The sequence below is a fragment of the Pelobates fuscus genome, chromosome 12 (assembly GCF_036172605.1).
Source record: "Pelobates fuscus isolate aPelFus1 chromosome 12, aPelFus1.pri, whole genome shotgun sequence".
In the NCBI taxonomy this organism is placed as follows: domain Eukaryota; kingdom Metazoa; phylum Chordata; class Amphibia; order Anura; family Pelobatidae; genus Pelobates; species Pelobates fuscus.
In genome coordinates this window covers 136,894,244-136,957,342 of record NC_086328.1, presented here as the reverse complement: position 1 = coordinate 136,957,342, position 63,099 = coordinate 136,894,244, and the positions used below count along the sequence as shown (strand labels likewise).

General features: G+C 38.1%; 1 protein-coding gene across 1 annotated transcript; it reads left to right on the top strand.

Moving 5' to 3' along the window:
• The first annotated feature begins 5,560 nt into the window (after nt 1–5,560).
• On the top strand, nt 5,561–55,663 carry DDB1 (damage specific DNA binding protein 1). The gene is made up of 26 exons (XM_063437899.1): nt 5,561–5,847; nt 25,744–25,892; nt 27,429–27,545; nt 27,772–28,108; nt 29,487–29,584; nt 29,714–29,872; nt 29,995–30,078; nt 31,336–31,452; nt 31,538–31,640; nt 33,840–33,915; nt 33,993–34,101; nt 34,459–34,637; nt 34,765–34,928; nt 35,059–35,166; nt 35,546–35,753; nt 39,138–39,233; nt 39,457–39,568; nt 39,732–39,855; nt 40,797–40,961; nt 41,527–41,621; nt 41,701–41,871; nt 42,066–42,175; nt 42,868–43,037; nt 43,126–43,228; nt 54,404–54,527; nt 54,660–55,663. Exons 1-26 carry the CDS (start codon nt 5,787–5,789, stop codon nt 54,741–54,743), a joined length of 3,423 nt encoding a protein of 1,140 aa, XP_063293969.1. The 5' UTR covers nt 5,561–5,786; the 3' UTR covers nt 54,744–55,663.
• Nucleotides 55,664–63,099: the final 7,436 nt, after the last annotated feature.

Below are 63,099 nucleotides of genomic sequence, written 5' to 3'. Positions count from 1 at the left end.
ACTGTAACAAGGTGTTACATTTGGCTCAGTCATTAAGGGGTTAACGATCACTGTAACAAGGTGTACATTTGGCTCAGTCATTAAGGGGTTAACGATCACTGTAACAAGGTGTTACATTTGGCTCAGTCATTAAGGGGTTAACGATCACTGTAACAAGGTGTACATTTGGCTCAGTCATTAAGGGGTTAACGATCACTGTAAGAAGGTGTACATTTGGCTCAGTCATTAAGGGGTTAACGATCACTGTAACAAGGAGTACATTTGGCTCAGTCATTAAGGGGTTAACGATCACTGTAACAAGGTGTACCATTTGGCTCAGTCATTAAGAGGTTAACGATCACTGTAACAAGGAGTACATTTGGCTCAGTCATTAAGGGGTTAACGATCACTGTAACAAGGTGTTACATTTGGCTCAGTCATTAAGGGGTTAACGATCACTGTAACAAGGTGTACATTTGGCTCAGTCATTAAGGGGTTAACGATCACTGTACCAAGGTGTTACATTTGGCTCAGTCATTAAGGGGTTAACGATCACTGTAACAAGGTGTACATTTGGCTCAGTCATTAAGGGGTTAACGATCACTGTACCAAGGTGTTACATTTGGCTCAGTCATTAAGGGGTTAACGATCACTGTAACAAGGTGTACATTTGGCTCAGTCATTAAGGGGTTAACGATCACTGTAACAAGGTGTACATTTGGCTCAGTCATTAAGGGGTTAACGATCACTGTAACAAGGTGTACCATTTGGCTCAGTCATTAAGGTGTTAACGATCACTGTAACAAGGTGTACCATTTGGCTCAGTCATTAAGGGGTTAACGATCACTGAAACAAGGAGTACATTTGGCTCAGTCATTAAGGGGTTAACGATCACTGTAACAAGGAGTACATTTGGCTCAGTCATTAAGGGGTTAACGATCACTGTAACAAGGTGTACCATTTGGCTCAGTCATTAAGAGGTTAACGATCACTGTAACAAGGAGTACATTTGGCTCAGTCATTAAGGGGTTAACGATCACTGTAACAAGGTGTACACTTGGCTCAGTCATTAAGGGGTTAACGATCACTGTAACAAGGTGTACCATTTGGCTCAGTCATTAAGGGGTTAACGATCACTGTAACAAGGAGTACATTCGGCTCAGTCATTAAGGGGTTAACGATCACTGTAACAAGGTGTACACTTGGCTCAGTCATTAAGGGGTTAACGATCACTGTAACAAGGTGTACACTTGGCTCAGTCATTAAGGGGTTAACGATCACTGTAACAAGGTGTACATTTGGCTCAGTCATTAAGGGGTTAACGATCACTGTAACAAGGTGTACACTTGGCTCAGTCATTAAGGGGTTAACGATCACTGTAACAAGGTGTACACTTGGCTCAGTCATTAAGGGGTTAACGATCACTGTAACAAGGTGTACACTTGGCTCAGTCATTAAGGGGTTAACGATCACTGTAACAAGGTGTACACTTGGCTCAGTCATTAAGGGGTTAACGATCGCTGTAACTAGGTGTACACTTGGCTCAGTCACTAAGGGGTTAACGATCACTGTAACAAGGTGTTACATTTGGCTCAGTCATTAAGGGGTTAACGATCACTGTAACAAGGTGTACACTTGGCTCAGTCATTAAGGGGTTAACGATCACTGTAACAAGGTGTACATTTGGCTCAGTCATTAAGGGGTTAACGATCGCTGTAACAAGGTGTACATTTGGCTCAGTCATTAAGGGGTTAACGATCACTGTAACAAGGTGTACACTTGGCTCAGTCATTAAGGGGTTAACGATCACTGTAACAAGGTGTACATTCGGCTCAGTCATTAAGGGGTTAACGATCGCTGTAACAAGGTGTACCATTTGGCTCAGTCATTAAGGGGTTAACGATCACTGTAACAAGGTGTTACATTTGGCTCAGTCATTAAGGGGTTAACGATCACTGTAACAAGGTGTACCATTTGGCTCAGTCATTAAGGGGTTAACGATCACTGTAACAAGGTGTACCATTTGGCTCAGTCATTAAGGGGTTAACGATCACTGTAATAAGGTGTACACTTGGCTCAGTCATTAAGGGGTTAACGATCACTGTAACAAGGTGTACATTTGGCTCAGTCATTAAGGGGTTAACGATCACTGTAACAAGGTGTACCATTTGGCTCAGTCATTAAGGGGTTAACGATCACTGTAACAAGGTGTACACTTGGCTCAGTCATTAAGGGGTTAACGATCGCTGTAACAAGGTGTACACTTGGCTCAGTCACTAAGGGGTTAACGATCACTGTAACAAGGTGTTACATTTGGCTCAGTCATTAAGGGGTTAACGATCACTGTAACAAGGTGTACACTTGGCTCAGTCATTAAGGGGTTAACGATCACTGTAACAAGGTGTACCATTTGGCTCAGTCATTAAGGGGTTAACGATCACTGTAACAAGGTGTACCATTTGGCTCAGTCATTAAGGGGTTAACGATCACTGTAATAAGGTGTACACTTGGCTCAGTCATTAAGGGGTTAACGATCACTGTAACAAGGTGTACATTTGGCTCAGTCATTAAGGGGTTAACGATCACTGTAACAAGGTGTACCATTTGGCTCAGTCATTAAGGGGTTAACGATCACTGTAACAAGGTGTACACTTGGCTCAGTCATTAAGGGGTTAACGATCGCTGTAACAAGGTGTACACTTGGCTCAGTCACTAAGGGGTTAACGATCACTGTAACAAGGTGTTACATTTGGCTCAGTCATTAAGGGGTTAACGATCACTGTAACAAGGTGTACACTTGGCTCAGTCATTAAGGGGTTAACGATCACTGTAACAAGGTGTACATTTGGCTCAGTCATTAAGGGGTTAACGATCGCTGTAACAAGGTGTACATTTGGCTCAGTCATTAAGGGGTTAACGATCACTGTAACAAGGTGTACACTTGGCTCAGTCATTAAGGGGTTAACGATCACTGTAACAAGGTGTTACATTTGGCTCAGTCATTAAGGGGTTAACGATCACTGTAACAAGGTGTACATTTGGCTCAGTCATTAAGGGGTTAACGATCACTGTAACAAGGTGTACATTTGGCTCAGTCATTAAGGGGTTAACGATCACTGTAACAAGGTGTACACTTGGCTCAGTCATTAAGGGGTTAACGATCACTGTAACAAGGTGTACCATTTGGCTCAGTCATTAAGGGGTTAACGATCACTGTAAGAAGGTGTACATTTGGCTCAGTCATTAAGGGGTTAACGATCACTGTAACAAGGTGTACATTTGGCTCAGTCATTAAGGGGTTAACGATCACTGTAACAAGGAGTACATTTGGCTCAGTCATTAAGGGGTCAACGATCGCTGTAACAAGGTGTACATTTGGCTCAGTCCCTAAGGGGTTAACGATCGCTGTAACAAGGTGTACATTTGGCTCAGTCACTAAGGGGTTAACGATCACTGTAACAAGGTGTACCATTTGGCTCAGTCATTAAGGGGTTAACGATCACTTTAACAAGGTGTACATTTGGCTCAGTCACTAAGGGGTTAACGATCGCTGTAACAAGGTGTACATTTGGCTCAGTCATTAAGGGGTTAACGATCACTGTAACAAGGTGTACATTCGGCTCAGTCATTAAGGGGTTAACGATCACTGTAACAAGGTGTACCATTTGGCTCAGTCATTAAGGGGTTAACGATCACTGTAACAAGGTGTTACATTTGGCTCAGTCATTAAGGGGTTAACGATCACTGTAACAAGGTGTACCATTTGGCTCAGTCATTAAGGGGTTAACGATCACTGTAATAAGGTGTACACTTGGCTCAGTCATTAAGGGGTTAACGATCACTGTAACAAGGTGTACATTTGGCTCAGCCATTAAGGGGTTAACGATCACTGTAACAAGGTGTACCATTTGGCTCAGTCATTAAGGGCTTAACGATCACTGTAACAAGGTGTACCATTTGGCTCAGTCATTAAGAGGTTAACGATCACTGTAACAAGGAGTACATTTGGCTCAGTCATTAAGGGGTTAACGATCACTGTAACAAGGTGTACATTTGGCTCAGTCATTAAGGGGTTAACGATCACTGTAACAAGGTGTACATTTGGCTCAGTCATTAAGGGGTTAACGATCACTGTAACAAGGTGTACATTTGGCTCAGTCATTAAGGGGTTAACGATCACTGTAACAAGGTGTACACTTGGCTCAGTCATTAAGGGGTTAACGATCACTGTAACAAGGTGTACCATTTGGCTCAGTCATTAAGGGGTTAACGATCACTGTAAGAAGGTGTACATTTGGCTCAGTCATTAAGGGGTTAACGATCACTGTAACAAGGTGTACATTTGGCTCAGTCATTAAGGGGTTAACGATCACTGTAACAAGGAGTACATTTGGCTCAGTCATTAAGGGGTTAACGATCGCTGTAACAAGGTGTACATTTGGCTCAGTCCCTAAGGGGTTAACGATCGCTGTAACAAGGTGTACATTTGGCTCAGTCACTAAGGGGTTAACGATCACTAACAAGGTGTACCATTTGGCTCAGTCATTAAGGGGTTAACGATCACTTTAACAAGGTGTACATTTGGCTCAGTCACTAAGGGGTTAACGATCGCTGTAACAAGGTGTACATTTGGCTCAGTCATTAAGGGGTTAACGATCACTGTAACAAGGTGTACATTCGGCTCAGTCATTAAGGGGTTAACGATCACTGTAACAAGGTGTACCATTTGGCTCAGTCATTAAGGGGTTAACGATCACTGTAACAAGGTGTTACATTTGGCTCAGTCATTAAGGGGTTAACGATCACTGTAACAAGGTGTTACATTTGGCTCAGTCATTAAGGGGTTAACGATCACTGTAACAAGGTGTACCATTTGGCTCAGTCATTAAGGGGTTAACGATCACTGTAACAAGGTGTACATTTGGCTCAGTCATTAAGGGGTTAACGATCACTGTAACAAGGTGTACATTTGGCTCAGTCATTAAGGGGTTAACGATCACTGTAACAAGGTGTACCATTTGGCTCAGTCATTAAGGGGTTAACGATCACTGTAATAAGGTGTACACTTGGCTCAGTCATTAAGGGGTTAACGATCACTGTAACAAGGTGTACACTTGGCTCAGTCATTAAGGGGTTAACGATCACTGTAACAAGGTGTACACTTGGCTCAGTCATTAAGGGGTTAACGATCACTGTAACAAGGTGTACACTTGGCTCAGTCATTAAGGGGTTAACGATCACTGTAACAAGGTGTTACATTTGGCTCAGTCATTAAGGGGTTAACGATCACTGTAATAAGGTGTACACTTGGCTCAGTCATTAAGGGGTTAACGATCACTGTAACAAGGTGTTACATTTGGCTCAGTCATTAAGGGGTTAACGATCACTGTAACAAGGTGTCTGCCGTTTACTGAATACCTTCACAGGGTCTGTCACTCAGGGCTTCACGCATGGAATCTCGGGATTTGTAGTCCAGCGTGCTGGGACTGAACTACCCTCCCCACGCAGTTTCGCCCTATTCCTCTCTCCCTCCGACTCTCTATGGTTTTTGTAACCGCTCTGGCCCTCGGTTATCCCTCTCTATGGTTTCTGTAACCGCTCTGGCCCTCGGTTATTCCTCTCTATGGTTTATGTAACCGCTCTGGCCCTCGGTTATCCCTCTCGCTGGTTTCGGAGACGCTCTGTCCGCTCGCTTCCCGTCTCGCTGGTTCCCGTATTTCCGGTCCCTGGTACTCGGCCTGTTGCTGTCTGGTTTCGCGCCTGTCGCTCTCCGGATTATCGCGACAGGGAGCTCGGCGAGCGGCACGATGTCCTATAACTACGTAGTGACCGCTCAGAAACCCACCGCCGTCAATGCCTGCGTGACAGGTACCACAACTATCGCGACATGGCCGGCCCAGCGATAGAGAACAGAATATCCTGAAATATATCGATTTAATATAATAATAATAATAATATAATATATCGATATAATATAATGTACAATATAATAATATAATATATCGATATAATATAATGTACAATATAATAATAATATAATATATCGATATAATATAATGTACAATATAATAATATAATATATCGATATAATATAATGTACAATATAATAATAATATAATATATCGATATAATATAATGTACAATATAATAATATAATATATCGATATAATATAATGTACAATATAATAATAATATAATATATCGATATAATATAATGTACAATATAATAATAATAATAATATATCGATATAATATAATGTACAATATAATAATATAATATATCGATATAATATAATGTACAATATAATAATATAATATATCGATATAATATAATGTACAATATAATAATAATATAATATATCGATATAATATAATGTACAATATAATAATATAATATATCGATATAATATAATGTACAATATAATAATAATATAATATATCGATATAATATAATGTACAATATAATAATAATATATCGATATAATATAATGTACAATATAATATAATATATCGATATAATATAATGTACAATATAATAATAATATATCGATATAATATAATGTACAATATAATAATATAATATATCGATATAATATAATGTACAATATAATAATAATATAATATATCGATATAATATAATGTACAATATAATAATAATATATCGATATAATATAATGTACAATATAATAATAATATATCGATATAATATAATGTACAATATAATAATAATATATCGATATAATATAATGTACAATATAATAATAATATATCGATATAATATAATGTACAATATAATAATATATCGATATAATATAATGTACAATATAATAATATATCGATATAATGTACAATATAATAATATAATATATCGATATAATGTACAATATAATAATATAATATATCGATATAATATAATGTGCAATATAATAATAAAATATATCGATATAATGTGCAATATAATAATAATATATCGATATAATATAATGTACAATCTAATAATAATATATCGATATAATATAATGTACAATATAATAATAAAATATATCGATATAATATAATGTACAATATAATAATAATATATATCGATATAATATAATGTACAATATAATAATAATATAATATATCGATATAATATAATGTACAATATAATAATATAATATATCGATATAATATAATGTACAATATAATAATAATATATCGATATAATATAATGTACAATCTAATAATAATATATCGATATAATATAATGTACAATCTAATAATAATATATCGATATAATATAATGTACAATATAATAATATAATATATCGATATAATATAATGTACAATATAATAATAATATAATATATCGATATAATATAATGTACAATATAATAATATAATATATCGATATAATATAATGTACAATATAATAATAATATAATATATCGATATAATATAATGTACAATATAATAATAATATAATATATCGATATAATATAATGTACAATATAATAATATATCGATATAATATAATGTACAATATAATAATATAATATATCGATATAATATAATGTACAATATAATAATAATATAATATATCGATATAATATAATGTACAATATAATAATAATATATCGATATAATATAATGTACAATATAATAATAATATATCGATATAATATAATGTACAATATAATAATAATATATCGATATAATATAATGTACAATATAATAATAATATATCGATATAATATAATGTACAATATAATAATAATATATCGATATAATATAATGTACAATATAATAATATATCGATATAATGTACAATATAATAATATATCGATATAATGTACAATATAATAATATAATATATCGATATAATATAATGTGCAATATAATAATAAAATATATCGATATAATATAATGTGCAATATAATAATAATATATCGATATAATATAATGTACAATCTAATAATAATATATCGATATAATATAATGTACAATATAATAATAAAATATATCGATATAATATAATGTACAATATAATAATAATATATATCGATATAATATAATGTACAATATAATAATAATATAATATATCGATATAATATAATGTACAATATAATAATATAATATATCGATATAATATAATGTACAATCTAATAATAATATATCGATATAATATAATGTACAATCTAATAATAATATATCGATATAATATAATGTACAATATAATAATAAAATATATCGATATAATATAATGTACAATCTAATAATAATATATATCGATATAATATAATGTACAATATAATAATAATATAATATATCGATATAATATAATGTACAATATAATAATAATATAATGTATCGATATCATATAATGTACAATATAATAATAATATAATATATCGATATCATATAATGTACAATATAATAATAATATAATATATCGATATCATATAATGTACAATATAATAATAATATAATATATCGATATCATATAATGTACAATATAATAATAATATAATATATCGATATCATATAATGTACAATATAATAATAATATAATATATCGATATCATATTATGTGCAATATAATAATAATATATCGATATCATATAATGTACAATATAATAATAATATAATATATCGATATAATGTACAATATAATATAATATATCGATATAATGTACAATATAATAATATAATATATCGATATAATGTACAATATAATATAATATATCGATATAATGTACAATATAATAATATAATATATCGATATAATATAATGTACAATATAATAATATAATATATCGATATAATATAATGTACAATATAATAATATAATATATCGATATAATATAATGTACAATATAATAATATAATATATCAATATAATATAATGTACAATATATCGATATAATATAATGTACAATATATCGATATAATATAATGTACAATATATCGATATAATATAATGTACAATATAATATATCGATATAATGTACAATATAACATACAATATTATGTAATAATAATATATCGATATAATGTACAATATAATATATAATATAATATACCCAGATATATAATATATACAATATCATATAATAATATAATATATCATGTGCCCAGAGAGAGAATGTATACAATATAATATAATATACCCAGACATATAATATGTACAATATTATGTAATAATAATATAATATATCGATATAATGTACAATATAATATATAATGTAATATACCCTGACATATAATATATACAATATTATGTAATAATAATATAATATATCAATATAATGTACAATATAATATATAATGTAATATAATATAATATACCCAGACATATAATATATACAATATTATGTAATAATAATATATCGATATAATGTACAATATTATATATAATATAATATACCCAGACATATAATATATACAATATTATGTAATAATAATATATTGATATAATGTACAATATAATATATAATGTAATATACCCAGACATATAATTACAATATTATGTTATAATATTATAATAAATCGTGTGCCCAGAGGTAGAATGTATACAATATAATATAATATACCCAGACATATAATATGTACAATATTATGTAATAATAATATAATATATCGATATAATGTACAATATAATATATAATGTAATATACCCTGACATATAATATATACAATATTATGTAATAATAATATAATATATCAATATAATGTACAATAATAATATATAATGTAATATACCCAGACATATAATATATACAATATTATGTAATAATAATAATATAACATATCGTGTGCCCAGAGGTAGAATGTATACAATATAATATAATATACCCAGACATATAATATGTACAATATTATGTAATAATAATATAAAATATCGATATAATGTACAATATAATATATAATGTAATATACCCAGACATATAATATATACAATATTATGTAATAATAATATAATATATTGTGTGCCCAGAGATAGAATGTATACAATATAATATACTCAGACATATAATATATACAATATTATGTAATAATAATATATCGATATAATGTACAATATAATGTAATATACCCAGACATATAATATATACAATATTATGTTATAATATTATAATATATCGTGTGCCCAGAGGTAGAATGTATACAATATAATGTAATATACCCAGACATATAATATGTATAATATTATGTAATAATAATATAATATATCGATATAATGTACAATATAATATATAATGTAATATACCCTGACATATAATATATACAATATTATGTAATAATAATATAATATATCGATATAATGTACAATATAATATATAATGTAATATACCCAGACATATAATATATACAATATTATGTAATAATAATATAATATATCGTGTGCCCAGAGGTAGAATGTATACAATATAATATAATATACCCAGACATATAATATGTACAATATTATGTAATAATAATATAATATATCGATATAATGTACAATATAATATATAATGTAATATACCCTGACATATAATATATACAATATTATGTAATAATAATATAATATATCGTGTGCCCAGAGGTAGAATGTATACAATATAATATACCCAGACATATAATATATACAATATTATGTAATAATAATATATCGATATAATGTACAATATAATCCCTAGGGGCAATGTGAACACTGCCTTTTCTCTGAAAAGGCAGTGTTTACATGAAAATGCGTGAAGGGAGCCATTATACTCACCAGAACAACTACATTAAGCTATAGTGTCCTTTTAATACATTGCTAATTGCTAACACAAATACACACACCAGTCAAGCCATAAGACTTGCTTTTCCCACAGAAATCTTACTTTAACAGTGCTCTCACTACTGCAAGGGATTTTGGGTAGGTGAATGCACATGAGCTCAGCAAAGAACCACATTTTTGCCTCATAATTCAACTCTTTTGGGGGTGGTGGGTGTGGGTGTGTGGGTATATGTGACGAAAGCACCTTCGTCACTGGTGTTTGGAGGGGCTTGCTTGCCAGCCTCTTGCCCCAGGACTATGGCCCATATATTAGACTGGTATACAGACTGGAGAAAGGGCTTTTGTTTGTGTCTTTTTCGCCCAGTTCAGTCTATGGGACAGCCGAATGCATTGTGCCTATGGTGTTCATTTATACGAACAAACTAACGAACAGCCGGACCACACACAAGTGGAGTTTCCCTCATTTACCTCCCAGGAGCTGCGGTTAACCGCAGCTGATTGACGAACGGCTGAGTGGTCGCCGTTTGTATAGTCAAACACGTGGTGGCGGCTATCTTGTTTAGTCAAACGCATTCAGCGGTGTTTGGTCGTCGAGTTCATGGAACTCTAAACGGACATGTGAGTGTACGAACACAGCTGAACTTTACCTTCTCTGAACTTCGACAATTCAAACGCCACTTTTAACATTGACATTTGCACGAACGGTTGCCGTTCGTCTATTTGAACTGACTTTAACATAGGAAATAGACCGGCCGCACAGCCAAATTCTGTGGAACTGTTTTGGGCAGGAAAGCCATGCTGCGGTCGGTCAAAAGAGACCTCCATAGACACTTGAATCCCATGGCGATTTGACTGTTTGTGCGATCTGAGCGCTGTTCGGATATATTGGGCGCTCAGATCCAAGCTATCTGGGGAAATGTTCAGTTCTGTGAAACATAAGTTATGTGTTTTTGTTACAGTTTTAACTTGGGAATATTTTCTGTACATGGAGATAATTGAGTTTACCACAGCCACTTAAGCCAATTATCTCCAGGATAGAGGGGAGGGATTTTAAAGTGTATGTGGGAGTGTTACTGTGTTAATTATTGTTCCCATTGGCTTGTGTCCCTTTTGTCCTCTTTACCACCAGGTCCAGGAGGTGTGCCTCTGGCCTGAAAATGTGTATAAAAGAAATGACTTTGTGCTCATTAAAACAGATCATCCTGCACCACCGTCATGACGTTTCGGCTCATGTTTGGGGGATTGGAAAACTACACTCTGGGGATTGCTATAATCACTATACTCCCCATGGTATAATCACTAAGCTCTGCTAAGAGCTTGTTCCTGCTCTCTGGATTTAAGAGAGGTCTACCCACTGGGAGCTGGACCCTGGTCTTGGGTCCAGGGTGGGTAGGAGACGGCGAGACCCCAACCAAGCTGTGGCGGTTCGTGCGGTCTGCAGTGGTTATGGTATCTGGTGGAGTGCTTGGAGTCCTCGGGAAGCACTAGGGGCATCCGTCAAACGGAGGTACTCGGTCGGAGTACTGGAGATCCGTTACTATATATATATATATATATATATATATATATATATATATATATATATATAGAGTGTGTGTGTATATGTGTACACACACACCCAGTACATTATACAATTTAACGATCGCATGCCGTTATCTGTATTGGTATTATTTCTCTTTTGATCTTATTCTTACTGTATTCAATTGATTCACCAACATAATATATCATAATAGTTTGTATAGCTGACTTTTAATAGTCATAAATAGTGCGTTTACATACCAACACATCCTTGTATGATACACTCCTTGACATTACCAGCCAGCTATTTTATGTGAATATTGCCTATCAAATTGGATATCTCATCCTAATGTCACATATAATATACCATTCATTTTCAGTATTTAAAGGAACACTATAGTCACCTAAATTACTTTAGCTAAATAAAGCAGTTTTAGTGTATAGATCATTGCCTTGCAATTTCACTGCTCAATTCACTGTCATTTAGGAGTTAAAGGACCACTCTAGGCACCCAGACCACTTCAGCTTAATGAAGTGGTCTGGGTGCCAGGTCCTTCTAGGGTCAACCCATTTTTTCATAAACATAGCAGTTTCAGAGAAACTGCTATGTTTGTGAATGGGTTAAGCCTTCCCCCTAATCCTCTAGTGGCTGTCTCACTGACAGCCGCTAGAGGCGCTTGCGTGATTCTCACTGTGATTTTCACAGTGAGAGCACGCAAGCGTCCATAGGAAAGCATTATGAATGCTTTCCTATGTGACCGGCTGAATGCGCGGCAGCTCTTGCCGCGCGTGCGCATTCAGCCGACAGGGAGGAGAAGAGGAGGATCGGAGGAGGAGAGCTCTCCGCCCACCGCTGGAAAAAGGTAAGTTTTAACCCCTTACCCCTTTCCAGAGCCGGGCGGGAGGGGGTCCCTGAGGGTGGGGGCACCCTCAGGGCACTCTAGTGCCAGGAAAACGAGTGTTTTCCTGGCACTAGAGTGGTCCTTTAACCCCTTAAGGACAGAGCTTCAGAAGCTTGACTTACGCTTAATGACACAAGCAATTTTTGCATTTTCTTGCTGTTTGCGTTCAACTGCAATTTGCATCTCTCTCATTTATTGCACCGACACATATTATATACTGTTTTTTAAAGGACAGAAAGGGCTTTAATTTGATATAACATATAAATATATAAATGCTTACTTATTATAAAAAAAATACAGAAAAATGCAAAAAAAATGAAAAATATTGTTTTTTTTTTACAGTTTTTGCAATCATAATGTGTGCATAATTAGTGCAGGTTAAGGAAAGTAATTAAAAATAAATTCATTTATTTGTTCTGATTTACAGAATATATAATGTGTCTGGGATTTTCAGTTTTTTTTGGTAGTTACAGGTCACAAAGCACAAGGAGTAAAATAAAATTTTAATATGGAGCGATTTTAGAATTTGGTATGTTTGTCTTGTAAGCCTAATAGCCATAAAATAAAACAAAATTGCCACACAAAAGTATATATTTATATAAAGTAGACATCACAGGCTATTTACCTAAGGTTGTTTTGACACTTTCTACGTAGCCATTTTACCGCCAACCTCTGCTAAATATTGGAGTAAAATTGTGTTTTTGGGGGGTTTTCGCACACAAACGTATAACAAAGAACTTCTCATGTGTATTTTGTAAAGTTGTTGTGTGCTATTCCTGTACAAAGTTTTATTATGTGTTCAGTTACTTCTGCTGAGTACAACGGTACCCCCATTGTATGTCTTTGGCACTATTTTGTGAAGCTACAGTGCCATATAGGAGACCTGTCCTTTTCAGTATTCACAGTAGAATTTTGAGAGACGGATATAATGAGCCTATGCTTCCATTTGGGGTATTATAACAGTTTGACTGTTCAAAAACCCCCACAAAGGCCTACCATTTGTAAAAGTAGACACTCCAGGGTATCTCATAAGGTGCATATTGTGCCTTAACATGCCCCCATTTTTTTACCATTACATGCCAAAGTATGTGGTAAAAAATAATTGTGTGCATTTTTTACATACGGATTGCATTTTTGCTGGGCATTTTGTATATTTCATATGTGCCACTAAGTTCAAACCCCCCAAATTATGCTCAGCTAAGTCTTCTGAGTAAAAGGACACCCCCATTGTATGTCTATGGCACTATTTCGTGAAGCTACAGTGCCATACAGGAGACCTGTCCTTTTCAGTATTCACAGTAGAATTTTGAGAGACGGATTTAATGAGCCTATGCTTCCATTTGGGGTATTATAACAGTTTGACTGTTCAAAACCCCCCACAAAGGCCTACCATTTGTAAATGTAGACACTCCAGGGTATCTCATAAGGTGCATATTGTGCCTTAACATGCCCCCATTTTTTTACCATTACATGCCAAAGTATGTGGTAAAAAATAATTTTGTGCATTTTTTACATACGGATTGCATTTTTGCTGGGCATTTTGTATATTTCATATGTGCCACTAAGTTCAAACCCCCCAAATTATGCTCAGCTAAGTCTTCTGAGTAAAAGGACACCCCCATTGTATGTCTATGGCACTATTTCGTGAAGCTACAGTGCCATACAGGAGACCTGTCCTTTTCAGTATTCACAGTTGAATTTTGAGAGACGGATTTAATGAGCCTATGCTTCCATTTGGGGTATTATAACAGTTTGACTGTTCAAAAAAAAAAACCACAAAGGCCTACCATTTGTAAAAGTAGACACTCCAGGGTATATCATAAGGTGCATATTGTGCCTTAGCATGCCCCCATTTATTCACCAATATATGCCAAAGTATGTGGTAAAAAATAATTTTGTGCATTTTTTGACATACGGATTGCATTTTTGCTGGGCATTTTGTATATTTCATATGTGCCACTAAGTTCAAAACCTTCAAATTATGCTCAGCTAAGTCTTCTGAGTAAAAAGACATCCCCAATGAATGTCTTTGGCACTATTTTGTGAAGCTACAGTGGCATATTGGAGACCAAGCCATATCAGTTTTTACAGAACTTTGAATTTTGACGCTGGACCTATGTGCAATTTCCAAGCATCTTCGTAAGTTTTAAATTCAAACTACCCCACAAAGGCCTACCATTTCTTAAAGTAGACACCCCAGGGTATTTCAAAAGGCATATTTTGAACCTTAGCGTGGGATAATTTTTCCGCTAGCTTGTACCAGGTGTAGTGGTAATAAGCGTTTTTTCTGCCTTTTTGACACACAAAGTGAGTTTGCACAGTATATTTTGCAAACCTTATGTGTACCACCACTCTATAATACTTTATATGTTGCTCAGCTATGTCGGCTGAGTACAAAAATACCCCCGTATGTACCTTTGCCAGGTATATGTGGACATCGGAGGGGCACATTTGGGACACAGCCATTCCATTTTTTTCAAACTTTAAATTTTTACGCTGTGCCCATGTCCCATTTTAGAGTATTTTACCAGGCTATATAATCCAAATACCCCATAAAGCCATACCATTTCTTAAAGAAGACATCCCAGGGTATTTCAAAAGGCATATTTTGAACCTTAGCGTGGGATCATTTTTCCGCTAGCTTGTACCAGGTGTAGTGGTAATGAGCGTTATTAAATGTATTTTTTTACTTTTTAAAACTTTTTTTACTTTTTAAAACTATTTTTTAAACTTTTGTTTTGCTTATTCATTTTTTTAAAGTTTCCTAAACTTTCGTAAAACTTTTTTTACAGATTTAACATTTTTCTAAGCTTTTTCTTTTACCGTTAACCCCTAACTAGCAGTAAGCAGCACTAACAGTAAATTCCCCATTTTCCCATAACTCCCACCCACCCCAGCTAGCAAAATATTTAATTATACAATATTTAAATTAGTTAATTAAATTAATTTAACCCCTGAGGGTTAAAAAATAAATAAAAGTTAATCGTCAGGGGTTAAAAAAAAATTAGATCACAGTATAATACTGTGATCTGTATTTTGATCACTGTAGGCAGTGATAGACTGGCAGGCAAGGGGTTAATTTTTATTTGGACTGGGTAAAGGGTTTATTTTTTTTTTATTTTTTACTTAAACGTTATTAAAACTTTTTTTTACTTAATTTTTTAACTTTTTAAAGCTTATTTTAAAACTTTTTTTAACGTTAACCCCTAGTTAGCCTAACACTAAATCCCCCAATTCCCCACTAACTTCCACCCTCCCCAGCTAGCTAAATTTATCATTTTAAAATATTTAAATTAATTAATAAAATAAATTTAACCCCTGAGGGTTAAAAAAAAAAAAAGAATTAACCCTCAGGGGTTAAAAAAAAAATCAGATCATATTAAAATGTAATCCCTGCCAATTGATCACTGTAGTCAGTGATCAATTGGCAGGGAAGGGGTTAATTTTTTATTAATATGGGTAAAGGGGGGGTGGGATTTTAATTTAACTTTTTTTTTTAACACCAGGGGGCAGGATCACTGCAGATCCGTCTCCCTGCACTTCACACTGAACCCGGAAGTGCAGGGAGGCGGAGGTGAGTATAGAGAGCACATGTGCCCGCTCTGGCATGCTGTCAGAGCGGGCACATGTACTCTGACAGCCCGATCCGGTGCTCCCGGTCTGCCTCTAATGCAGAGGCAGACCGGAGCACCATTAACCCCACGATCGCCGCGATTGCGGCGATCTGGGGTAAATTTTACCGCGTGACGGACGAGGTCCGTCACCCGTCGTTAAGGGCATCCCCAGGATGACGGACCTCGTCCGTCACCCGTCGTGAAGGGGTTAAATCACTTTGTTTATGTTTATGCAGCCCTAGCCACACCTCCCCTGGCTATGATTGACAGAGCCTACTTTAAAAAAAAAAAAAAAAACTGCTTTCACTTTCAAACAGATGTAATTTACCTTAAATAATTGTATCTCAATCTCTAAATTGAACTTTAATCACATACAGGAGGCTCTTGCAGGGTCTAGGAAGCTATTAACATAGCAGGGGATAAGGAAATCTTAATTAAACAGAACTTGCAATAAAGAAAGCCTAAATAGGGCTCTCTTTACAGGAAATGTTTATGGAAGGCTGTGCAAGTCACATGCAGGGAGGTGTGACTAGGGTTCATAAACAAAGGGATTTAACTCCTTAATGGCAGAGGATTGAGCAGTGAGGCTGCAGGGGCATGTTCTATACACCAAAACTGCTTCATTAAGCTAAAGTTGTTCAGGTGACTATAGTGTCCCTTTAACGTCATCCAATAATTTATAATAGCAATGAACGTTTTTCATTTAGTACATTGCCTTTCTTCTGTATAATTGGGGGGAGGCTTTGGATAGCGGTCAGTGCAGGGCGAGTTTTTTGTTTGGATTAGGGGTGTCCTTGAAGTCACGGTAGGGAGAGATAGTTTGTACCTATATATTCCTCCTGCCCTGTACCCACTTATTCTCCGGAGTCACCGTACCTAAAAACTGCGATAGTCAATGAATGTTATTTTTACCATATCATTTGTTCCGTTGTGATGAATATACTCAGAGTTTATGCTTGCTATTTTGTATTTAACATTGTAGCAGGTTCCACTGTTGTTATTGTCATTAAGCACTGTTGCAGACCTTATCATTGACAGGAATTTACGTTGATTTATTTTTTTCGGCTTGAAACCATATATGGATCAGCTTATCTAGTGATACCCGTGTTAACCCTATACAACCACAGTGTGGCTAATCCTGTTATTTACCCCATATTATTGCTGACATGAAGGATAGTTTTTGGGATTACGCATAGTACATAAGGCAAGCATGGGGATACAAAGCGATATCATCAATATTTCCACTCAATGTGGGCTCATCACTAGATCTTAATGGCAGCCAGATCGGCATATAATCGCTGTAACATAGCACTATTGTAGTACAGCGGTAACTGTAGCAAATTTGATATCATTGTACACTCTACTCTCCATACACAGTAAGATACCACGGCTGTGAGAAAGCTGAGTGTGAGACTGTAAAATGAATTAGTTCTGCACTAGTTCTGCATTTTGTACATTATAGTTCATTTTATTATTTATTGCACCAAATCACCATAGATATTGAGTTCTGACACCTTTTACCTAAGGTTTGCAGATCCCGTATTCTTACGAGGATGTCTTAAGGTGCCAATCAAGCGATATCTATCTTATGTTTGTCGTTTTTGTATAGTACTGTTTTTACACCTTTTCACCAATTATTGGACTTTTTAGTCAAATTATTAAATGTTAAGTTTTAAACACATAATCTTCACTAAACGGTATGTATGTATATATGTGTGTGTGTGTTGTGTGTGTGTGTATATATATATATATATATCTATCTGACAAGGAGACCGGTTAATATAATATATAATGTAATATCTCTATATTATGTATAACTGCTGGCAGCCAGGAAGGGGTTAATAAATATATATATATAGCTGACAAGGAGGCAGGGGTTAATATAATATATATTGTAATATCTGTTGTATAACTGCTGGCAGACAGGGTCTAATATAATGTAATATCTCTATATAGACTAAAAGCTCGTTTGAGCAGGGTCCTCTTCAACCTATTGTTCCTGTAAGTTTTCTTGTAATTGTCCTATTTATAGTTAAATCCCCTCTCATAATATTGCAAAGCGCTACGGAATCTGTTGGCGCTATATAAATGGTAATAATATATAAGGTATAACTGCTGGCAGCGAGCCAGGCAGGCAGGGGTTAATATAATATATAATGTAATATCTTTAATGTACCTAGAGCTGTCAGCACAGATATATATTGTATAACTGCTGGCAGCACAGATATATATTGTATAACTGCTGGCAGCACAGATATGCCAAAGACTTGCGTATATCCTCTGTCCGTACTCCCACCTCTAACGCTCCCCTCCAAGACTTTTCCAGGGCTGCACCTCTTCTGTGGAACTCCCTTCCTTCCCTTCTTCGTAAGAATTTCACCCAGTCTCCACTCATTCAAAAAAATCATTGAAAACTCACTTCAAGAAAGCATATCCATTAAACTGTTAGCAGGTTTTCATCCCCCACCCTCCATGACTCCTCTCCTGCAACTGTCAAAAATTACCTACTAAGCCCTCAGTGAATACTTTTCTAACAACCTACTTCGTACCCCTACTTTTACTCTTTGTGTTACTATACCCCACTCCCTCTAGAATGTAAGCTCATTGAGCAGGGCCCTCGACCCCTCTGTTCCTGTACGTCCAGTTGTCTGGTTACAATTCCTGTCCTAATGTGTTTTACACCCCACCTCCTATAGAATGTAAGCTCGATTGAACAGGGTCCTCTTCAACCTATTGTTCCTGTAAGTTTATTTGTAATTGTCCTATTTATAGTTAAATCCCCTCTCATAATATTGTAAAGCGCTACGGAATCTGTTGGCGCTATATAAATGGCGATAATAATTACATGTCTGTTAGTCCACCCATTGTACAGCGATACAGAATCTGATGGCGCTATATAAATAATAATAATCTATATATATTTATTATAACTGCTGGCAGACAGGAAGGGGTTAATATAATTGTATAAATATATATATATATATATATATATATATATTATAATATAAATATAATATTAACCCCTGCTGTGTGTGTATTTATAACTGGAGACAGGCAGGGGTTAATATAATGCATAACTGCATGCAGGCAGAGGTTAATATAATATATTTCTCTATATAAAGTATACATGCAGGCAGGGGTTAATGTAACTCTACAATGTATAACTGGAGGCAGGTGGGGGTTAATATAATATCTCTATATAATGTGAAACTGGAGGCAGGTAGGGGTTAATATATCTCTATATAATGTATAACTGGAGGCAGGCAGGTGCTAATATAATATCTATATAATGTATAACTGGAGGCAGGTAGGTAGGGGTTAATATAGAATATCTCTATATAATGTATAACTGGAGGCAGGTAGGGGTTAATATAATATCTCCATGTAATGTATTACTGGAGGCAGGTAAGGGTTAATATAATATCTCCATATAATGTATAACTGGAGGCAGGTAAGGGTTAATATAATATCTCCATATAATGTATGACTAGAGGCAGGTAAGGGTTAATATAATATCTCTATATAATGTATAACTGCAGGCAGATAGGGGTTAATATATCTATATATTGTATAACTGCAGGCAGATGGGGGTTAATATATCTATATATTGTATAACTGCAGGCAGATGGGGGTTAATATATCTATATATTGTATAACTGCAGGCAGGAAGGAAGGGGTTAATATAATATCTCTATACAATGTATAATATTGGAGGCAGGCAGGTGTTAATATAATTTCTCTGTATAATGTATAACTGGAGGCAGGCAGGGGTTAATATATCTATACAATGTATAACTGTAGGCAGGGGTTAATATAATATCTTTGTATAGTGTATAACTGGAGGCAGGAAGGTTGGGGTTAATATATCTCTATATAATGTATAATTGGAGGCAGGCATGGGTTAGTATAATATCTCTGTATAATGTATAACTACAGATAGGCAGGGGTTAATATTATATATCTCTGTTCAATATATAACTGCAGGCAGGGGTTAATATAGTATAGAACTGCAGATGGGCAGGAGTTAATAATAATATATATCTGTTCAATATATAACTGCAGGCAGGGGTTAATATAATATATAACTGCAGGCAGGAGTTAATATAATATATAACTGCAGGCAGGAGTTAATATAATATATAACTGCAGGCAGGAGTTAATATAATATACATATTTCCATATATGTAAGTGCATGTTGGCATCTTACCCCAACGTAATATAGGTGTGCAATATGTACAACATGTAATTATTACTTGTGTAATATTCTCTATAGGTCCGTTCTTGCTTTGGAAGCATGATGATTAAAAAAATAATTTATAACGTATTGTTCAGTGCTGCAGAGTTTTTTGGCGCTTTATAAATAATAATAATAATAATTACACTGATGGGTCTCTGCCATTTTATATTTCCTTCAGCAACACGCACTCCATTTATGTCCAAAGGGAAAGTAGCTACTGGGGTCCCAAAACCAAACCTCTAAGCACCAAAATAACTTTTGTATAGATCGTGTCCGTGCAGTCTCACTGCTCAATTCTCTGCCATAAAGGAGGTTTCTAAGCATCCCTAGCCAGTCCTCTCCTGCCTGAGACTCAACAGCCAACAAAACAAAACAAACATTATCAGAGAGTGTTTATTAGACGTGTGCATAAATCTTTTAGCCTGCGTTGAACATGTCAAATGCCTAGCACTCTATGGACAAAGGAATTGATTTGTTGGGGAAATCTTCACTAATCGAGGCGTTTGTCCATAGAATAACAAGCAGTTTACACTAGAATTTGGAAAACTTCTGCTCTTGGTGCTATAATGTGGGGGTGAATCCTCTTTTGACTTCAGTTCCTCAAATTTTGAAATTTCTGCTCATAAAGAGCAAGGGCGTGCGGTCGCCGGCCAGCCGGCTAAAGGGAGAGCATTTGCGAGTGGTTGGCTGGCCAGCTAATTGAGAGTGTGGGGTGTGCGCACTGGGAGGAAGCTCCTGGAAGATTGAGGCAGGCGCACAAGGGAGCTTTAACCTCCCAGTTCTGCTCCCACGTGCGTCCTCCAGTGATGCCGGCAGCTGGAGTATGACGTAATTCTGGCCCCGACATCACTAAACAGTGCTCTATGGAGCAGAGCAAGGAGATGACTGAAGCCCAACTGGACCCCCAAGGAAAGCCGAACCACTCCAGCTCCAGATAGGGAGGCTTGGTGGTCACCTTAATGTGTGTTTTATTATTGCAGTGAAATTGAGTGTGTGTCAGTGAGTGTGTGTGTGTTTAGGTGACTGGTCCCCCTCCAATCACATGGGTAAGGGGTTATTACTCACCTTCTCCCCTTCCCCCTCCCCCCCACGCTGTGCTGGCCTTGCTGCAGCTGGCCCTGCCTTCATAATTGCGATCATCAATCTTGATGATCTCAGCCAATCCAATGCTTTCCCATCGGAAGGGAGGCTATTGCACATGTGTGGCAAAACTCTGCGCTGCGCCAATCCGCATCTCCTCATAGAGATGAATTCAATGAATGCATCTCTATGGGGAACATTCAGCGCCTCCATGCTGAGCATGGAGACACTAAACGTAGGTGCTGCGTACTGTGCAGCACTGACCCAGGATGCACTCTGGAGGCCATCTGAGTGACTTTCATTAGAAGCGTTACTAGGCAACAATGTAAATACTGCCTTTTTCACTGAAGTTTACATTGATAAGTGTGGAGGGACAGGTTATAGACATGAGAACAACGACATTAAGCTGTAGTGGTTCTGGTGACTATAGTGTCCCTTTAAGAATTGTATTTTTGACATGGAAAATCTGGCTCCTAACTTTTTTTTGCTGGCTCCTAGATTCTAAGCAAATTTGTCAAGCCCTGCCCTAATGGCTTTTTTTATATGTATGCAAGTTAGTCATTGTAAGCTAAATATAGAGCAGTAATATGTTTAAAATTATATGAGGAAGTAACATAATTACAGAATACAGACCAGTTTCACAGATGTTTAATAAATCGGTTCCAGGCATAATAACCACTACATCCCAGATAAGCTGCTAAGGCGCTCCTGGTGCCAGTACAACAGTGAGTTGTGATTGTTATGGTATGTGGAGTGTTCCTTTAAGGAAGAATTTGATGATCCATTGTCCAAGACATTGTGGAACAATCTGGCTCAGTCACTGAATCCACTGTAACTATATGTTAATCCTTTAAATCTGTCTATAGTACAGGTCAAAGTACTGCAATCAGTCTACAGGCGGCAAGGAAAGTACAATCTAGAAGCTTATTTTGGTATTTAAAAAGGTTGCTGCTGGCTTGAAAATTAGAAATATCTAAAGACCCTACGCAATCCATGCAGTTTTTAGGGAGTTTTCAATAATAATGGGTGCCACAACCTCTCGAACACTGCTGCGCAGCAAAAATCACATGCCTTCTGTAATCATACAGGTGTTAGATACCACATCAGAATGACATTAAATGCTTGCTCTTTATACAGTGTACATATAGACATGGAAGAATGTGGCTTACCAGATGTCCACTTTGTTGGAGAGTAAGCCGGGAATAAGATGAGAGGAATTTGTCACCTATCTGTAATAGCCCCCAGAGTTGGCATGCTTTTTCAACAGAAGTATAGATTTTAAAAGCCTCCCCACTTATATCATGATTTAACACATTTAGATTGCCATTTTAACCCTTCAAATACCCTTTAAAAAAAATAAAAACAATAAAACCTAAGCTTCATGTGGCCATACACATTTTCAAGTTAAAATAGGACATTCAGAGTAATAATGATGGGTCACTTTAAGCAGCATAACCACTAAAGTTTAATGTATGTTCGTTTTGTATTCTTGCCCAAATGTAAGAGTACAAATATGAAGAGGCTCCTGGTAGGTGATGCTGCCAACGGCTTAAGAGACCGAAAACAGCAGTCATAAGAAGGGAGAGAATCGGGTAAGTATATTTTTCGCATCCACCTGGCCACGAACCACGCCATCTTGGTTGAAAGAACCCCTGTAAGTGACACTATCTCTTTCAACCCGTCAGGATCAATGGCCATAATAACAAGGGGTTTTATTAACACCCCCCCCACCCCCCCCACCCAGCACACTGGAGCCACCAAAAACATCAGTTATGTGGAAATGTTAATTCTGTGCAGATGAAGAGATGGCAGTACCTCTGCATCAGCAAGAGCCACGTTTATACCACACTGGCCGGTTTGCTATTAAACTGGGGAGTGACAAGGCACTCTGGGTAATCAAGCTAATCCTGCTTGCTGTATTGGTTATGCTCTGTATTGTGCCATTCTAACATACCTCTATATTTAGAGCAGGTTTGTGAATGATCTGTTACCTAGTAGATGCCATTAAATTCTGCTGGTTTAAAAAACATCTTTGCTTTGATTTGGCTTTAGAACAGTCCATGATTTGCTCTAAGGCTTGCTCTCAATGTAGTTTTCCAGATTCCTTCCTACTAAAGCAGGTTGAAGAATTGTTTTGACCTTTGAGCAGATCCTGATAACTTGCTTGTTGTAGAGGAAAGTGTATGCAACGTTTTTCCTTACCACTGACAGTCGCAGCTTGTTTGATAATACACCGTACTTGGAACACTTGTACATTAATTGATAAGCAGCATATCCTTGTTTAGTATATTTAAGAAAAACAAAAACAAAAAAAAACTTGCATTGCATGGCTTGTCCTGGGCCAAACATGTGACGTGGACAAACGTAGAAAAATGGTCCAATCACCGGATAGAGGGGATGGGAAATCAAATAAAAATTAGAACTTAGAGAAACACTGTTTACTTGTTATAATACCCTAGTCTTAAAATATCCTATTCCAAAATTTAATGCGCTGGCTAAAATGCTATTGGTCCTTGAGGATTTGTGAGACGTTTAATTTCTTTTTCTTTATGGTATGTACAGTAAAGTTCTAGGAATGTTTTTGGTTAGTTATTACCAGGGCTAGTCAGAGGCTTAGGTGATAAGATCAAGCTCATAATCCAGAATAAGAAAGATATAACTATAGGTAAACCTACTAAAAGGGAACTGGGATTCCAATCAGACAAACATTGAGGGTCTGACTGCAGGTGTGGCAATCGCAGCGCTGAATTAGTAGCATATTAGTACTACTTCTCTATGGAAAAACGTAAAGGCACCCACATCACTTCTTTTCAATGAAGTTGTCTGGGTGCAGTACCCCTTTGATTTTTGCCCTGCAATGCAAAACATTGCCGTTTTAGCAGATATGGCAATGTTTTTATGGTAGAGCTAAGCAGATTGGTGGTGGTTGTCTTTCTGATCTGTAGTGGGTTTGGTGCTTGGAGTGACATTTTGAGGAACCGATATAAAGTATGTACACATAATAGGAAACTTGGAAAGTACAGTGGAGCAAACATGTGGTGATGGTATTGGAAGCAGCCAGCAGTGGCGCCTAGTAAACCCTAGGTAAGAAGTCAAATTGTTTAAAAATCGTTTGTGCTGTAGTGGTTATGGTGCCTGGAGTGTACAAAGCTGTATTCCTTACACTATAGTGTCCCTCTGCCCTCTAAGCAAATTACCTGAATCCCTAATGCTGGCTCTCTCCTCCAACATCAGAGCCAAGGGGGAACCTAATTTGCATGTGCAGCGAGTGACGCAAGCTCATTAGGCCTTTGCCATAGGAAAGCATTGAATCAATGTATTCCTCTGAAACTGCAGGGTTAGCAGGGGCAGGGCCAGTGCACCCAGACAACTCCATGAGATGAGGTGGTCTGGGTGCCTATAGTGAAGTGACCCTTTAAACATATTTGTACTGATTTTATGTGAAATTCTCTGGATTTATCTTTTTCTTCTGGTTTCTATATGTCTGTCAGGCTGTTAGTTTACTGAATAAGGACGATTTAATGTTTTGGTAGGTGTGTGCAATTTTGATTGGTTGTTGATATTTTACCTTGTTTAGACAGTGCTTAAATCTTGTATGTATTGCTACACATGTCTACATGTATATGGGCAGCCTGGTTCATTTTCTGTGCACTGTACTTCCTCCCACAGGACACTTCACATCTGAAGATGACTTAAATCTTCTCATTGCCAAGAACACACGGCTGGAAATATATGTAGTAACCCCCGAGGGACTGCGACCTGTAAAAGAAGTTGGGATGTATGGGAAGATTGCGGTCATGGAGCTTTTTAGACCCAAGGTAAACATTCTCTCTCTGCCCGTGCCATCACGATATGCCAGTAGTGGCTGTTAGTTGTTATGGGGTTTTATTGTTTTCATTGAAGGCAGTTGGTGGTGTTTTGGGTTTCCTTCCTAATAATGCTGCTGTTTGAAGGCATTGTTAATGAGTTGTTATATGCGGTCTGAATTGCGTAGTGTTGCGAATACTTTGTGGCCATAAATGTAACCTGAAAACACACTCCATTATTAAATATAGTGGCCTGGGTGCAGTGGCTCTGCCGTTTTTAAAGGGAAACTATAGTGCCAGGAAAACAAACTCGTTTTCCTGGCACTATTACTCCCTCCCCCCCACCCTCGGCACAAGCTCAACTCCGCCCACACTCATTCCTTGCCGATGTTAGCCGGCAGGGAAGACCTAATGCGCATTAGTATTTCCCCACAGGAAAGCATTATTCCAATGATGCTGGAAGTCCTCATGCCGAGCCTGAGGACGTGCAGCGTCGTTTAGGCGACCAAACGTAGCCTATCCACCCGGAAGTCCCTCTGGTAGACAGCCACTAGAGGAGGAGTTAACCCTAGCAGGTAATTATTGTAGTTTATAAAAACTGCAATAATTACATGCTCATAGTTAAGGGTGATGGGAGTTTGCACCCAGACCACTTCAATGAGCTGAAATGGTCTGGGTGCCTACAATGTCCCTTTAACCCTGCACTGTAAAATATTGCAGTTTTGTAGAAAGTGCAATGTTTACATTGCAAGGATAAACACACCACTAGGGTGTGACTTCCAGTCAGCCACTAGAGGCGCTTCCTCTACAACGCCCAGCAAAATCCTTTAAAAAATATATATTTCTATTGCAGTTGGGAAAGAGCCCTGAAAGAAATTATAGACTACAGCAAAGGTCGACAAATCCCAGGTCGCCATCGTGACTAGAAATTTCAACCTGTCGCCTGGGATTTATCAGCCCTTTAGCAAGGCGATGCCCAGGGGAGCATTGGAGCTGGCCAGAAAAGGCAGCAAGGAGAGGGGTGTGTGCTGCTTCTTACTTACATTTAACTACATATGATGTCCCCACGGGTGGATTTTGTTTTTCTGCTAAAAAATAAAAGCCAATTAGTAATATTTTTTCCATTGTCTGTTTGCCAGTTTAATCAGGGAGTATAAACTTACATTTATGGACACACTGCATTTAATAAGGTGAGACACTTAACACGGATTTATTTTTTTCTATGCCTTTACTCCAAGGCAGGTTGGGATTTATAAGGTTTTTTTTGGTTTTGTTGAGGGTAGTTGAATGATTGTTTTATGTTGACTTATGTTGTATGTGTTATTAAATGGATTAAAACTTGTTGAATGCTGTATGTTCCACCTATTGTACTTTTTACAGATATGTCTTAAATCTAAACTGGGCATGCTGCGATTAATATTCATTATTACGACTCTGTGTGCTTCAATGTTTAAAATTAGTCTCTTCCTTTTTTCATTGATGTTTATTGAATTTGAAATGGTAATTTGTGGTTATCAGTGGTATTTGTCATTTTTCTTCAACATTCAGGGAGAGAGCAAAGACCTGCTGTTTGTGCTGACAGCCAAATATAACGCTTGTATCTTGGAATACAAACAGACTGGAGACAGCATCGATATCATCACCAGAGCACATGGCAATGTACAGGTACTGGGCCAGCAATCCATTGTTTTTCTAATACAGAAAGAGGTGGCAGTGGTTTTTGTTTTGTTTTGTTTTCCAATCTTATGACGGCAGAATGAACTGACAATGAAGTTCTGACAAATCCTGCCTCAAAAATAGCCATCAAATCAGAATGCATAGCTCCTGATGCGGACACTGGGGAGTTTATTATAATATATTCATATTTGTGTTTCTCCAATTTATATGCTAGGATCGCATTGGTCGCCCATCTGAAACAGGCATCATTGGTATTATTGACCCAGACTGCCGCATGATTGGGCTGCGTCTTTATGATGGACTGTTCAAAGTGATTCCTCTGGAGAGAGAGAACAAAGAGCTGAAGGCCTTTAACATCCGTTTGGAGGAGCTGCATGTCATTGATGTTAAGTTCCTGTATAGTTGCCAAGCTCCCACGATCTGTTTTGTATATCAGGACCCCCAAGGACGCCATGTTAAAACCTATGAAGTCTCCCTGAGGGAGAAGGAGTTCAGTAAAGGGCCTTGGAAACAAGAAAACGTGGAGGCTGAAGCATCTATGGTGATTGCAGGTATGTTCACATTCTGTTTGTGCAAACAATTACTGTGAATGAATCTATGTATATATGTGAATGAATGTAAAATCAGGACTTACAATTTTAAGTCTTATACTAGCTGTGGTGTATCACCAAATTAATATATATATTACACAAGGTTCGTCTACATTAAAAGATATTTATTTAGAAGTCAACAACACAATTCTATAAATGTATCACAAACACACAGCCCAGACCCACGGAGCAACAACCCTTTTAAATCTATCTATCTATCTATCTATCTATCTATCTATCTATCTATCTATCTATCTATATAGTAATCCCCTTCCACCCACGGTTAGGCCTTCACATCTAGTAATGGCTACAGGTCCAACATCACATCCACCAAGGAAGAAAAGGAAGCAACAGAGTGTAACATGGTTCACCAAGATAGCACATGGCGTCTGCACATCTGCTCAGCAGCACAGCCAAGAAGGAACAGAAAGGAATGAGGATAGTGGGGGGAGTGGTTATCTCTTTCCTGACTTGTAAATTACCATATCAATTACCATATCAAAGTAAAGCTTATCCCCCTGTAAGAAAGATCTACATGAACTTGATCACATGACCCCTGGTCACCATGCTAGTTTGATGACAGAATGTCACCACATTCCCTCACTTTTTCTTCTCTTATGTTGAGCACATTTAAAAATAATAATATATCCCTCTTATCTATGTAAACTATGAGATCTGAAGTAGGAAAGGGGAGCACAGGAATTAGTGTGAGTGAGATGAGTAAGGTAAAAGAAAACAGTCAAATACGGGTTGCATCACCCCACACTAGCCAGGCTTCAAAAGTTACTCACCATGGAAAGCCAAGAGGATCTTGGGGTGAAATGCATTCGGCTAAGCATTGGCTAATGGCGAGTGTAACTTTTGAACCCTGTGGATATTTTTATTGTTTGAGTTTATATAGGGCCCAGATATTCTGCAGCGTGTATGATGTATAAAAGTGCTACATTAACAGGTTGTGTTAACATATGCAGTGTTTCAAATACCATGTTGGAGTTTGTAATGTTTTGGCACTGTCCTGTTGATCAAGGCATCTTTCTCAAATGGTGTTGCAATGTTTTGAATGTATGTAATGTATTTTGAATTATGCGAGGAAGGCTTTGTGTTTTCTTCATATTTCTGATATTACTTCCTCCCTTGGTATAATAGCTGTCTCCACATTTGTAGATCAAACATATTTCATTATTTTTCAATATATTTTCTTGCACCTAAAGTAGAACAATACATTTATCACTCCTTTGTTCTCTTTCCACAATAGGCAGGGTTTGGTATTTGCTACAGAAGCTATTAAGCATTTTTAAAAGACTTACAGCAAACCTTTAATTTCTACTCTATACTTTAGTCCCAGAGCCTTTTGGAGGAGCAATTATCATTGGTCAGGAATCCATTACCTACCACAATGGGGAAAAATACCTTGCAATAGCCCCTCCAATTATCAAGGTAAGCACATTCAATATCCTAATTTATTGTGACGGATTAAAATGAATATTGCACATTAAATTTAGTATAAAATACACTGGGATTTGCGTTTGTAGAATTAATATTTACAGACTCTTCCTTTTCAATCAGCAAAGTACCATTGTTTGCCATAACCGGGTTGATGTGAATGGGTCACGTTATCTGCTGGGGGACATCGAGGGCCGGCTATTCATGCTTTTGTTGGAGAAAGAGGAGCAGATGGATGGGACCGTTACTCTGAAAGATCTTCGAGTAGAGCTGCTTGGGGAGGTAAGAGACGATGACGCTGTACTTTTGACTTCCCTTGGTGTAATTGAGGATGGGTGGATTCCTATTATTTCTGGTTAATCTATTCGTAATATATTTATATTGTCTCTATCGTTCTCTCTCAGACTTCCATCTCTGAATGTCTAACATACCTTGATAATGGAGTAGTGTTTGTGGGTTCAAGGCTTGGAGACTCTCAGCTAGTGAAGGTAACAAATCATGGAGGGCTCTTGAGAATGGCTGTTTTTCATTGTTTTTATTTTATTTCAGTTGTTTCTTCATAACAGGCGTTCTTATCATTTCAGCTGTGCTACTATATCTCCCTTTCCCCCTTCCCTCTCTGTCCTTTCTGAATTATCACCTCAACGTCTACAATACATCTAGGAAAACCATAATGTTGAAGCTTTATAAACACTACATTGTAATCTATATGTGTTCTTAATGCATTTGTGTTGTTTATCCATATAATCTTGCCTTTTAAAGATTGCTATTAAAGGGACACTATAGGCACTGTGACTGCTTCCTGGCGGTAATATATGGAGTATGCTGGTACCATACTTCCTTAGAATGTTAAACCATTTTACTATTTTAATTCTATACACAAGTCCCCAGCAGCAGTCCTCTCTGTGCTGCTCAGGGTAATTAGGGAGCATTAGCCTGAGCAGCAATGTGTGTCTGTGACTGGTTAATAATCCAGGTGATTGCATTACGCCTATCACAGCGCCCACTCCAGGTATGAATCGATATGGCTAAAAGGAAATGTGTAATCTCTGCATTAGCCTGAGCAGCAATGTGTGTCTGTGACTGGTTAATAATCCAGGTGATTGCATTCCGCCTATCACAGCGCCCACTCCAGGTATGAATCGATATGGCTAGAAGGAAATGTGTAATCTCTGCATTAACCTGAGCAGCAATGTGTGTCTGTGACTGGCTGATAATCCAGGTGATTGCATTCCGCCTATCACAGCGCCCACTCCAGGTATGAATCGATATGGCTAGAAGGAAATGTGTAATCTCTGCATTAGCCTGAGCAGCAATGTGTGTCTGTGACTGGCTGATAATCCAGGTGATTGCATTCCGCCTATCACAGCGCCCACTCCAGGTATGAATCGATATGGCTAGAAGGAAATGTGTAATCTCTGCATTAGCCTGAGCAGCAATGTGTGTCTGTGACTGGCTGTGCATGTTCATCAGAATAAAACCAAAGACAAACTTTAGTTAAGTAAATTCTATAATGCTGTACATGATCTATTCGTGTTGCCTGCACCATCTATAGAATTGTAATACTTGTCTGGAGCTGACTGTCATTAATACTGGTCCAATTTGAACATTTTATTTGTTTCCCGTAAATGTACATTTTACACATTGTAATGTAGTAGTTCCATATTTCCGTTCCTTCCTTTCTGTCCATTGCTCTCTTTTTGTTTCACATAATAGTATTACATTTCCTTCCTCCTTCTCTGCAGCTTACTGCTGAAAGCAATGAACAGGGCTCCTATGTGATGGCTATGGAAACCTTCACTAACCTGGGCCCCATTGTAGACATGTGTGTGGTGGATCTGGAAAGACAGGGGCAAGGGCAGGTGTGGTGAATCTCATTTATTTACAATTTTCTGCGTAGTCTCCCATGCAGGCTTCACCAACTTTCTTCTCCCGCCTCTTTCACAGCTGGTGACCTGTTCTGGGGCATTTAAAGAGGGTTCTCTACGAATCATTAGGAATGGCATTGGAATCCATGAGCATGCCAGCATTGACTTACCAGGCATTAAAGGTGATTATGGGATTAAGGAATAGTCCTAATGTAATGATCTATTTGGATTAAATCGAAGATTGCTTAATATGTTCTGGAATATTTTTTTAAAGGTATCATTAATAGTTCAATCCGTTAAAGGAACCCTCTGAGCACCAGAACAACTTTCTAAAAATCTCTAAACCGGAAAGCTCTTGCAGAATCAGGCAGTGGCAGAGCTGACGCTCTCATTCAATCAGTGAATCTCCATTCATAAAACTGACTCAAAAAGAAATGTAACGGGGGGCGTTGCTTGAACGCCGAGCTGAGCAGATGCACGTGAGCACAGCTCCTGCTCTGAAAGCCACAAACAACGGCGAAACGGCACAATACAACCCAGAAAAGCACAAAACGGGTGACCACACGACTGGCAAAGAGGAGCTGGTCACTCTGATGCCACGCAAGCGATTTTTAATGCCGGATCGCCGAGATCAGCAAATGAGGCCTAGCATGACATGCAGCCTGAATGCCGGGGGAGGTGGCCGATCTCCCGACATGGGGTCCGCACAGCTCTCCTGTCTCCCCGTTACCCCTCCCTATGGACCGGTGGGGGATATCCCGGTCCACACCTGGGACTCACACCTACGTGCCACAAAAGACTATGTTGTCCAGAAGGGAGTCGCACGAAGCGCCCAGGATGGCTGCCATGCAAACCTCTCAGCAGACAAACGAGGACCCAGAGCTCCAGCGGTGGAGAAAACAATTTGAGCTCCGGTTCGAGCGAATCTGCCAAGCCTTCTGGAGGCGCCTACAACTCAGACCTCCCTACCAAGCCTCACCCACCATGGAGAACAAAGCAGCAGCCCGTCCAACCAGCTCTGGACGGGAGGCCCATACAAGGGCGAGCATACTAAACTCCTCAGCAGCCGGAAGGCCCTCCGCACACAACGGAGCTCCGGGACCGAGGCTCACCATGATAGCAGCCACAACCGGCTGAACAAAGCGACTACGCCTCAATCTCACCCCACTCTGATAGGCATAAAGCAGAGGAAGACTGGGCTTAAGCCACAAGCGGCACGGCAGAGGGCAAGGCGGAGGCCCTGCACAGACACGAGGCGGAGGCCCTGCCCTGCTTCCTGTACATCTCGCAGCACACATGGGCCACAATTCCCCAAGGGAAACACCCTCCCTTACCAAACGCTCCGACGGATAACCCTCACCCTCCACAAGCGACGGAACTCTTACAGAAGCTCCAGAGAACAAGCCTGCTCTGTAACCACACGAGAGACTTCTGCGATGGGAGAAGGGAACTGCTCCAAAGCGGGAGGCCGAGAAGGCATAGTAAAGCAGGACTCTTGTAATCCATATCGCAGGGCCAGCTGGCAAGTAGTAAAGGACACTGTCATAATCCTAGGAGCCATGTTGTGAGGGAGTCTTCGAACCAGGCACAACAGAGTCTAATTGTTCGCAATATACACTTGATTACCCAGGGATACTCCTATGCATTTACCGCTAAGCCAAGCGTCAGCTAACCGTGAAACAATGTAAAGCATAGCCAGATACCAAGCTTAGTCAGCATGCCTATTACAGGGGTCAGCTTTTCAATGCTGAATATTGTTTTCATTTCTTAACCATGTACTTACATTTAAGCAGTTAGTTTACAAGCACAACCTAAGTTTTATGCTAACTCAAGTTATTACTGTTATTATTATAATGGCAAAAGTTACACTTGTACATGATTATGACTGCCATTACGCATAATCTCTCACTGCTGACCATACGTATGCATCTTGTTTAAAACAAAAAATGTGCAAATCAATCCTGTCATGATAATATGTGCTTTCATATGCCTGATTGTGCTATCGTGGCACCACAGACCTGTTTGTTAACCATATTGCACATAAAAAAAAAGAAAGAAACGTAACTCTTTTAAGCCAATTTTGATAATGGGTATTCAGACTGGTCTCAGATGATCAGCAGTGCTGCCCTCCGATTCTGTAAGATGTTTCCGTTTAGAGATTTTAGAACTCAAAAGGGCAGAGAGGCCAGGAGATTTACAGCTGGAAAAAAGACTTTGAGTTTAAAACATTCGAGAACGGTGTAACCTGTTAAGGTGAGCCAGGGACATCCTAGCACATAACAACATAATTTTGTTGACGTTGTTAGGGTGTCTAAACTGTTCCTTTAATGTTTATCATTAGTTTTCCATGTAACTGTCTTTATTTTGTGTTTATTTACCAGGTCTCTGGCCTCTACGAGTGGCAGCCAACCGTGAGACCGATGACACTCTTGTTTTGTCGTTTGTTGGACAGACTAGGTCAGTACATTTTACTGTTTTTTAAATAAATGTAACTGTCCCTATCACGTCATATGCTGACGGTCTCTCTTTTGCAGAGTCCTGACGCTTTCAGGGGAAGAAGTGGAAGAGACAGACCTTGCTGGTTTTGTAGATGATCAACAGACATTTTTCTGTGGAAATGTGGCCCATCAGCAGCTCATTCAGGTAATCCGGAATACTTAAGGCATTTCTTGCACTGAACTCTTGTGCTTACTTCCAATTCCAGCAATGTTCTTTGTTTCCCAGTCACCTGTGTATTGGGATTATATTCTAAACTCATGCACATATTTCCCTTTTTACATTCAAGATGCAGCAGGGATAAACATATTAATATTAATTGGCCCTGGAATATCAGGTAATGTGATTAAATATGTGCATATAGAGCAGAGAGTATAAATATAGGTGTATGCGTTTTAAATAATATGTAATGCACTTAGCCACTGGTTTTCTTTTTGAAAAATTACTACGGGCATGGTTCTATGTATTCACATTTTCATGCTTCTGCACTTTCTCTTTTCACAGATCACATCAGCCTCCGTAAGACTTGTATCCCAGGACCCTCAAAGCTTAGTGAGTGAGTGGAAAGAGCCACAAGGACGAAAGGTCAGCGTCTGCTCCTGCAACAGCCGCCAGGTGCTACTTGCTGTGGGGAGAGTACTCTATTACTTGGAAATTCACCCTGGGGAGCTGAGACAGATGGGGTAATTGTTTAATGCTGAATTTGAAGATAAATGGTGATTGATTTTATACATATTGATAAATAATGGTTGTCACCATGGTAAATTAGTGTATTCCTTGTTAATGTTATGAACCTGTTACATGTCACAGCTGCACTGAGATGGAACATGAAGTTGCCTGTTTAGATGTCACCCCACTGGCAGGCGGCGATGCCCTGTCTACTTTGTGCGCCATTGGCCTCTGGACTGACATCTCTGCACGAATCCTGAGCCTTCCAAGCTTCCAGCTGCTGCATAAGGAGATGCTGGGTGGAGGTAATGCATGTTTCTGCAGGCTGAGGTCTTCATCCTCAGAAAAGTTAAATACAGATTAATGAGCTGTATTTCAATGAGTTTTCCTCTTTTTTGTTTCTCTCTCTCTCTCTAAATTATGCTCTTCTTTTAGAGATCATCCCTCGTTCAATCCTTATGACGTCATTTGAGAGCAGTCACTACCTGCTGTGTGCGCTCGGAGATGGTGCTCTCTTCTATTTTGGTCTCAATACAGAAACAGGTGAGTGTGGCAGGATGAAGGGTTATGTTATATTTTCCAATGGCATACATTTATTAATCTCCACTTAGACTTGCATATTATACCTTCATTTGTAATTATTTATAAACTAATTTAAAGGATTGGAGAAGATCTTGCCATTTTAATAAATCACTTGAAATGCAGAAAATCCTCACTATTTAGAAACATTCTAAACCAGGTCTCTTATTCCACGTTTGTATTGAAGTACTTTAGAATAGTTAGGGCAAAGGTTGTTGTTTCCTCTTAGCTCTCACGTTGCACCTGTTAGAGACTTACAGGTGTCTCGTTGCAGTAGGGCCGTGTTTGTGGATTTTGCATGACATTGTCTTTGATTTAGAGTTTGTCATTTTTCCTTGTGCAGGTCTTCTAAGTGACAGAAAGAAGGTGACTCTGGGAACACAACCCACTGTGCTTAGGACGTTTCGCTCTCTGTCCACAACCAATGTTTTTGCCTGTTCTGATCGACCCACAGTTATCTACAGCAGCAACCACAAGCTGGTCTTCTCCAATGTCAACCTGAAAGAGGTCAATTATATGTGTCCATTAAACTCTGAGGGTTACCCAGACAGGTGAGCCATGATTTGGATTTGGTTAGGTGCCTGTGAACCCCTTCAGCTAGGTTATAGATTGCAAAAAAAAATAGTTTATTCTTTCATCACACAATTTATTTATTTTAATCTTTTTTATTTGTATTATTTATGTATTTTGGCAAACTTAATTTTGACTCCTCCTTTTAACTGACTACTCTTTATAAACATGTAGCAGTAAAGCAAGGGTTGCATAAACATACACAAAAATATAATACAAATGTAAATTCAGATTGGTTATACTTGTTTCTCATTGCAACTGGTGCAATCTTCCATACTCTTACATGTAAATCTCTGAACCTATAGTAATGCCAAGTTTAGCTTTACTTGGGAAAAAAAATTCTACTTTGGAGAAAATAGTAGAGGCTTGGCAGACAGGACTCGGTATCTTTATCAATGGGCTGTTAAAGGGTAGAAGATACAAAATTTGTTGTAGTTAATCAGAAAGCAGCTGCATCGGTGAGAATGCTCTTTATTAGTTAATGGGTTTCTCCAAGCATCTTTACTTCTTCAGAGATTTGAAGTGGTCATGGTGCCTGGAGTCTGTGAGAGCAGTGTTTCGCTGTTTAGCTAAGCAGCATATACAGACAGACTTTTTTTTTTTTTTTTTTTTTGTAAATATATTTTTATTGGTTATCTTTAATTTTTCAGTTTTGAACAGGTCATAAGAAAACTTCGGCAAGGACACGCAGGTCCCATTAATGTTGCATATTAACTATCGCAGTGGAAAAAAATGCTGGTCTTGTAGACATACATTGGTGACACGCAGGTCACATTTTAATGCAAGTAGCTTTTACGTGTTGTACTCGCAGGTCCTATGATATATAAACAGTGGGTAGTACCCTCACATGATATATAAAATAAGCGTGGACACGCAGGTCCCATTTCACCCAGGATTAATGACCGTAGCAAGAGGTAGTGTTCACTTTCGTGTTTCATAGTTGTTCGCAGGTCTCTCCTTGGTGCAATTATATGGTGGGCCCGCAGGTCCCCGAGCTCTTTAGACGCGGGCATGTACTACCCTCCAGTGTTTTGTGTAGCCGTCTTTTGCGTTAGCATTTACATGTTGGACTCGCAGGTCCCAGAACTCTTTTAGAAGTGGGCATATGATATTTTCAGTGTGTTGTGAGGGGGGGGGGAGGGGGTTTGGGGTGCGCAGTACTAGTCACGGTTGTCAAGTCCGTCTGGTATAGTCTCTAAGTCTAGGTTAGTGGTAGAGTCTGTCGCTGTAGTGGGGATGATCCCTTGGGACCAGATCTCCATGTACGCTTTGGTGGCATTAACTGCCACCATATGTAGCTCATCTGTCACCCTGGGGACTGTCATTTGGGTGAACCATGTCTGGAGTGGGGGGAATTCTCTCCTGTTTCCAGTATTTGGGTATAGCCTATTTGGCTATGTGCAGAATTCTTTGTTAGTGGGTACATTTGTACTATGTTTACGTAGTCACATCATTCAATAGCGGTGAAAAGTATTAACATGTATGGGACACGCAGGTCACGAAAGAGGTCTCATTTATTGAGGCACGCAGGCCTCCATTTCTCTAAATAAACAGTATGGTAGATTCGCAGGTCTCCATTAGTTAGGCATCTTATATTTGTAAGGGTTGCGCAGTCCCCTATTGGTTGCTCAGAGGATGGTTATAGAGACTAGTTTTAAAACCTTGCTGTGTACAGGTGTCTGATAGTGTCGGTATTTACAGGTAAGGTTGGCTCTGATTCGTCGTAGAAATGCGTTTGAAGGGTAGAGTAAGATGTGTGGCTCCTTTCAGGAGTAAATGGTGAGGGATGAAGGATGGGTGGGGGAGGGGGGTCACTGTCCTGGGTTCTCCTGTGTGTGAGGTTTGGGACTGACTTGAGCATTCTAGCTGTCATCTGCTGTGTCCTTGTGTGTTGTGGCCCTTTGGCATCTTTGCTGTCGTATGGGTCCGCGCTCAAGCTGGGTGCCGTCTATTCCGGTGTCGGGTAGTAGGGCTTTATGTCGTCCTCCCTTTGGGCCCGGTATTTGGTGTTTTTAATGTCGGCCCCAGTCACGGAGTTTGTCTGTGAACCCGGCTCCCGCCGTTGTCAGAATCCAGTGTGTCCATGTGTCAAGGTATTGTTGTGTTCTGTCCGTAGATTTCATGTGTATGTCTTCCGTCTCCCTCAGGGCCTCCATTTGTGTGAACCACTTGTCTAGTGTAGGTGCGTCCTTGCTCTTCCAGTGTTGTGGGATGAGCTCTTTTGCTACATTAAGTATCCTAATAGTAATTGATCTTTTGTTTCTATTACTTGGTGTGGTAGTGTGGTGGTGGAGCATTGCAGCAGGATCAAAGGGGAGTGGCTGGTCCGTGAATATCTTTAGCATTTTGTGTATCCCCTGCCAAAAGGGTTGTATCTCTGCGCACTCCCACCAAATGTGTAGGAACGTCCCCGGCCCTACCCCGCATCTCCAGCACTGTGCTAGGTGGTCTGGGTATATTTTGTGTAAGACGTCTGGGGTGCGGTACCAGAGCGTGAGTAGCTTGTATGCTGTTTCTTGGTGTTTGCTGGATACCGCGCAGTGGTTTGTTAACAAGCACATTTTATCCCATTCCCCTTCGCTAAAGCTGCGGTTCAGGGCCGTCTCCCAGTTTCCTTTGAACCTGGGCACCTCCGTTGGGATTTGCATCTGTAGTGAGGTTTATAGGGTGGATACTCCGTGGGGGAGGGGTTCTGGATCGAGACACAGTTGTTCAAACCCCGTGGGGACACGCTTTAGTGCTTGGCCCTGGGGGAGGGATACAGACAGAGTTTAACGTCTTTGCTGCCAGAGTTGGAGTTACATCATTGGGCTGTCATTAGCCAGCTCAGAACTCGACCCAGAAAGTCTTCCAGTTTAGGGACAGTAATGCGGAATTTTGGAAATTTATACCAAGTTCTGAGTGTGATAATTCAGGGTACCTGTACAAGCTGGCCGTAGTATTAGGCTTCATACTGTCATTATTTTTTATTTTATTTAAACTAACATTTTATTGAGGTAATTTTGAGAATACAGCAAGGCGTACAATTTATCCCCAAACAAAATGGCAAAGTGATTCGTAAATTGCGTGAAGTTGATCAATGTCAGTGACTTATTCAGGACAGAATAAAGTGTAATGCAGAGGATGGAAAACGAGCCTTGTTTTATTGCAGCATTTAGTAAATGCATTTTTAGCCAGTGTTTATATTTCACTGAAGGTTTAGAAGAAAGGAGACGACCACAAATCTTTCCAGTATTGCTATATAACCCATTGCACACCAGATAGAGGATCCTAAAGCTTAACAGTCTGCAATGTAAGTTTTATGTTTGTGTAATTGTTACATTTTTTAATGTATATTGTTTTCTCCACCCTGCTATCTGACACAGCTTGGCTTTGGCAAATAACAGCACCTTAACTATTGGAACAATTGATGAAATCCAGAAGCTTCACATCCGCACAGTGCCGCTTTTCGAGTCTCCAAGGTATGCATGGGGGAATAGCGAGTGTCCTATAGGGAGGGGCGTGTTCTTGACATTGGTGTTTCTCAAATCAGTCCTCAGGGACCACTCGCAGTCCTGACTTCAAAGATTATTAACTTGGGGCCCAGTATGGATTTTAATTAAACTTGGGCCACAGTGGTTCTGGTTTGAGAGACACCAGAAGCAAGAAATCATATTCAAGATTTGACATGTGTTTTTACTGCAGGAAAATCTGCTACCAAGAAGTTTCCCAGTGCTTTGGAGTGCTGTCCAGTCGTACTGAGGTACAAGATGCAAGTGGAGGTAGCTCTCCTCTCCGGCCTAGTGCCAGCACACAGGTTAGTTTTTCAAACCTTTTTAATGGGCCATTAAAGTAGTGTGAAATGATGTCTCAAGCATTTACTTTCCCTTTAATGTGAGAAAACCAACAGCCTTATTTTTATGGTGACTATTACTCCATTTGGTTCCGTGTTGATGGCTCTTTCCCTTCGTATTTAACAGGCACTTTCTAGTAGTGTGAGCTGCAGTAAGTTGTTCTCTGGGAGCACATCTCCCCATGAAACTTCATTTGGCGAAGAAGTTGAAGTTCACAATCTGCTCATCATTGATCAGCACACGTTTGAGGGTAATTGGGATCAAAGTTAAATTGTTGTAATTTGTGGAAGGTAGATTGGCAGATTTATAACCATTAAAATGTTTCATTTAGGACTGGCTGTGAGAAATTTATTTTAGAATGCTGAATTCACATAAACCAGGGCTGTCTCCAGACACTGTGACTCCATTACTCTCCTCATACAGTGACCCTGAACAATGGGGCTCTGTCTTGAGGTATACAAAGACCCTCAACATGGGGTTCACTCCAGACACAGTCACTGGAAGAAGAAAGAGATGTTACTTCTGAGATCATTGTGCAGCCTAGAAGCTAAATAACCGCTAGCCATGAGTGCAACTTTACCCTTAAAAATAAATAAATCACTTTTTCTAATGTGTTTACCTTTTTAGTATTGTATGCCAGACAGCCATTGCATAACCTGGCATTCAGTGTATTAGTACAATGTACAGTACACTTTTTCTATTTTTCTATTTTTTTATATTATTATTATTTGGGCAATGGAGTGTCCCTTTAAGGTAAATGCATGCATGGAACCTCTTGGGAAGATGTTGGTTCCAGTTCCCAGAAGTGCATCGAGACAAGTGTGTTTAAAATCTAACTGCACACTACAAAAACTCATACAAATGGGGCTGTCTCTGCTGCTTCAACGTAGAAAAATGATTGGGCCATCTCTGGTGGGATCCTGTGACCCAGAATAGGGAAGCTAAAGGTGATTCAGAAAACCAGACCAATGTTGCTGACTCCTGACACAGTAACTCTGTTCAGTGGGGCACTTCTGACAAACTGTGACCCTGGAAATGGCTTGGTTTTATTCCTGGTGTTTTACAGTCTACTTTCTGGACGTCTTACATCACAGGGAATGTTACTGTGTATAGTGCAGTAGCGGCTTTGTGGAATCTTGGTTATTTTTTTCAATCTCATTCTCTGTCAATTGCTCTTTTATTTCTTCTCAGTCTTGCACACACATCAGTTCCTGCAGAATGAATACACTCTGAGTTTGGTGTCCTGCAAGCTCGGGAAGGATCCAAACACGTACTTTCTGGTGGGAACGGCCATGGTTTACCCAGATGAGGCAGAGCCAAAACAAGGAAGAATTGTAGTTTTCCAGTACTGTGATGGTAGGTGTGATCAGGAGAGATATGTAAAATGTATACAGGATTTAGTGCATAAATTTTAAATACATTTATAGATTCTGAGGCATCACTTACCATGGTGTAGGACTGTGCATGGACTCGTATATCACACTTTGTTATTCTCTTTTAGATTGTAAGTGTTTGGATTGGGTATTTAAAACCCCACTGTGTCAGTCTGTTTTCTATGTGTTACATTCATTATTATACTATTTGCTAACTGAGTACTGCAGATGTAGCTTATCTCCAAATTTAGGGTTTGCATACCCTATGCCCTCTGTAAACATATGGTGTTTTAGAACTAGAAGACAGAATGGGCAACTTGCATGCCTACTTTAAACATTAAACCTACAACCCCTTTGTTTACCACATTGCCAAACTGACCTGGAGTATGAATATTTATTTTACATGTGAGGTCAGGTTGGTATTACCGTGGTGACATTTTGTTTTTGTACCGTGTCTTCCATAATTTACACACTCCTTTATGCAAATATCCCTAGTAAGTAACTGTGCATATCTCTCCCTAATAAGTAACTGTGCATATCCCATTCAGGTAAGCTGCAGACTGTGGCTGAGAAAGAAGTTAAGGGAGCAGTGTACTCTATGGTAGAGTTTAACGGGAAACTGCTGGCCAGCATCAACAGCACGGTAAGCTTTTGGAGTACAAGTGGTATGGAAATTAGGTGGTTCTGCAAGCCATCTGTAATATTTATTTTTTTGTGTACAGGTGCGACTGTACGAATGGACGGCTGAAAAAGAGCTGCGCACAGAATGCAATCACTACAACAATATCATGGCGCTCTATCTGAAAACTAAGGGTGACTTCATTTTGGTGGGAGACCTGATGCGCTCTGTGTTGCTGCTTGCGTATAAGCCAATGGAAGGAAATTTTGAAGAGGTAGGAAGTGTGAGGAATCTGAGACATAAGCTGATTGTATTTCTGCAGTTTAGTAAAACCTAGCGAATAACTGTAGGAATAGAACCAGGACATAATTAAATGGTTTAGTTCCCACTGAGCTTTGTTTAATTAGTATAACGTGTATATATGCCCTGATATTTCTTGATTAATGATGATACTGAATCTACCTGCAGATTGCACGAGATTTTAACCCAAACTGGATGAGTGCCGTGGAGATTTTAGATGATGATAACTTCCTGGGAGCTGAGAATGCATTTAATTTATTTGTATGTCAGAAAGACAGGTAATAATTGTGGCTCGTTCTGGGGGTTTGCATTGCAGCTTTTCAATTTACCCCCCACTCACTGAATCCTTTTTTCGATTAGTGCTTAAAGGGCTCTTTTACTTTTAAAATGTCTGCTATCTTGAAATTCTGAAAGCATTGTTTAACCCCTTAAGGACCAAACTTCGGGAATAAAATGGAATCATGACATGTTACACATGTCATGTGTCCTTAAGGGGTTAAAGGAACGCTAAAGTCACCAGAGAACATGCAGTGTTTACATCACTGCCTAGTAACACCTCCAGTGGCAGTCACTCAGAAAGCCACTAGAGGTACTTCCTATTTCAGTGCTGCTTTTATCTCCAATCTAAGGCCAGGGACCTGAACATCTAGTCCAACACTATAGTGTTCCTTTAAATATCTTTGAATAAGTTATGCTTTCTTCTATTTTACAGTGGGTTGCTATGTCTGGAGCAATATTTATTATATCATTGAGGTTAAAACCTGTTACAAGTGAAAAGTAAATTACATTTTTGTATTGGGATAATTATGGTCTTAAAAATAGCTGTTTTCCATCGATTACAATCTCTTTTGTGTAGATGCAAAAATTATTTGTAAAGACTGGATACGCTAATATATAAAGATTATAATTTATATGTGTTGAAGGAGATTAACGGTGTTTTAATTTTTCCTCCCATTACAAAAATCTTTAGTGCTGCTACGACAGATGAGGAGCGCCAACACCTGCAGGAGGTTGGACTCTTCCACTTGGGGGAATTTGTGAACGTTTTCTGCCATGGATCCCTAGTGATGCAAAATATTGGGGAGACCTCTCCCCCTACCCAGGGTTCAGTTCTCTTTGGGACTGTTAACGGCATGATTGGTGAGACCATCAAGGAGATTTCAGGTTTCCTTTATTTTCTTCTTTTATTTTTTCAGCTATTCCTAGCTAACTGTGTTTTTACTTTTAGGGCTTGTGACTTCGGTCTCCGAGAGCTGGTACAACCTCCTCCTAGATGTGCAGAACAGACTTAACAAAGTTATCAAAAGTGTTGGCAAAATAGAACACTCTTTATATCCTTTAAATTATGAGAGATTACTGTATATCCAAACAGAACACAGAGTAACTAGGGAAACACTTAAACTAACAAAAGCGTAAACAATATCTGATAAACTCCAGGCAGGTATGATCAATTCCTAGAAATACTGTTACATAATTTAACATAATTCCATCTTCTTAAAATCTACCAGAGATGGCCCTGGTTTATTCACTAAATTGTGAATTTTAACATTTTGGCTACAACAGATAAAATCATAACATATCTGACTTTCTTCCAATTTTGCTTTACTGGCCTAAACCTTTAATTCTTCTTTGAATTCCCAGAAATTCACACTTTTAATGCTGTTATGGATAATATTCTGCAAAAATGATAACTAATGAAGTGGTTAATGTTTGTCATAGAAACTCTGACAGGGCAAGGCATTCCACATGCATTTTACAATGCGATCTGGATATATGTACATAGATACATATAGCATTTAATACGTCTCACATTTTCTGTGTGTTTCCTGATGAGTTGGCAAATAGTGAGGTATTTAAATAATTACTGCTACTCTTAGCAGCTCGTCGCAGAGTAGATTTAATATCATATTTATCCTGTTCTAAGGAAGAAAGTATTACAATTAGTGTTATTAAAAGGGTGTGTTTAATAAGGGGTTAAAAAGCAGATTAATGCTTCTGATAATCTGGAACAGTGCTGATATGTTGAATTACATTAACATGTTTCACTCGGGTGATTTTTTTTTTTTTTGTATGTTGGTTTTTTTTTATTATTTTATGTTCCTTCCCTCTCCCTTTGAGTTAGAAAAGTAATTGACTGAAAGGAACAATAACTTCATTGTGCTTTACTATCATGATCTGTACAACTGCAATTTATGTATGTTTGTGTAGTCGTGCAATTGGGTGTGTACATATACCCTTCTTGAAGCACAGGAAGCCAATAGAAAGTCGAACAATTAACCGACATATAAATGCTCTGTAGTATAGCCTATATCAGCTTAGTTCTTTAGAACAGCCCTTATATTCCGCATGTGACAGATGTCTGCTTTGTTTCTGCAAGAGCTACATCTGATTTTGCAAATGTTTACGGAGATAGAACAGTCTATTGTTTACACTGTAGTCCGGTAATATGAATGAATGTTCTTAACCCCTTAACGCCGTTACGGCGTTCTATGCCGTCGCGGCTTTAAAGGGCTTTAAAGCCGTTGCGGCGGCATAGAACGCCGTAACGGCTGAAGCCCCCAGGAGGTAAGATTTACTTACCTCCGCCGCGATCCTCTTCTGGGGGTCTGCCTGAGAGCCCAGGCAGCCCCCCTCCGGCAAATGAGGCCCCCGGGGGCCATGTGATCGCTCTCAAAGAGCGATCACATGGCCCCCTATAGCTGGCTATGGATCTGCCAGCAGGGGGACTGTCTAAAATATTAGAGAGTCCCCCTGCTGGTAGGTAGTGTAAAAAAAAAATTAAATACACATGTTAAAATAAAATACAAGTATTTATATATATATAATATATGTATATATATTATATATATAATATATATACATATTATATATATGTAACGTCATACGTAATGTATTTTAATATTAATATTAGTATATATATTAGTATTAAAATACACTTAGAATGACGTTACAAATATAATATGTATATATATATTATATATAATAGATCTACATATATATTATATATATACGTATAATTACAATAATAAATAAATACAATAATAAAATAAATAAATAAAATATTGAAAGAAAATTTAAAATAAATTATATATTCATATGTAATTTCATTCTAACTGTATTTTGTTATTAATATATATATATATTGGAAACAGAATACACTTAGAATGACATTCTATATATATCTATCTATATATAAAATACAAATAACCGCAAATATATATAGATAGATAAATACATATAATTACATGAAAGATTACATTAGTATACACGTAGAATTTAAATACCTATAAATGCATATATATTAAAATTCTACGTGTATATTTAAGTAATTTTTTAACATAATTATGTCATTTAATTAATTAAAATTTGATTGACATGCCTGACAACACAGGGAGAAAGTGCAGAGAATTTAATTCGCAAGCACTATATTTGACCCTGTAACTCTCCAAAACACCATAAAACCTGTATATAGGGGGTACTGTTTTACTCTGGAGACTTCGCTGAACTCAAATATTAGTGTTTCAAACTGGTAAATTGTATTACAACGATGATATTTTAAGTAAAAGTGACGTTTTTTGCATTTTTTACAAACAAACGGCACTTTTATGGACTATATTATTGTTGTAATATGTTTTACTGTTTTAAAACACTAATATTTGTGTTTAGTGAAGTCTCCCAAGAATAACAGTACCCCCCATGTACAGGTTTTATGGTGTTTTGGAAAGTTAGAGAGTCACATATAAGGCTCGCATTTCATTTTTTTGACATTGAAATTTGCCAGATTGGTTATGTTGCCTTTGAGACCGTATGGTAGCCCAGGAATAAGAATTACCCCCATGATGGCATACCATTTGCAAAAGTAGACAACCCAAGGTATTGCAAATGGGGTATGTCCAGTCATTTTTAGTAGCCACTTAGTCACAAACACTGGCCAAATATTAGTTTTTTGCTTTTTTCACACAGAAACAAATATGAACGCTAACTTTGGCCAGTGTTTGTGACTAAGTGGCTACTAAAAAAGACTAAACATACCCCACGTTCAATACCTTGGGTTGTCTACTTTTTCAAATGGTATGCCGTTATGGGGGTAATTCTCATTCCTGGGCTACCACACCGTCTCAAAGGTAACATTACTAATCTGGCAAATTTCAATTTGAAAATGGAACGTTCTATATTTGACCCTGTAACTTTCCAAAACACCATAAAACCTGTTAATGGGGGGTACTGTTGTACTCGTGAGACATCGCTGATTACAAATATGTGCATTTTGTTGCAGTAAAACCTAACAGTATTATGACATTTACAGCTAAAATGTGAGGCGGAACTACAAATTAAAAAAAAAATTCTAATTTCTTACAGTTTTTTTTTTATTTTATTCATAATAAATTGTTTCATATATAAATATTTTATATGAAATGAAAGCCCTGTTTCTCCTGAACAAAATGATATATAATAAGTGTGGGTGCATTTAATATGAAAGAGGTGAATTACGGTTGAACAGACATATATAGCGCAAATTCCAGTTTTTGTTTACGTTTTGTTTTGATCAGAACGTGCACTATTGACTCAGTCCTGAAGGGGTTAATATCAAGAGAGCCAGAGTCTTAAACACAAATATTTGTAAACAAAGCAACATTAAACTAGTATCGTACAAACATCTTGTGCATTTGAGTAGCTATTTTTTTTAATATATTTATTTTCAAGTACGTTACTTGAAAAAAAGCATCATGCAGGACACCATTAATGTTACTGCAGCCCAATCCCATATATATTCTATCATGCAGGACACCAGTAATGTTACTGCAGTCCAATAGCATATATATTCTATCATGCAGGACACCAGTAATGTTACTGCAGTCCAATCCCATATATATTCTATCATGCAGGACACCAGTAATGTTACTGCAGCCCCATACCATATATATTCTATCATGCAGGACACCAGTAATGTTACTGCAGTCTAATACCATATATATTCTATCATGCAGGACACCAGTAATGTTACTGCAGTCCAATCCCATATATATTCTATCATGCAGGACACCATTAATGTTACTGCAGTCCAATCCCATATATATTCTATCATGCAGGACACCAGTAATGTTACTGCAGCCCAATCCCATATATATTCTATCATGCAGGACACCAATAATGTTACTGCAGTCCAATGGCATATATATTCTATCATGCAGGACACCAGTAATGTTACTGCAGTCCAATAGCATATATATTCTATCATGCAGGACACCAATAATGTTACTGCAGTCCAATCCCATATATATTCTATCATGCAGGACACCAATAATGTTACTGCAGTCCAATCCCATATATATTCTATCATGCAGGACACCAGTAATGTTACTGCAGTCTAATACCATATATATTCTATCATGCAGGACACCAATAATGTTACTGCAGTCCAATGGCATATATATTCTATCATGCAGGACACCAGTAATGTTACTGCAGTCCAATAGCATATATATTCTATCATGCAGGACACCAGTAATGTTACTGCAGTCCAATCCCATATATATTCTATCATGCAGGACACCAATAATGTTACTGCAGTCCAATCCCATATATATTCTATCATGCAGGACACCAGTAATGTTACTGCAGTCTAATACCATATATATTCTATCATGCAGGACACCAGTAATGTTACTGCAGTCCAATCCCATATATATTCTATCATGCAGGACACCATTAATGTTACTGCAGTCCAATCCCATATATATTCTATCATGCAGGACACCATTAATGTTACTGCAGTCTAATACCATATATATTCTATCATGCAGGACACCAGTAATGTTACTGCAGTCTAATACCATATATATTCTATCATGCAGGACACCAGTAATGTTACTGCAGTCTAATACCATATATATTCTATCATGCAGGACACCAGTAATGTTACTGCAGTCCAATCCCATATATATTCTATCATGCAGGACACCATTAATGTTACTGCAGTCCAATCCCATATATATTCTATCATGCAGGACACCAGTAATGTTACTGCAGTCTAATACCATATATATTCTATCATGCAGGACACCAGTAATGTTACTGCAGCCCAATCCCATATATATTCTATCATGCAGGACACCATTAATGTTACTGCAGTCCAATCCCATATATATTCTATCATGCAGGACACCAGTAATGTTACTGCAGTCCAATACCGTATATATTCTATCATGCAGGACACCAGTAATGTTACTGCAGTCCAATAGCATATATATTCTATCATGCAGGACACCAGTAATGTTACTGCAGTCTAATACCATATATATTCTATCATGCAGGACACCAGTAATGTTACTGCAGTCCAATCCCATATATATTCTATCATGCAGGACACCAATAATGTTACTGCAGTCCAATCCCATATATATTCTATCATGCAGGACACCAGTAATGTTACTGCAGTCTAATACCATATATATTCTATCATGCAGGACACCAGTAATGTTACTGCAGTCCAATCCCATATATATTCTATCATGCAGGACACCATTAATGTTACTGCAGTCCAATCCCATATATATTCTATCATGCAGGACACCAGTAATGTTACTGCAGTCTAATACCATATATATTCTATCATGCAGGACACCAATAATGTTACTGCAGTCCAATCCCATATATATTCTATCATGCAGGACACCAATAATGTTACTGCAGTCCAATCCCATATATATTCTATCATGCAGGACACCAGTAATGTTACTGCAGTCTAATACCATATATATTCTATCATGCAGGACACCAGTAATGTTACTGCAGTCCAATCCCATATATATTCTATCATGCAGGACACCATTAATGTTACTGCAGTCCAATCCCATATATATTCTATCATGCAGGACACCATTAATGTTACTGCAGTCTAATACCATATATATTCTATCATGCAGGACACCAGTAATGTTACTGCAGTCTAATACCATATATATTCTATCATGCAGGACACCAGTAATGTTACTGCAGTCTAATACCATATATATTCTATCATGCAGGACACCAGTAATGTTACTGCAGTCCAATCCCATATATATTCTATCATGCAGGACACCAGTAATGTTACTGCAGTCCAATACCATATATATATATATATTCTATCATGCAGGACACCAGTAATGTTACTGCAGCCCAATCCCATATATATTCTATCATGCAGGACACCAGTAATGTTACTGCAGCCCAATCCCATATATATTCTATCATGCAGGACACCAGTAATGTTACTGCAGTCTAATACCATATATATTCTATCATGCAGGACACCAGTAATGTCACTGCAGCCCAATACCATATATATTCGATCATGCAGGACACCAGTAATGTCACTGCAGCCCAATACCATATATATTCTATCATGCAGGACACCAGTAATGTTACTGCAGTCCAATACCATATATATTCTATCATGCAGGACACCATTAATGTTACTGCAGTCCAATCCCATATATATTCTATCATGCAGGACACCATTAATGTTACTGCAGTCCAATCCCATATATATTCTATCATGCAGGACACCAGTAATGTTACTGCAGTCCAATACCGTATATATTCTATCATGCAGGACACCAGTAATGTTACTGCAGTCCAATACCATATATATTCTATCATGCAGGACACCATTAATGTTACTGCAGTCCAATCCCATATATATTCTATCATGCAGGACACCATTAATGTTACTGCAGTCCAATCCCATATATATTCTATCATGCAGGACACCAGTAATGTTACTGCAGTCCAATCCCATATATATTCTATCATGCAGGACACCAGTAATGTTACTGCAGTCCAATACCGTATATATTCTATCATGCAGGACACCAGTAATGTTACTGCAGTCCAATACCATATATATTCTATCATGCAGGACACCAGTAATGTTACTGCAGCCCAATCCCATATATATTCTATCATGCAGGACACCAGTAATGTCACTGCAGTCTAATCCCATATATATTCTATCATGCAGGACACCAGTAATGTTACTGCAGTCCAATCCCATATATATTCTATCATGCAGGACACCAATAATGTTACTGCAGTCCAATCCCATATATATTCTATCATGCAGGACACCAGTAATGTTACTGCAGCCCAATCCCATATATATTCTATCATGCAGGACACCAGTAATGTCACTGCAGTCTAATCCCATATATATTCTATCATGCAGGACACCAGTAATGTTACTGCAGTCCAATCCCATATATATTCTATCATGCAGGACACCAGTAATGTTACTGCAGTCCAATAGCATATATATTCTATCATGCAGGACACCAGTAATGTCACTGCAGCCCAATCCCATATATATTCTATCATGCAGGACACCAGTAATGTCACTGCAGTCTAATTCCATATATATTCTATCATGCAGGACACCAGTAATGTTACTGCAGTCCAATACCATATATATTCTATCATGCAGGACACCAGTAATGTTACTGCAGCCCAATCCCATATATATTCTATCATGCAGGACACCAGTAATGTTACTGCAGTCCAATAGCATATATATTCTATCATGCAGGACACCAGTAATGTTACTGCAGTCCAATAGCATATATATTCTATCATGCAGGACACCAGTAATGTCACTGCAGCCCAATCCCATATATATTCTATCATGCAGGACACCAGTAATGTCACTGCAGTCTAATCCCATATATATTATATCATGCATGACACCAGTAATGTTACTGCAGCCCAATCCCATATATATTCTATCATGCAGGACACCAGTAATGTTACTGCAGTCCAATAGCATATATATTCTATCATGCAGGACACCAGTAATGTCACTGCAGCCCCATACCATATATATTCTATCATGCAGGACACCAGTAATGTCACTGCAGCCCAATCCCATATATATTCTATCATGCAGGACACCAGTAATGTTACTGCAGTCCAATCCCATATATATTCTATCATGCAGGACACCAGTAATGTTACTGCAGTCTAATACCATATATATTCTATCATGCAGGACACCAGTAATGTTACTGCAGTCCAATCCCATATATATTCTATCATGCAGGACACCAGTAATGTTACTGCAGTCTAATACCATATATATTCTATCATGCAGGACACCAATAATGTTACTGCAGTCCAATCCCATATATATTCTATCATGCAGGACACCAATAATGTTACTGCAGTCCAATCCCATATATATTCTATCATGCAGGACACCAGTAATGTTACTGCAGTCCAATCCCATATATATTCTATCATGCAGGACACCATTAATGTTACTGCAGTCCAATCCCATATATATTCTATCATGCAGGACACCATTAATGTTACTGCAGTCTAATACCATATATATTCTATCATGCAGGACACCAGTAATGTTACTGCAGTCTAATACCATATATATTCTATCATGCAGGACACCAGTAATGTTACTGCAGTCTAATACCATATATATTCTATCATGCAGGACACCAGTAATGTTACTGCAGTCCAATCCCATATATATTCTATCATGCAGGACACCAGTAATGTTACTGCAGTCCAATACCATATATATATATATATTCTATCATGCAGGACACCAGTAATGTTACTGCAGCCCAATCCCATATATATTCTATCATGCAGGACACCAGTAATGTTACTGCAGCCCAATCCCATATATATTCTATCATGCAGGACACCAGTAATGTTACTGCAGTCTAATACCATATATATTCTATCATGCAGGACACCAGTAATGTCACTGCAGCCCAATACCATATATATTCGATCATGCAGGACACCAGTAATGTCACTGCAGCCCAATACCATATATATTCGATCATGCAGGACACCAGTAATGTTACTGCAGTCCAATACCATATATATTCTATCATGCAGGACACCATTAATGTTACTGCAGTCCAATCCCATATATATTCTATCATGCAGGACACCATTAATGTTACTGCAGTCCAATCCCATATATATTCTATCATGCAGGACACCAGTAATGTTACTGCAGTCCAATACCGTATATATTCTATCATGCAGGACACCAGTAATGTTACTGCAGTCCAATACCATATATATTCTATCATGCAGGACACCATTAATGTTACTGCAGTCCAATCCCATATATATTCTATCATGCAGGACACCATTAATGTTACTGCAGTCCAATCCCATATATATTCTATCATGCAGGACACCAGTAATGTTACTGCAGTCCAATCCCATATATATTCTATCATGCAGGACACCAGTAATGTTACTGCAGTCCAATACCGTATATATTCTATCATGCAGGACACCAGTAATGTTACTGCAGTCCAATACCATATATATTCTATCATGCAGGACACCAGTAATGTTACTGCAGCCCAATCCCATATATATTCTATCATGCAGGACACCAGTAATGTCACTGCAGTCTAATCCCATATATATTCTATCATGCAGGACACCAGTAATGTTACTGCAGTCCAATCCCATATATATTCTATCATGCAGGACACCAATAATGTTACTGCAGTCCAATCCCATATATATTCTATCATGCAGGACACCAGTAATGTTACTGCAGCCCAATCCCATATATATTCTATCATGCAGGACACCAGTAATGTCACTGCAGTCTAATCCCATATATATTCTATCATGCAGGACACCAGTAATGTTACTGCAGTCCAATCCCATATATATTCTATCATGCAGGACACCAGTAATGTTACTGCAGTCCAATAGCATATATATTCTATCATGCAGGACACCAGTAATGTCACTGCAGCCCAATCCCATATATATTCTATCATGCAGGACACCAGTAATGTCACTGCAGTCTAATTCCATATATATTCTATCATGCAGGACACCAGTAATGTTACTGCAGTCCAATACCATATATATTCTATCATGCAGGACACCAGTAATGTTACTGCAGCCCAATCCCATATATATTCTATCATGCAGGACACCAGTAATGTTACTGCAGTCCAATAGCATATATATTCTATCATGCAGGACACCAGTAATGTTACTGCAGTCCAATAGCATATATATTCTATCATGCAGGACACCAGTAATGTCACTGCAGCCCAATCCCATATATATTCTATCATGCAGGACACCAGTAATGTCACTGCAGTCTAATCCCATATATATTATATCATGCATGACACCAGTAATGTTACTGCAGCCCAATCCCATATATATTCTATCATGCAGGACACCAGTAATGTTACTGCAGTCCAATAGCATATATATTCTATCATGCAGGACACCAGTAATGTCACTGCAGCCCCATACCATATATATTCTATCATGCAGGACACCAGTAATGTTACTGCAGCCCAATACCGTATATATTCGATCATTCAGGATACCAGTAATGTTACTGCAGTCCAATCCATATATATTCTATCATGCAGGACACCAGTAATGTTACTGCAGTCCAATAGCATATATATTCTATCATGCAGGACACCAATAATGTTACTGCAGCCCAATCCCATATATATTCGATCATGCAGGACACCAGTAATGTTACTGCAGTCCAATACCATATATATTCGATCATGCAGGACACCAGTAATGTTACTGCAGCCCCATACCATATATATTCGATCATGCAGGACACCAGTAATGTTACTGCAGCCCAATAGCATATATATTCTATCATGCAGGACACCAGTAATGTCACTGCAGCCCCATACCATATATATTCTATCATGCAGGACACCAGTAATGTTACTGCAGCCCAATACCGTATATATTCGATCATTCAGGATACCAGTAATGTTACTGCAGTCCAATCCATATATATTCTATCATGCAGGACACCAGTAATGTTACTGCAGTCCAATAGCATATATATTCTATCATGCAGGACACCAATAATGTTACTGCAGCCCAATCCCATATATATTCGATCATGCAGGACACCAGTAATGTTACTGCAGTCCAATACCATATATATTCGATCATGCAGGACACCAGTAATGTTACTGCAGCCCCATACCATATATATTCTATAATGCAGGACACCAGTAATGTTACTGCAGCCCAATCCCATATATATTCGATCATGCAGGACACCAGTAATGTTACTGCAGCCCAATCCCATATATATTCTATCATGCAGGACACCAGTAATGTTACTGCAGCCCAATCCCATATATATTCGATCATGCAGGACACCAGTAATGTTACTGCAGCCCAATCCCATATATATTCTATCATGCAGGACACCAAAAATGTTACTGCAGCCCAATCCCATATATATTCTATCATGCAGGACACCAGTAATGTTACTGCAGCCCCATACCATATATATTCTATCAGCACACCTGACTGAAAGTAAAATCTGGCCGTCCTAATTTAGAAAAAAAAAAAAAGTATGGTCTTCCTGCTGTTTTTGATAGTAAGATGCTGCATGAGGGATAATTAATGGCGTCTATTAGCTGACGTATGCCCCTGTAGTTGCTTACCTTAACCTGTTATGCCACCTGGAGGTCATTTCACACAGAAAGAAAGACAGAATCAGCCACTGGATTTATTGATGGAGATCTGATTGAAAGTTTTCTAGACATCAGCCGACCAAAGATGCAAGAGGTGGTAGCAAATCTACAGGTGAGATTAATACAGACTGTCGTCATAATTGAATATATAAGTTTAAGTTATCCCATATTTATAATAGTGTAACTCTGCCATGCTAGTGTTCTGTAAGGATTGTACAAATAATAACTTATCTCTACCTTGCAGATTGATGATGGTAGCGGGATGAAGAGGGAAACCACCGTTGACGACTTGATAAAGATAGTTGAAGAGTTAACAAGGATTCACTGATTTTCAGTTGCTTGCTACTCCTTTTGGCTTGGCCTTCCAAAACCTTGTACTGAGGGAAGCTACCTCCCTTACGGGACCTTTTGCCAATGAGGCTGATTGTATTACTCACAGCCCAAAGGGACGGTGTTATCTGCATTGCTGACCTTCGGGCTCTCAAACCTCAATGAATTCTTATCCCTCCCGCAAGCACTAATGTATGGTTGTACAAGTTACCCTTGCCAGACTCCCCTGCTGTCACCCTATAGTCCTAACTGTATTTTATTTTTCATTAAGAAATATTGTGAATAAGTGGTCTCTATAGGGGACTTTCTTTATAGCAAGTGGGGGTGGTTTATGACATTGTAAAGCATTCACGGATAAGGACCACGTGATTTGTAATTGTGTTTTTTTCCCAGACCTCCCTTTATAAAAGGGAAATAGGAAACTTTATTTTCTGAAGTTTTAGGAAATAAATTAGACTGGAAATGAAAATCCCATAGCTTTTTACTGTCAGACTTTGTGGTGCATAGGAAAAGCCCTGTGACAATGACGTGTCTACTTCCTGTAATGTGATGTTACATTATATATCGCTGACCGCATAATCTCTACAACATGCACACTCTCATCACCAAATGTCCATTAAATATTTGAGTTGTTTGGAGACCACCCTAGTATTCACTAAAGTCAATCGTGCTGCAATATCCCTTGGTTTTGCCCCTGAATGAGGGGTCTTTACTTCAGAAGTTCAGCTCTTACAGAGTTCAATATTCAACAAACCGTAGATTTTAAAAAGGCGTTTGCTTTAGTTGTAGAGGCTAAAGATTTCAATTGTTCTTTGGAAATTGGGGGAAAAATGCCCAACAATGCAATCTTGGTTGCATGGCAATTTTCAGACTCTTACTCACTACCCCTGCAAATAAATCTGGTTCTGTGTCGTAATATACAGCGGTGTAATAAAACAAAACATACTCTATCAAAATACAATATACATACTGCGTATGTTTATTGCGTCTCTTCACAATGTAAGCATCAAGGGTCAAAATAGCCATAAACTTCAATAAATATGTGCAGTATTTATATTATGGATTATGGATTATCATAGTTTTTTTTTTTTTTAGAGTCTGGACTAGAACCGGTGAATATTTATTTCTATCAATAAGTACACAGGAGTTTTAGTAAAGTTTTCCTTAAAGGACCACTATAGTGCCCTGAGGGTGCCCCCACCCTCAGGGACCCCCTCCCGCCGGGCTCTGGGGAGAGTAAAGGGTTAAAACTTACCTTTATTCCAGCGCCGGGCGAGGAACTCTCCGCCTCCAATCCTCCCTTTTGGCTGAATGCGCATGCACGGCAAGAGCTGCGCGCGCATTCAGCCGGTCACACAGGAAAGCATTTACAATGCTTTCCTATGGACGCTTGCGTGCTCTCACTGTGATTTTCACAGTGAGAATCCCGCAAGCGCCTCTAGCGGCTGTCAGTGAGACAGCCACTAGAGGATTTGGAGGCTGGATTAACCCTATTATAAACATAGCAGTTTCTCTGAAACTGCTATGTTTATTAAAAAAAAAAAAAAGGGGGTTAACCCTAGAGGGACCTGGCACCCAGACCACTTCATTAAGCTGAAGTGGTCTGGGTGCCTAGAGTAGTCCTTTAATCAATTATGAAGGGAAACTTACATTTTTCACTGCCCATGTTTAGTATCCAAGCAGGATTTTGTAATTTAGAAAGTTACAGAGAGCACAAATTCACTTTCTATTATTCCCTTAAATTCATGGAATATTTTTTTTATTTTTTAGCATACATTTGTAAATGTCATATTAAGGTCAGTTGTGATTCAATTCAAATGACTTTGAGCACCTAGGACTTGTAATTCTTGGTTGTCACTAATAGGTAGCCTAGTAGGCTACATAACTCTGCTAAAGCACAATGTAATTTACATAAAATTCACCAGTAAGTGTTCACTATGGCATTCACATCACTATACAATGTGATTAGAATACTTGAAGGTAGACGTCAGTAATGGGCTGCACTATGCTTTTTGTGAAATATTGTACTGTTCTTCTTTTTGAATTTACGTGACACAAAGTATAACTTGTAAATTAACTTAAAGATGTAGCGTTGTACATGCAGGAGCCGATGTAGGCCCAAGCTTGTGTTCATTTAGACAGCATTTCTTAGGTAATATTTGAGCATGCACAAAGCATGGGACAAAGTCGCCCTGACCATGAAAGTGCAACAGAGGTAAGTGCATTTTAAAATCCCTCCACTGCACCGTTCTCACCACCTCCCCAATAAATGTTCTAGTAGCATTTAATGGGGTGAGTGACTAAGGGACCGTTCTGCTTTAAAACTGCAAATTCCATTACTAGTAGGATCAACTTTTATTTTCTTCTGATTTTCAATAATAGTTAGTACCATTGAGTCTTCGAATAGTAATATCAGTACTGCATTATATACCTCAAAACTAGAAAATGACATATATGCTTCCTTTCCTAGTTATTTTATAGTCTTGCTTTCTTTGGGTTTTTTGTTTTTTCTTCTTCATCCACATTAATCTTTTAAATAAATTAAACAACTTAAAAAATTCGGTCAGCAACTTAAAACCTTATGATACATAGCTTGCATCTTGCAGAGTAAGGCTCACAAACCTGAATCCCTACAGGTTTATAATGGTATTGCTAACTGCATCCATACACCAAACATCGTCAGAAAATGGTCATTATTTGATGATTACCATGTTGCCACTGGAATGAAACAAAAATAAGAGACTTTTTTCAGACATAAATTGGTTGACATTGAAGTCCTTAAAGGGACATTATACTAGCCAACACTTTACCCTAATGAAGCAGTGTTTGTGTATAGTTCATGCCCCTACAGTCTCACTGCTCAATTCTCTCCCATTTATGAGCTCAATCACTTTGTTTCTGTTTATGCAAACCTAGCCACACCTCCCCTGACTGTGACTGACACAGCCTGCATGAGATGGCTTAATTTTCAATAGCATGTAACTTGTGCTTTCATCTCCTGCTCTGTAAACTGAACTTGAATTACATATAGGAGTCTCCTGTAGGGTCTAGCAAGCTATTAACAGAGCAGGAGATATGAAATTAAAGTAACACCACACTTACCAGAACAATTACAGCTTAATGTATAGTATACAGCTTAATGTACAGTATACAGCTTAATGTATAGTATACAGCTTAATTTATGGTATACAGCTTAACATACAGTATACAGCTTAATGTACAGAATACAGCTTAATGTACAGAATACAGCTTAATGTATGGTATACAGCTTAACGTACAGTATACAGCTTAATGTACAGTATACAGCTTAATGTACAGTATACAGCTTAATGTACAATATACAGCTTAATGTACAGTATACAGCGTAATGTATAGTATACAGCGTAATGTATAGTATACAGCTTAATGTATAGTATACAGCTTAATGTACGATATACAGCTTAATGTACGATATACAGCGTAATGTATAGTATACAGCTTAATGTACAGTATACAGCTTAATGTATGGTATACAGCTTAACGTACAGTATACAGCTTAATGTACAGTATACAGCTTAATGTACAGTATACAGCGTAATGTATAGTATACAGCTTAATGTATAGTATACAGCTTAATGTATAGTATACAGCTTAATGTACGATATACAGCTTAATGTACGATATACAGCTTAATGTATAGTATACAGCTTAATTCATGGTATACAGCTTAACATACAGTATACAGCTTAACATACAGTATACAGCTTAATGTACAGAATACAGCTTAATGTACAGAATACAGCTTAATGTACAGAATACAGCTTAATGTACGGTATACAGCTTAATGTATGGTATACAGCTTAATGTACGGTATACAGCTTAATGTACGGTATACAGCTTAATGTACGGTATACAGCTTAATGTACGGTATACAGCTTAATGTACGGTATACAGCTTAATGTACAGAATACAGCTTAATGTACAGAATACAGCGTAATGTACAGTATACAGCTTAATGTATAGTATACAGCTTAATGTACGATATACAGCTTAATGTACGATATACAGCTTAATGTATAGTATACAGCTTAATTTATGGTATACAGCTTAACATACAGTATACAGCTTAACATACAGAATACAGCTTAATGTACAGAATACAGCTTAATGTACAGAATACAGCTTAATGTACAGAATACAGCTTAATGTACGGTATACAGCTTAATGTACGGTATACAGCTTAATGTACGGTATACAGCTTAATATACAGAATACAGCGTAATGTATAGTATACAGCGTAATGTATAGTATACAGCTTAATGTATAGTATACAGCTTAATGTACGATATACAGCTTAATGTATAGTATACAGCTTAATGTATAGTATACAGCTTAATGTACAGTATACAGCTTAATGTATAGGATACAGCTTAATGTACAATATACAGCTTAATGTACAATATACAGCTTAATGTACGATATACAGCTTAATGTACGATATACAGCCTAATGTACGGCATACAGCTTAATGTACGGCATACAGCTTAATGTACGGCATACAGCTTAATGTACGGCATACAGCTTAATGTACGGCATACAGCTTAATGTACGGCATACAGCTTAATGTACGGCATACAGCTTAATGTACGGCATACAGCTTAATGTACGGTATACAGCTTAATGTATAATATACAGCTTAATGTATAATATACAGCTTAATGTACGGTATACAGCTTAATGTACGGCATACAGCTTAATGTACGGCATACAGCTTAATGTACGGCATACAGCTTAATGTACGGCATACAGCTTAATGTACGGCATACAGCTTAATGTACGGCATACAGCTTAATGTAGTATTTCTGGTGAGTATAATAATTCCCTGCAGGCACTTACTAGGGCTGCAAAGTGATTTAGCTCCTCAATGGGAGAGAATTGAGCAGTGAGACTGCAGGTACATGGTCTATACACCAAAACTGCTTCATTAAGTGAACAACGTTTAAGTGACTAAAGTGTGTCTTCTTTTTCTTTTTGAAATAACAACTGGGTGCTGAGAAAAATTGGGATGCGTTTCAGCAAAACAGCCACACCAGGCCAAGGTTTAGTGAATAAGCCCTCTGTACATGTTATGTGCATTTGTTTGCTTGTACCTTCTTGATCAATTTCTGTGTGCAAACAATACTCTATACCAGTGGTTTCCAAACTTTTTAGGTTCAAGGCGCCCTTAATATTTCAATATTTTTACCAAGGCACCCCAAGTCGAAACCATTTTCTATGTTGTGTATATGTACAGCGCTGCGCCATATACTGGGCCCCTAATCTTGGGAGTGGCACTGGTAGATTATTTAAAGAAGCAATCCAGGCACAAGAACAACTACATTGTTGCAGTGGTTATGGTGCCAATAGTGCCCTCCCAGGGTAAGTAGTCAAACTGTTGAACAGTTTGACCACTTACGTGGAGTCTGCCGGGATAGGGGCTGTAGTATGTGTGTGTGGGGGGCAGTTTGTGCATGTGGGGTACAGTGTGTGAGGGATGCAGTTTGTACATGAGGGGTACAGTGTGTGAGGGATGCAGTTTGTGCATGAGGGGTACAGTGTGTGAGGGATGCAGTTTGTGCATGAGGGGTACAGTGTGTGAGGGATGCAGTTTGTGCATGAGGGGTACAGTGTGTGAGGGATGCAGTTTGTGCATGAGGGGTACAGTGTGTGAGGGATGCAGTTTGTGCATGTGGGGTACAGTGTGTGAGGGATGCAGTTTGTGCATGTGGGGTACAGTGTGTGAGGGATGCAGTTTGTGCATGAGGGGTACAGTGTGTGAGGGATGCAGTTTGTGCATGAGGGGTACAGTGTGTGAGGGATGCAGTTTGTGCATGAGGGGTACAGTGTGTGAGGGATGCAGTTTGTGCATGAGGGGTACAGTGTGTGAGGGATGCAGTTTGTGCATGAGGGGTACAGTGTGTGAGGGATGTAGTTTGTGCATGAGGGGTACAGTGTGTGAGGGATGTAGTTTGTGCATGAGGGGTACAGTGTGTGAGGGATCGAGTTTGTGCATGAGGGGTACAATGTGTGAGGGATGCAGTTTGTGCATGAGGGGTACAGTGTGTGAGGGATGCAGTTTGTGCATGAGGGGTACAGTGTGTGTGTGTGTGTGTGTGGGGCAATTGTGTGTGTATTGGTGTGCTATTGTGTGATGTGGGGGTAGGAGAACAAATTAATAAATACATATGTTTTTTAATAAAAATGATGTTCTCCCTCCCTGCTTACTCTTGCCTGGGAGGGGGTATATTTTCTGCAATCCCTGGTGGTGACAGTGAACTCTAGCAACATCTAGTAGCTGCTAGAGTTAACCTTTGCGAGATTCGGAGCGTTGCCGTGGTAAATGCTCTGAGCCCGCAAGAGGAGAACACGGCGGAGCTGCAGGTTAGAGCTCCCCGGGTCTTCTCTCCCTCCCCTTCCAGCTGTCAGCAAAGTGCTAGCAGGCCGGAGAGGGAGATCTCTGATCTCCTCTTTGGTCCTGTAGACCTGGCAGGGGAGAGCACAGTTCCCGGTGCTATCATCATAGCATTGGGAAAATAACTTGCGGCACCCCAGGGTGCCGCTGCACAGAGTTTGGGAACCGTTGCTCTACTAATAGTTTAATAAGCAATGAGGTCATTCTTTGAATTGCACTGTGCATGTCTCTTAAAATCACATGGCTTAAAGAAGCTACTTATTAGACTTGGGCACTGCAAAAATATAATAAGGTGTGTCCTTGTAGCATAATGTCTGACCCTCCCAAAGCCCTTTTTTGCAGGGGGCATCCAGTCCCCCTTCATTTTAATACCCACCTTGATCCTATGGGTAGGATTGGTGGACAGTAGTATGTCCAACCCCCATTTATTTTAATGGCCAGAAGGGGGTGGGCATTTGCATAACCACCTTCCCAATGATTTTAAATAACCCCCACCTGCTGCCCGCATGTGTGAGGGGAACAATGTAATCTACCCCATCTCCACTAGTCTTTTATTGGACAGACATAAGTGGGGAGGAATGTAGCAATACACCCACAGTATTACACATCCTTTAAACTAACATCGGGGTCATATTGACAACGATGCTTGTTGAAAATATTGTTGGTATGTGGCTTTAAGCTGTGAAAAGGTTACTATAAAATTGTTATATTTGAGAACCTGTGTCTGGATAACAGTTGAATGAAATTACTTTTTAAAAGGGAAAATTCCTTATGAAATCACAAAATGCCATGTTCTAATTCTTCTTTTGCTAACCGCAATACACCAAATATTACAATGCTTTACAGACTATCTGCTGACATAATATGAAAGTTGAACCATCGGGTTTAAGGTGTCCACTTTTTGTAATAGAACAGTTTGTGCTATGTCTACCCACATCTTTGTAATCACACAACTATATTTACCTTGTAATTTACACATTTATAACTTCAGCCCTCTGTTGATTGTGAATTAGGGATTATTCTAGTGTTAATGACCTAATAATCTAAATGTTATTACTTTCTTTACTCAAACCTCCAGCAGCAACGAAATGGTTAACAAAATGAGTAATAAAACAACCAATCACAATACAAATATCAATCACAAAGGATCCAGAAGCCCCTCCAACTACCTCGATGCAGCCGCACCAGTAGAAGTCAACCATGTAAACGCAATGACAAGTCAGTCAGGTAAACAGATAAAAACAGTGTCCTCAACCATGTAAACGCAATGACAAGTCAGTCAGGTAAACAGATAAAAACAGTGTCCTCAACCATGTAAACGCAATGACAAGTCAGTCAGGTAAACAGATAAAAACAGTGTCCTCAACCATGTAAACGCAATGACAAGTCAGTCAGGTAAACAGATAAAAACAGTGTCCTCAACCATGTAAACGAAGGTGCAGCTTAGTAATCCAAAGAAGTCCAGAAGTAGTAGCAATGTTTCACACTAGAAAACAAAAACAGAGAACCTTGTGAAAGTATGGTATAAAATAACCATTGCAAACTAGTATAATGCAACTAAAATTACGTTATTATTCAGGAATGTCAAACATCCTTGAGGGTCAGTAGGTATAATTGGATAAAATATAGTAATTATGGTTAGTATAAACTGAGATAAGGTCATCAAAGTCCATCAGAGATTGAGCTATGAAGATAAACTGTATGGGAAAGTGGTGGGAAAATATTCACCTCCTGTCTTAAATAAAATGTAGATTATCGCTATAATAATCCCTAATTTTATGGCAAGACAGGAGGCACCATATTTGCGATTTTAATGTCTGGAAATAAGTGGGGGGGAAAGGCATGAGAAGATTGGCTAAAATAAAAGGTAGGGAATGTAGATTCTCTAGACCAGTCGTCAGAGTTTAAAATGTCAGAAAGGGAT

Bases quoted from the DNA above. Each gene is read 5' to 3' on its own strand.
- DDB1 (XM_063437899.1), top strand. From the start codon at position 5,787: ATGTCCTATAACTACGTAGTGACCGCTCAGAAACCCACCGCCGTCAAT. The intron at 35,754-39,137 runs GTGAGCCATGAT...TATCTGACACAG, and splicing joins TCTGAGGGTTACCCAGACAG to CTTGGCTTTGGCAAATAACA. The intron at 54,528-54,659 runs GTGAGATTAATA...TCTACCTTGCAG, and splicing joins AGGTGGTAGCAAATCTACAG to ATTGATGATGGTAGCGGGAT.